Below are 72,089 nucleotides of genomic sequence, written 5' to 3' on the forward strand. Positions count from 1 at the left end.
CTCTTCTTTATCTATAGAGGCTCCGTAGACATAATGTGGGTTATGTATTGGTGCTGGGGAAAGACAAACTATGTTATGTTGTGGACGTATTACTTGTCCATTTGAGACTTTAAAAATGATGAAACTATTGGAAATGAATTGGTATTGTAGACATGAACACATTTCCGTCTAATTAATGATAATATGTATTATCTCTATTCATGGATGAGTTTGGGTAGAATGAAATCTAACAGGCTTGCTCGGTCGGGTTCACTCGGTTGATCGTCGGTCGCGCTCCTCGGTTTTGGGGCGTGACACCCACATGTACAGACTAATTTTTGTATATCTTGGTTTACTAGTCTAGTAAAGTAAAGTAAATTCTATGCATGGGTTGCAGTCTCTGCCCACAGGATGGTCTAGAATTTACTTAGAATCGATATTTTATGCGATTCACTCATGATGGATTGTACTTCATAGCTTATGTATGTTTATCCTTGTTTTGCAGTCTTTACCGCTTTTCCTACCGCTATTTTTAATGAGAAAGCTCGAATTTTAATGCTTTATGGTGACAATTATGCTGAATGGAAGGAGAAAGTCCTTCTCACTTTAGGGTGCTCGGATTTGGATCTGGCATTCTATGTAGAAGAACCACCTATTCCCACGGAATCAAGTACGCCAGTGGCTAAGGCTAATTATGAGCGGTGGGAGCGATCCAATCGCTTAAGTTTAATGCTCATAAAAGCCCACATAAGCCAAAGCATTAGGGGTTCTATCCCTAATAGCGATAAGGTCAAAGCTTACATGAAGGCAATTGATGAACAATTCGTAAGCTCTGACAAGGCATTGGCCAACACCCTTATGAAGAGGCTCTCAAGTATGACTTTTGACAGAAGTCGTACAGTGCGTGAGCATATTATGGAGATGAGAGACATTGTTGCTAAACTCAAGTCCTTTGAGGTTGATATATCTGAACCATTTCTTGTGCATTTCATTCTCAACTCACTTCCTGCGGAATATGGTCCGTTCAAGATTTCTTACAACACACATAAGGATAAATGGTCAATCAATGAACTTTTGACCATGTATGTTCAAGAAGAAGAGAGGTTGAAGCATGAGACACCTGAAAGTATTAATATGGTGACTCATGGTAAGAGAAATGCAAAGAAGGGCAAAAGTGTTCCCATGAAGAAGAAAAGCACCTTTGACAAAGATGTTTGCCGTTTCTGTAAGAAGAAGGGACACTGGAAGAAGGGTTGCTTGAAATACAAGAAATGGCTTAAGAAAAAAGGTAATTTTACCTTTGTATGTTATGAATCAAATTTTACTGAAGTTTCTAATAATACATGGTGGAATGATTCTTGTGCTACAATTCACATTGCCAAAATCATGCGGGGCTTTCTAACTCAGAGGAAGCTGATAGGAAGTGAACAATACGTCTATTCTGGCAATAGGACGCATTCACGTGTGGAAGGTGTGGGGACTTATAGGTTCATTTTGAAGGATGGTTTTCACTTAGATTTAGAAAATACTTTTTATGTTCCAGAATATTCTAGAAATTTAATTTCTCTTTCAAGACTATCGATCAATGGATATGATTTGAATTTTCATTATCCTTCTGTGAAACTTTTGAAAAATAATAAAGTTATTGGTTTTAGAAATTTGAATAGAAATTTATATAAACTTGAGCTAGACCTCACATTTGAATGCAATGTTTTAACTTTGCATGACAAAGAAATTGGTACTAAGCGATGTATTATCAATGAGAACTCATCAAGTCTTTGGCACAAGAGATTGGGACACATCTCTATTGATAGAGACAAAAGGTTGGTTAATGATGGAGTTTTAAAAGCTCTTGATTTTTCTAGCTTTGCGACTTGTGTGGATTGCATAAAGGGTAAGCAGACCAACAAATCAACTAAAGGTACCAAAAGGAGTTCTCAATTGCTTGAGATCATACATACAGGCATATGTGGAACTTTTCCTACCCCTTGCTTGAATGGTGAGAAATATTTTATCTCATTTATTGATGACTATTCAAGATATATGTATCTCTATTTTCTGTTTAACAAATCAGAAGCACTTGATGTTTTTAAAGTTTACAAAACAGAAGTAGAGAAACAAACGGGTGCTAAGATCAAAATTGTAAGATCTGATAGGGGTGGAGAATATTATGGTAGATACACAAATAAGGGATAAGTTAAGGGTCCATTTGCTGAGTTCCTTGAAAGTGAAGGTATAATTGCTCAATATACCATGCCAGGAACACCACAACAAAATGGTGTGGCAGAAAAAAGGAATCGGACATTAATGGACATGGTAAGAATCATGATTAGCATATCAAGTTTACCTTTATCCTTATGGAGTGAACCCTTAAAAACTATTGTGTATATTTTAAATAAGGTTCCATCCAAGGTTGTCTTAAAGATACCTTTTGAGTTATGGAAAGGATGGAAACCTATTTTAAATCATTTACAGGTTTGGGGATGTCCAACTGAAGTGAGGGTTTATAACCCAGAGCTAAAAAAGTTGTTGAAAGAACAATAACGCTTATTTTATAGGTTATGTAGTTAACTCTAAGGGATTTAGGTTTTATTGTCCTTCTCATTCTTCTAAAATTGTTGAGGCTAGAAATGCTAAATTTCTTGAGGAACATGAAGAAAGTGGGAGTGGTTTGACTCAAAGGGTGAAATTGTAAGAAATAAGGGAACCACCTGTGGTAGCTTTATATATTGGGAACTTGAATGTTGCTCAGAAAACTTCTCATGAATTATCTGAACAACAAGTTCAAGATCCACCACCACTTGAGGAGCCACATAAAGATCAACACGCTTTACCTGAACCCACTGAAGAAGTGTCTGAACAAGTGGGGGTGATAAAATCCTCAAGATTTCGAAAATCAGCAATTTCTAGCAACTATGTTGTATATCTCCAAGAGTCTGATTATCATATTGGACTAAAAGATGATCCATGCTCGTTTTCACAAGCTATGAGTGGAGAAACCTCCACACTTTGGTATGATGCCATAAAACAAGAGTTAGAATCTATGGCTAAAAATAAAGTCTGGGATCTCGTCGAATTACCAAAAGGATCCTCTACCATAGGTTCCAAGTGGGTCTTTAAAACTAAAAGAGACTCATCTAGTAATATCGAACGATATAAAGCCAGACTTGTAGCTAAGGGTTTTACTCAAAGGGAAGGCATTGATTACCATGAAACCTTCCCTCCAGTATCAAAGAAGGATTCATTGAGAATAATCATGGCATTAATAGCTCATTTTAATTTAGAGTTACATCAAATGGATGTGAAAATAACTTTTCTGAATGGAGATCTTGAAGAGGAGGTATACATGCGTCAGCCTGAAGGATTTTGTGATAAGGACAAAAGTCATTGTGTTTGCAAGTTGAATAAATTTATTTATGGTCTAAAGTAGGCTTTCTGCCAATGGTATATTAAATTTCATAATGTTGTTTCTTCATTTGGATTTACGGAGAACATCATTGATCAGTGTATATACCTTAAGATAAGTGGGAGCAAATATATTTTTCTAGTCTTATATGTGGATGATATTTTCCTTGCAAGTAGTGATTTGGGAATGTTGCATGAGACTAAACAGTTCCTTATACAGAATTTTGAGATGAAGGATATAGGTGAAGCCTCTTATGTCTGTCTCAAAAGGCCTACATTGAAAGAATTCTGGAAAGATTTGGGATGAAAAACTGTTCACCTATAGCAGCACCCATAATTAAAGGTGACATATTCTCTTTGAATCAATGTCCACAAAATTCATTGGAAAAGGAGCAAATGAAAGATATTCCTTATGCTTCGCTTGTTGAGAGCCTTATGTATGCACAGGTCTGTACTAGACCTGATATTGCTTTTGCGGTAGGAATGCTTGGCAGATATCAAAGTAACCCTGGTCTTGACCATTGGAAAGCTAGTAAAAGGGTCTTGAGATATTTATAAGGAACCAAGGATTTTAAGCTTACACACAAATACTCTGACTCATTGGAGGTGATTGGATATTCAGACTCTGATTTGGGTGGATGCAAAGACACTAGTAAATCCATTTCAGGATACATTTTCCTTCTTGCTGGAGGTGTTGTGTCTTGGAGAAGTGTCAAGCAGACCATTGTTGCAACATCCACAATGGAAGCTGAATTTATAGCATGCTATGAAGCTACATCACAGGAGTTATGGTTGAAAAATATTATTTCCGGTCTTAGGATTGTCGATTCCATTTCAAGGCCATTAAGAATCTTCTGTGACAATTCAGCTGCAGTATTCTTTTCTAAGAATAATAAAAGTAGCAGCCGAAGCAAGCACATCGACATAAAGTACTTGATGGTTAGAGACTATGTGAAGAAGCAAGATGTAAGTTTTGAGCATATTAGTACTACTTTGATGATTGCTGATCCTATGACTAAAGGTCTGTCTGCTAATATTTTCAAGGATCATGTAACCCATATGGGTCTTATTAGCTCAATTTAGCCTTGTTTTGTTCTCTAACAGTTTGTCTAGACATTATGTTCATTTTGATATGCATGACAGTGCACACTTTGGTTTTCCATGTATTATTTTGTGATCATTGGATTAAAGTTGGACTCTGAATGACTTATATTAAGTTCATTCATAAAGTTGTTGACACTTTATTAGAACATACTGTACATTGTAATACATGGAAGGAATTGTTTGTTTAAGAGCATAACCGCCATGATTCATGTAATGATATGTTTTAGTTAAAGTGATTGTTACATAACTTTTAGTTGAGTGATAAAGTCTATGGCCATATTATATGCTTATCTCTCTTAAAGGATTATCTGATTTTAATATGTCGGCCAAGTGGGAGAATGTTAAAAAAGAGACTTTTAATGTGGCTCACATATAAGGTAATAAATTATTTACCTTGTCTTCCAAAGGAAATAATATATCAGATAATATTCTGTAATTATGCATATATGGTAATTTCTTTGATGAAAAGAAACTATCATATATTAGTAGTCTCTAGGGCAATTATAATTTAAAAAGAAGTCTTTAGGGCTAAAGTATTTGTCTAAGAGTCTCTAGCCTACCTATAAATACGCTCGTGACTCCATCAGTCTAGCATCATACGATAGGCACAGGCTAGAAGACTTTAAGTTTTCTGTCAAAGTTCTTTCAAGGTAATTCCCCACATCATTTGAACAACCATGGCTGAAGGTACGCTCCTTGTATAATTTCCGTTGCGTTTGCTCTGTATATGTATTAGAAATTCAACAAATCATCCATGGCGTTTCGTAAAAGAAAGAGCTATGGGTCATCACCCATGGACTTCTATAGTTCTATGTATACCCTAGTCAGTGTGAACATATATAATTTATCAAAATTAAAGTGTAAATGGATAGTGTAAGCTTTATAAAAGATACTCCTTTCGTTCCAGTTTATGTGAACCTATTTCTTTTTTGGTCCGTTTCAAAAATAATGACTCATTTCTAAATTTGAAAATAATTTTGCCTAAACTTACAATTCTACCCTTAATGAGAAGCTTTTACAACCACACAAATACTTTGGACCCATTTGTGACTTGTTTAGGACCAAAAATTACAAAAATCTTTATTTTTTTTAAAATTTCGTGTTCAATCAAACAGGTTCACATAAATTGGAACGGAGGGAGTAGAATTTTTGGAAAACCATGAAAATAACTAATTAGAGAAGAATAGCTAGCTAGCGTAGAATTAGAGTCAGAAGCATTTCTTCTATGAGAAAATACGCTTCTTGGGATTAACTGAAGATAGGTTTGGAAGTTGTTGGGTCCGCTGAAATGGAGGAAGAGGAATAGTAGAATCTCTGCCTTTGAATTTTGTGGTGGACAGATGGCTTTAATCTATAGGTTTATTTATAATTACCGGAGGATGGGATACTGGAACGAATCCAGACCCTTAGATTACTAACTTCTCAAATTCCTCATGTTTTGATAGAAACGAAGAAATATGAGTTGATAATGACTGGTTGTAGTTTACTCCCTCCTTTCATTTTATCTTTTTATTTTGATCCAAAATAAATATTCATTTACATAATCAAGAAGGAATTAATTTTATTTTTTCAAAAATTACCCTTATTTACATATTCCAATGTGTCAAGATAAGAATTAATTAAGGTTAATTTAGTAATATATCTTTTTTTCTCTAGGAGTTCGTATTTCTTTAATGGGTGTGCCAAAGGTAAAATGGTCATTTATTGTGGATCGAAGGAACTATCATTTTAGTTGACATAAATTACACAATTGCATAAATATTGAAACGTAAGGGGGGTATATTTATATGAAGGTAAATGGCCTCTCAATTTTATTGAATGTTTATTTACATATTTGTACAAAAATATTTTTGAAGTAATGTATGGTTGAAGGGCAATAATGTCACTTAATTTTTTATGGATAAATTTGTAAATTAACTTTTAACATTGGGGCTTCCCACTTATAATATAGTATGATATGATAATATTTTTAAAGTAATGTGTGGTTGAAGAGCAATAATGTCACTTAGTTTTTATGGATAAATTTGTAAATTAACTTTTAACATTGGGGGCTTCCCACTAATAATATAGTATGATGATATGATGCATGCAACTTGTTAGTAGATTATGGTATACTTGGAGAGTGTCGGACTGATGTACAATCATCATGCATAGACATTTTAGACTCATGTATAATGCTATTTGAGAATTGATGTGAAATTGGGTCTTATCATGCCTAGACACTACATTCATGTGGAAGTATTCGGGTTAAAGCTATTTGGTGCAGATCTATTTTATATGTGTATTTGGAGCATTTGTATATGCTTTGACCTAGTTACTTAGAAAAGCATGTTTATTACCTTTTTCTTGATTGAGCACTTTATTATTGATATCCGTTGTTTCTTGGTTATTTTTTTGTTATTGTATATGCCTATGACTGCACAGGTTATATAAACTGAGTATCTTTTGACTAAGCCTCACAACTATTTCGCAAGGATTAATGTTGATACTTAGTGAATACATGAGGTCAATTATACTCATACTACACTCTGCACCTTCCATATATATTTTGGAGTCAATGTTGTGAAAGTAGAAAGCTAACATTGAAGATGTACCAACATTCCAGTTACAAACTATCATTTTGTACATGGTAGTTTAAGACTTATAATTCTATTTATGCATATTCCAAACAACTGATGTATTTTCTTCACACCAACATTGTACTTCTTAATCTTAATGACTCATAAATTGTACTACCAGTTCTTGGGAATAGTTTGTATTGATCCATGCGTTCTTATTTACTATATATTTGATAATCTTTAGTTCGAGTTGTGATTGGTTTACCTAGCGGGTTGGGTTAGACAATCCACAACTTGGTGGTATTTGAATCGTGACAAACAGTGATGCATGAAGTTCCGTCACAACCAGAGGGAAATTCTGATAATGACAAATCTCAAAGCCAGATTCGAAGTTGTTTCTCAATATCAAGCTATAATCACCGTATAATCAATGAAAATGAATTGGACTAGCAGCATGCCAAAATCCTGAACCTCTACAATGAAGAAAGCCATGCTTTGGGAAGCTCATCAGGTACAAGTTTCATGACAATCACTAAATGATAAGTCTGTCTCACTATAGAAGCTTATCTAATTGAGCTTCCAAATCCTGTATCGAGACCATCTTGACAAGAAGGTCTTGTCTATCCTCTGGTGTATATTCTTTTTTCAGAAGGGATAGCACTTGAACGTGTGCTTCCAATATATTAGTCCTGCACATATATGAAAAAGGATTTAGGGGTTCAGAATCCTTTCAATGATACAAAGTACAAAATAAGAAACTGCATATTATTACATTTTTGCAATACAATGCATATGACCTTATTCTCTGAATTTAAATTAATGAGTGAGTTTGTTTTTATAATTCTGTAATAATTAGATAATTCTTGTAGAAAGCCATCATTTTCAGCTAAAGCTTCTGCGCACAGGCTGTACTTTTTTGTGACCATAAAATACATCTTGAAAAGGAAACAATAGACTGGAATTTCAACAAGTTGTCTCTCTTTAGGGAAGAAGTTTTCAGCAACAAGCTCATGCTGGGAATGAACATCAGAAAGGAGAATTGCTTTTATTCATGTCTGAAAGCATAAATTTATCAATCTGATTTTGCAAACTTAAACCCCACTCAGAGAACACATACACACACAAAGAGGGGACAGGATTGGAAGAAGAGAAAGAAAGTTCAACCCAATTGAAAAAGGGGAAGCAAAAAAGGAATACAGACGCTCTCAATTCGATTTCCACTGAAGTGTCAAGATTTACAAGTTTAGCGAATTAAACAAGTTTTGTAATAGATGTAACTGCACAAGAGATCTTACTTAATGGGTTTGAAAAGTATAGCACGTGTCGATGAATTCTGCAGATAGAGCTTCATTTTGGCCAATATCCTAGGCAAATCTTCATTTATTGCGGTGCCGACCTGTGTCAAATAAATTGATCAGCATGTTTATTGAAAAAGAGGGGAAATCTGATTGAATAACAAAAATCAACAGGCATGATGTTTGCTGATTAAAAAAAGACAGTAGGAAGTTGATTTGTTTGGTTATGTTGGTTGATTCAGGCACTTGTGTAAGACAGTGTTAAGGACTTTTCTTTAATTCAACAAAAGATAAGGCAAAGTCTATCTGTTTACCTTCTGAAGAAGCTCAGCGATCTTTTCTGGCGAAGCAAAAGCATGATCCTTGAGTGGCTTTGCAATCCCAGACACCGGTTTTTGATTTTGACTACCAGATAATGCAACTTTAACAGCTGTAACCTTAAGACATTTCATACCGAATAGTTAAAATCTTAAGAAGATTCATAAGGAAATGAACAATATCTTTGCAACCAGAAAAAGGGAAATGAACAAATCTGCTAGGTCGTAAAAATATCAGATTTCGACTCTAACCACTTAGGTTCACAACCGGTTCAAACCTCTGACAATGGGTCCTACTACTATTTCCGATCCTACCCATTTTTAGAAAGACCCAATCAAGCAAGTTTTCAAGAATTTCTTCAATGTGCTCATCTGACCGTATGAAATGAGCTCAAGCATCTTAGGTTTTAGAGAAAAGTACTAGGAACTCCTCACTACACATTTTATAACACATTCATCATGTTTGTAGGGTTAGAAGTTCAATTCAAGATAGCACTTTGAAAAAATTCAACAAGATTCGAAGGCTTTCATCTTTTGATGCAATTCTTCCCATTTACAAGCAGTTCTTAAAATTCTCCAGATAATCATAAATCTTCTTTTCTTTCTGGAGAAAACGAGATGTAATCACAAACAACACTTATTCAAAGTAATCAAATTTTCACTAGTTTGATAGTTTCCAAATAAATTTTGCTCATAGGCAGTTAGGGCATTCAGAGATTCCCTTTACGTTTCGGAAATATACATAACTTACTGGCCAAACTTTGTCATAGTGGTTGATGGAGTTTTCTCCATACCATTAGGTCAGGAGTTCAAGGCTGGTACGTAGCAAACAAAAAAAGAAAAAAAAATATACATAACTTCTAATACTTTTTATTTCTGTGTGCATAATATCGGCATGAAATGAGTTTAAATGGAATAACATACTCAGTGGGGATTCACATAGCCGACCCCAACTTGTTTGGGACTAAGGCATAGTAGTTGTTGTTGCAGTTAGGGCATGCAATTGGGACTGATATTAGTAAAATTACACTTTTCTCCTCTGTATTAGCTATTAGGAAGGTAAGAAGAACATGGAGAGAGACAGTCCATCCACGACACATAATCTTTCTAAGTTTGACACCTCTGTCCTACCCCCAGCAGCCTGGAGGCAGTTAACTGGACAAAGTGTTGCGTTTTCTTATAAAACAGCCTACAAAGCTACAACTGTTTTAAATGGAAGTTGTAAAACAAAAAAGAGACAAGTAATACGTCTCAAACTCTAGTTTCAAAGGTATTGACAGCCGGTAAGTTACTATATCAAAATTAATCACAAAAAGATGCAGGTACATAAATTAGATAGAAATGCATGAAAGAAGTTAAAAGTATACAAGGAGGAGGCAGCTTCTGAGCACTTGAAAGTTAATGAGAACTCGATTAAATATCTATAACTAGTGCAATGATTACATTTACAATGAAAGAGATACGTGGGAAGGAGAAAATGTTCTTTTATCTGGAGAAGAAAATGTACTCTGCCAGAAATCATTAATTATTGAAAGAGCAAAGTTGAAAATGTTGAGAGACTGCTCTGTAAATAAAGAAAAAAAAGACGAAAATGGAAAACATAACTAACCTTTGTCACGAAAGAAAGCAATGGTTCCACGACCAACTTAGTCACTGACATGATGAACTCCTCACATGTAGCTTTCAGGCTTTTCTCCAGTTCCTGTATTTAAAGAAATTTTTTTTACCATAAATTAAACGGAAAAGGGTCAAATATATCTTTGTACTATTGAAAAAGGTTTTAAAATAACCCCCGTAATACTATTTGGCCATCTCAGCCCCTACCGTTATACTATCACTCAAATACACCTCTCAATTGGACAGATTGCCACATGTAATCACAAAATTAAAATGACTCATCCCTTTTTTTACCCACTTCATTTAACCTCTATCCATAACCCGACCCACAACACTTTGAAAGCTGTTAAAAGCTCAAGCAAGAACATCTATCTTTAATGAGATCAACCAATCATGCAGAAACTGGCATACTTCCAGAATACTTGTTTCCACTAAGATTCAATATGCTTAAATTGGTCAAACCCATTAATTCCTCAGGCAAGCTTCCACAGAGACCATTTCCTCCAAAGTTCAAATTTTCAAGATTAGTCAAATTTCTAAACTAGAAGGACTGGAGACAAAATCTTAAAGCTTCTAAGTTCACCTAAAAATATAGGAATATCCCCGTTATTCGATTCCCTTCAAGATCAAGAACCTTCAAGTTACTGCACTTCGTAATCTCAAACGGAAGTGCACCTCCAAATAAACTATTCTCCATTCTCATTTTCTCCAATCTCCACAAATTCCCAATAGCACTTGGGACTTCATCAGTGAACAAATTCCACGACAAATCCAAGGACGTTAACGCCGAATTATTCATCAAAATCAAAGTAAATTCACCTTTCATTTGATTATGTTGAAGATCCAAAATTTGCAAGGAACTAAAACAATTTGACTCCTCTTTTTTAACAATATTAGTGAACTCATTAAACCCAACTGAACAATCCTAAGAGGAGTAAAAATTAAAATATTGCAGAACAATGAAGCTGGCAGCATGTACTATTAAGATTATTTGAACTCTTGTGTTATTAGGATACTGGATCCAGCCGGCCAAAGTTTGGTGAATGCTGAAGGGTTTGCAAGGATTCGATTTCCCGAGAGGCGGATTTGTAATCAGTAGCTTTCTTGTAAGGAGATGGTGACGGAGTCGGAACGGCTGTGAACTTTGTAGACGTCGGAATATCCACCGATGCCGATTCGATTGAGGATTTGGTATTTTGTTGTGATTTCTTTTCGGGTATGGATGCTCTAGCTCTTTGATGATGGTCCAAAGTTTTTGTTTTTTGTTTGTTTCTCTTTTTCTTTAATGAAGAATAATGAAGCTGGTAAAAGGGGGCGACTTTGGGTCATGGGCAGAGGTTAAATGAAGCGGGTAAAAAAAAGGGGATGGGTCATTTTAATTTTGTGATGACACGTGGCAGTCCGTTCAATTGAGGGGTATATTTGAGTGATAGTATAACGGTAGGGGCTGAGATGACCAAATAGTATAACGGAGGGTATTTTTAAACCTTTTTCGATAGTACAGGGATATATTTGACCCTTTTCCGTAAATTAAACTTCCACAAAATTTGTATTCATCATTTATATAGCCATTTATTCGACCCTGCCCCAACTTTTTCCACGGATGAGGGTTGATAATGTCATATCTTTCCATGTAATTGTTGAAACCATTGTTTCAGAGGAAAGAAAGAGGGCTAGAGAAGGTGATAATGATTGTTTATACAGAAGAGTCAAACTAAATGCATGAAGATTAATCCTTCTTAATGAGATGAGAGGGACAAATAACTACAATCCATATCCATCGATACTAAAAGTCACTCTTGTTTTTGCAGAACCAAAACAACACTTGTGTGACCCGATAGCAAGCTACCGTAGTGGACTCTCCCCCTTAAAAAATTGAGCTACATCATGTGAACTGATGGCCCACATATCAGATATTAAACTGATAAGAACAGATACTACACTTGATCTTAGCCAAAAGGCCAAGAAAGGTATATACTAAAAGTCACTCAAGTGAAAACTGCTGAAAACTAACTGGAGCAGATACCTTCTTGGCATCAATTTGACTTTCCAAAACTCGTGGAGATAAATTTCTAGCTAATGAAGTTGATCTTGACCAGTCAAAGATTGACGCCTGACCCCTTAGAATCCGCCTGAGATGCTCCTGGAAAATTATAACAAATATACAAGAAAGTTTCAGAATCTAACAGTCAGTCAAACATTAATCTAAAGCTAACAGATTGGTGCACATGTAGCATGAGAATTGAAGGCTTAAACTGATGGTCCATTCTACTGCAGAATAGAAGACGGTGAATGGCTTTGAAAGGAAATTAGACAATCTTATTTTCTTTGATACCGAGAAATCCCCGAGGGTCAGTGACGTAGGGTTTGAAGCTCGGAGGATAATGGGCCTGCCCTCTATCCTTCTCTACTTAAATATCAGGCTTTTGTTTGCGGCAAGGTTTGAACCTGCGATGTGCGCCTAACCCATATCACGCGTTGTGCTTCTCCACTAGACCAAAGCCCCCGGGGCAAGGGATAAGACAATCTTTGCTTCTGTTAGGCTACAATGACCCATTCTCGGACATACTGGGATACCTTAACATGGACTCATGGAAGCCCTTGATGAGTTTCACAATAACGGGGGTTATGAAAGAGCATTCCCTCTGCTTCAATCTTCAAATTTGTTCATACAGGAAGTTCAATGAGTTCAAGACCATTTTCTTCTTGCAAAATTTATACACTTGAATTCCCGCTACATTCACATTATTCTTTTGCAAAGAATTGTGGCAGAGATCATTCAGCATCTTGGGTGCAGCAGTTGTCCCGCATTCTAAGCTTGTCCTTTGCATCAACTTATGGGTTTTGGTATATTCTAGCAAGAGAATACTTTGTGGAGACTATTAATATTCGGGAATTTTGTGATGCATTTGGCTTGAAAGAAATACGAGAATATTATTGGACAATAATATGTCTCCATCTTATGTATAGGACAGAACAACTCTTTTGGCACACCAGAGCAAGATCTTAGATCTTTACTCAAGCTAGAGTCATTTGGACTGTAGAGATTCTTTTTTTCAACTACCAGATCTTCAGGGAAATTGAAGGCACCTCTGTTTGGGACTGGCCTTATCCTACTACCATTTTATCTTCCCTAAATGTGGTACCTGATAGGAAGGTATTGGACAAGAATATGTCTCCATCTTATGTATAGGACCAAACAACTCTTTTGGCACACCAGAGCAAGATCTTAGATCTTTACTAAAGCTAGAGTCATTTGGACTGTAGAGATTATTTTTTTCAACTACCAGATCTTCAGGAAAATTGAAGGCACCTCTGTTTGGGACTGGCCTTATCCTACTACCATTTTATCTTTCCCTAAATGTGGTACCTGATAGGAAGGTATTGGACAAGAATATGTCTCCATCTTATGTATAGGACAGAACAACTCTTTTGGCACACCAGAGCAAGATCTTAGATCTTTACTCAAGCTAGAGTCATTTGGACTGTAGAGATTCTTTTTTCAACTACCAGATCTTCAGGGAAATTGAAGGCACCTCTGTTTGGGACTGGCCTTATCCTACTACCATTTTATCTTCCCTAAACGTGGTACCTGATAGGAAGGTATAGAGGTCGAGGATTAGGGTAGTAGAGTAGGTAGTCTAGAGTGTTCATAACAGTAGTATTTGGCACGCAGTCTCACTTTCTGTTGGTAGTAGGTTTTTATGACTAATCGTTGTTTTCTTTCATTGTTGATCACATTACTATCTTGTTAGTTTTATTCTGCTTTTATATGGCTTTTTGGTACTGTCCCTTGTCTATATTTTCATTAATGTGGTGCTTATGTTTTCCTGAGCCGAGGGTCTATTGGAAACAGACTCTCTATCCTCACAAGGTAGGGGTAAGGTCTGCGTACACACTACCCTCCCCAAACCCCACAATGTGGGATAATACCGGGTATGTTGTTGTATATGTGGTACCTGAGAACTATTCATCTACAGCTCTGACATGGTATACATAGAAGTATACCACCGTCTTCCCATGATCCTAGATAGGATCAGAATCTTATACATGGGATAGTTTGTCACTAGAGCATTTGTACCATCTGACTCAGCCAAAATTTGTGAAGGAAGCAATTTGTAAGTTTGACTCTAAATTAACTAAAATTTTGATCTGAAAAGAATTATGCTTCAAGTTTACTGACAATCAAGGGAAAAATTAACTCTAGTACACAAATGTGTCTGATGCAGCATTTGTCCACGAGCAGTGTCACCCAGAGTTGCCAAAAGAATTAAATCAGGGAAGTAGTGAAGAAAATAATGATAGGTTCAAACTTGAAAAAGGAGATCAAACGCGTTAGTGTAATTCACTGAAGTCAACTTTGCATTTCTTCTTAATTCCATAAGAGATGACTTCAGTCTAATATTGCATAGTGGAACGAGCAAACTCTACCTTATAACAAAATAAAACAATTTAATAGCATTGTCTCTCTCATTCAAGATAATGTAATTATCAAAGGAAAATACATTTGCAGCAGAGAAGTGATGGAACCTGAAGAAATGAATACCAACATAAATAGTAGATTCTCAATACGCACCAGTAAATGCGAAAAATCAAGCTCCTTGTGTGTGACTGAAAATTCTATGTCAAATGGGGCAATCTGGAAAGCATCTAAAGTTAGAAACCTGCAGTTATGCCAAGGAACTAGGAATTTCAAAAGCAAGTAAGAGAAACCTGCTCTCTTAGGATGAGTAGGTGCTTTATCAGGAAAAGTTGTGCATCCATCGATGACGATCTTTTGCCAATAAGTTTGCTAGCTTTCTGAAGGAATTTAAAAGTTTAGCAATAACCAACAGCATATTGACAAAAAATGACGAATACAGAATTACAAATTACAAAAGCATAATCAGCGGAACAGTCAAACACATGAACTTCAATAAAAGAAACTTACTTGGATGGATAAAGAGCAGAACTCTACAGCTTCCTGAGAAAGAAAAATAGGAATTAAGGATCCAGAAACATCTAGCTATAATTCGAAGGGGCAGTGGTAGCAAAAGTAACCGCTTACCTGGGCTAATCCAGTAAAAACAGCTGATTCTAGAGAACAGTACAGTTTTGATAGACATGAGATGGTTTTCTCCAATGGTGGATACCAGGTTCCGGACACATCTGGGTTTTGTTCAGTCTGCACCAAATTTAAAATAAGGAAAAGCAGAGAATATGGTGCAAAATAGCAAAAAAGTAAGGAGACACAGAATATAGTGCAAAATCGCAGAAAAACATGTTTAACAGCAAAGAGGCAGCGAAAGAATATCTGCAAAAAACACTTTTTACATAAATCAACATACTTTCTTCTAAAACGTTTTTTTATATTTATATACGCCAAGAAGTTGATAGAAAAAATAGTTTAGTACATGCATGTATGAGGACTCCCAAGATTCAAGCCTCCTCATATAAAGTAGCAACTCAAAATCAAGAAAAAAAAAATCCTGTTCTCATCACATCAAGATGCATAGCTACAATCATAGTTGAAATGCCCAGATCTTTGAGAAGGTTCTTAACCCTCAAGCTATTCAAAATTACCAACAAAAAGCTCTATACTAACATAAATCCTAAACTCTCATCTTAAAATAAAGAAAACAAATAATAAAGAAAATAATCTTAAATTACAAATTCCATGAGACCTCTTATTTTCAATTTTCACACCTTGAAACTTCAATATATTTTGCTTCGCTGTGCAGTAAACGTCATAAAACTAGAATCACAGGTCAAGAACGGTTACCTCAGTCTTAAGCAAAGAACCGTAATAGGAAAATATATCAAACTACAACCTCCAAAAAAGAATGCAAACTTCTCCACCAAAAAATTACAAAGAAAAAAGGGATAAAGATAAAAATAAAAGCCATCCTAGCTCGTACTTCCTTTAAAGATATAGGTTACAGAAGTCAACTGAATATCCGTCACAGGACAAAGTGCTTGGCACTTACAGATGGTGAATTTAGTTCTGCTGACACAGATTGCTCCAACTTTTTAGGGTAATCCAAATCCTCGTCTGAAGGAAGGTAGTTGGCAATCTGAAAACAAAGCGGGGAAAGAAGGCATGATCACATTATTTGCAGACCAGTAGTTGCTTGTGAAAAAGTTCAAGCATATAGAAAGCAAACATAAATATGCACTTCTTAGTCCAGTTATCCCAGCTTATATGGCCTAATCTCCTTCTCTTATCAATCCCTACTTATGATATTCCCCTAATAAAAAATGTTTTCCATCTCCAATCAAATCTATTGAAACTCATATCACAACAACTGTCTCAGTACGAACTAGTTGGCGACAGCTGTTAACCATGTTTCCCGTTTGAACTCATCTCAAGCTAACGTTATAAAACATTTGAAACTCATACCACTTTGCATTATTTAATTCAAAAAAATGACGCACAGAGTAGAAATGAAAGTATGGCAAGAAGGAGAAAAGATTAGACTGGGAACCGAATAAACTCCGAACAAATATCAAATACGACAGTAGCAAAAATAAGGAAAGCACGCAAATTTTCGTCATAATGATGGATAGGGCTCGTTTTCACAAATTTGTAATGAGTGAGTAATGACAAAGAGTTGCAAGGCCTTTCGCTGGGATGATCTCCTTTCTTTGGGATTTTGGGTTGCATATTTCACTGTACACGGAATGTTTTGTGTCTTTGTACCGAGGTCGCACGACCTTGGTGTCTATTTATAAAGGCAGAATACATTGATGGTTCCCTAAACCTAAAGTTGCCCATTATTTTCACTTAGCTACCTCAACCGAGACTTGTACCTATTAGATACTCTCACTTCACTCATTATGTGGCACGTGAGAAGCTCAAAATCCCATTTTTCTTTTAATTTTATTTGTTAAAACTACTTTTACAGAACCACAATATACAATCCTACCACCACTGCTCCAGCACTGTCGCCCCTACAAAAATCCTGCCACCATTTTTGTTTAATCTTCCTCCTCCTTCGATTTTGTACTGCTCCCAGATTGAGATTTTCAGTAATTACAAACTAATTTTCAGGAAAAGCAAGATAAAAAATGATATAGAAACAGACCGAATTAGTGACCTAGAAACATGAATCTACGCAAATCAAGAAAATCCCTCATTTTCACTTATGGTCAATTTGTTCCAAGGTACTATTTATCACATCGATGGAAAATAGTGCAGTTAAGAGAGCAATAAATTGAAAAAGTAAACTATTGGACAACAGTATATACCATGAGATACAACTGGTTATGTTTGAGTATGAATGAATATTCCACTTTTAACCAAAATATATGCACCACGAAAAAACGGGCAAATTTATCCAGTAACTTATTTTGCCACTATCCATCTATCAATGAGGGTGCTGATTAAGTGGAGAATTCGAGGGAAAAGAACAAGAAAGAGATTAAAGCAAGTGGCAAAATTATAACAGCAAAGTTTAGCATAATATGATCCCATATCCAAGTAACACAAATAAGCTGCCATACAGTATTTAAATACAATGCACAAGCAATACTTTGGATAGTTACCTCATCACGGATATAGGTGCGAGCACGAAAAGTTAATCGTTCATGGACATCTGCTAGAATCCTGTCCAGAGTTGGACGCAGCCCAGCCAATGATTCACCCCGTCTGCTCAGTTGTTCTCCGAGAACTTCAACTTTAAGGATATCAACCAGTTCACAAAGAACATCCAGGTTTGTTTCGTGAATAAGTTTAGGGCGCAATGTATCATAAAGGAAAGTGCACCTGCAGTAATAGGACCCAAAGGTTCACATCGGAGGTAACACATAAAGCTCAAGTTTAATGATAAAAAAAATAAAGCTCAAGTATTAGCAGCTTCAGTGGCATATAAATAATATAACTAGAAATCCTCGGGTCAATACTTCATTAAACTGTTGTAACTGGACCAACCAAGAGATGGGTCAGGCTCAGGAGCACGTAAATTTAGATGCTATGCATAGAAGATTCATATCATGAGACTTGGGGACAATATCCTGACACTTGCATTCTCAAACATTTTCAAAATTTCATGCCAAAAGGAAATGACAGTCCAGCAAGTCCAGATGATACAAAATGGAGAAGTTTTTTTGGGATTTGAGTTTGACAAGGAACTTTCAGGACTGGGAAGTGGCAGAATTCCAAAACCTAGTTGAGTTGCTTCACACACAAGGAACACCACAAGCTAACCACGACGTATAGAAGTGGGGGGCAGAAAATAACGGGGTATTTTCTGTTAAATCATTTTATCAGAAGCTTCTGGTTAGGGAGGAGGTTGAATTTCCACATAGAACTCCATCCCTAAGGTTCCAAGAAAGATGTGCTTCTTCACTAGGTTAAACATAAATATAGCTTGAGAATGCACGAGGCAGAGATACCTGATTGTGTATCTCTTGTTAATAGAAGGGAGCAAAGAAAAAAGTAAAGTTAGCAAGTGCAACCCAATAACATGTTCCACTACTTTTTTTTATATTAAGGTGAATAACATGTTCCACTACTTAAACTTACCAAGATTTAAAATGATAAATCTGACATTAGATGAATTATCAATAACGGTAACTCTTTGCCATTGATATTATCTAATTAACTTATCCAGAAAGACTAAAAAAATGATGAAGATTAAATCTAGGTCTAATTTCAATGGATAAAAAAGAGCACAGCTTTGTTTCTCTCTGCCCACACAATCAGGAAGGATGTAAAAACAAGTTAATGTAAAAATATCCAGAGAAAGAAAAAGGAAATTGATGAACCAAAAGAAAGGTGCAGGTTTAAGGGATATCCCATATCCACCCACGGGGAGTGATTTTAAATCTCAGTAAAGAGGTAATTCACATGTAGTAATTGATAGAATTTGGTTTCCTTACCCACCTACATGATTTTAATTTTCCAGGTACAGGAAACTACTTCCCCACCTAACCGAAAAATTCCCGAAGGCCAGCTAGCATACAGTTCGAAACTCGGTGGATAATGTCAGGCCCCTCTACCTTTTCTCCACTTAAATAAATGCCTTCACACCTTTTGAGTTAAGCCTTATATATGAAGGACCTGGTTTTCCTTTGGAGTAACTATAACTTTCACAAGTGACCTCCACATATGTATCACGAAGATTTAAGGACACAAAAACGCAGTTGAAGCAACCTACAAATCTAAACCAGATGAGAAATCTGTCGCAGCTCTTTCTAAGGAATAGATAAGCGTAGTTTCCATGGGAAGGCTTCAAGTTCCTAACTAGGAACTAATCTTGTGCTTGCGGTAAGATCTAAAGTGAAGATCACTAAGCTATTGGGCAGCCTCATAGTTAACACTGATTTTCATTACCGCACAAATAATGTGTCTGGAAACATTTACACCCACTTGATACCAAGAAGGTATGCCCTGTATGCATTGATAGCAACTCTGGCCTAGGTAGGTCTTAGAACAGCACAAGCTACCAAAATGACAAAGCCTTACAGGCGTAAACATTTTGCAATGTTGGCTCTCTTGCTTATAAGCACATGACAGCAATAAAGATGGTCCAACCTCCCTCCCCCCTTCCCCTGCCCACCACAAACAAGACGAGGAAAAAGAGGGAAAAAGAAAAAGCAAATCAGAAAAGAAGCTGGAAAGGAATGAGTAAGCAGCACAAACAGGTCCAAACGCAGAAAGAAACCCACAAGAGAACTTAGGCAACTCACAGAGGATCTACAAGAGGAGTCAAACTTGAAATGTCCTCTGAAGAAGATGGGAAGAAGTGATTGAAGAGTTGATGCTCTAGCTGACACACCTGCATTAAGATATCAAAGATAAAGTATGGAGACTTGTTCATCTCACTTTTACACTAATATTAAATGTCCATGTTAGAATTATAGAGACATGTATGTGTGTGTGTGTGTGTGTGTGTTTGGCCTTTTTAGTGCTAGCTGAACGTGAAGTAATGGCTTTTGTGCAACGTCGAAAGGGTTCTGATGTAGTGAGATCGTTTGGGTTGTTAGAACCTCTAGCAGATGGTTCGAAATTGATTCTAAAATAACCCATTTCACCAAGTAGTGCTAATTTCTCCCGTACTTGATCGATCGAACTACGATGATTGGAATGAAGATAGACAGACTTCCGTGCGAAAGACAGAACGGCAAAACATAATATATATATCAATTTTACCTTAATAAGCTTCAGCAAGACCATTTCTAGAATCAACTTCTGAAATAACTTTGGGAATATTGATTTGATTCACCAGAAAACATATAAAAGTTCTGATCCTTCCTCAAAGAACCCAAAGTTGCTATACTTTTAGCATCATTCATACTAAATCAAATTAGAGGAAATATTCATCTACATTAAGATGAGCTAAACTTTTAAAAGAAAAGGTAATTTGTGGCTCTCTAATTTAGAACTAATTACTTTGAATTCATCCTGTCAAATAAAAAGAAAAATGAATTTGGATTGCACATATGACTATCAAGACTAGCAGGTCAAATTTCTACTACAGAACGGCAAAACTTAAAATAAATATAAATATATATATATATATATATATATATATATATATATATATATTATATCATTTTTACCTTAATAAGCTTCAGCAAGACCATTTCTAGAATCAACTTCTGAAAATAACTTTGGGAATAGTGATTTGATTCACCAGAAAACATATAAAAGTTCTGATCCTTCCTCAAAGAACCCAAAGTTGCTATACTCTTAGCATCATTCATACTAAATCCAATTAGAGGACATTCATCTACATTAAGATGAGCTAAACTTTTAAAAGAAAAGGTAATTTGTGGCTCTCTAATTTAGAACTAATTACTTTGAATTCATTCTGTCAAATAAAAAGAAAAATGAATTTGGATTGCACATATGACTATCAAGACTAGCAGGTCAAATTTCTACTACAGAACGGCAAAACTTAAAATAAATAAATAAATATATATATATATATATATATATATATATATATATATATATATATATATATATCATTTTTACCTTAATAAGCTTCAGCAAGACCATTTCTAGAATCAACTTCTGAAAATAACTTTGGGAATAGTGATTTGATTCACCAGAAAACATATAAAAGTTCTGATCCTTCCTCAAAGAACCCAAAGTTGCTATACTCTTAGCATCATTCATACTAAATCCAATTAGAGGACATTCATCTACATTAAGATGAGCTAAACTTTTAAAAGAAAAGGTAATTTGTGGCTCTCTAATTTAGAACTAATTACTTTGAATTCATCCTGTCAAATAAAAAGAAAAATGAATTTGGATTGCACATATGACTATCAAGACTAGCAGGTCAAATTTCAACTGTGTCCTTTTCTACTACTTCTTCTGATCACCCCACCCCACCCCCCCAAAAAAAAAAAAACACCATCACCATAAAAAGAACAAATCATCGAAGGATGTCCCAGAATCTCCTTTTCGCTTTTCCTACTAGATGAAAGTAAGGCAAAAATTATCATACCATTCTCCAGTGCAAAATGTTTTTAAGAACAGTACTGATGTAATTCGAATGTACCTGCATTAAATACGCACATCCCGATCTACTCAAAGACGGCAATGCTTCTTTCCTGGAAAATTCAGAGATCCGCTGTTGCACTATACCTCTTATCTGGGTTAAATGAAACAGAATGAGTACTAAAATGAGAGAAGGAAAAAAAAAAAAAAAAAATTGTGAGAATGCACGGGAGAAAAATCTTATTGCTTACTTAAAGAGTTGTACAACCCTATTTATATACGGTGATTACATAATAATAAGTATCTACTTCCCGATGCGGGACACTATACATGACTAACTACTTAACACTCCCCCTCAAGCCGGTGCATATAAATTATATGTACCGAGCTTGTTATAGATGTAACTAATACGAGAACCAGTAAAAGACTTAGTGAAAATATCTGCTAGCTGATCATTCGACTTTACAAACTTTGTAACAATATCTCCTGAGAGTATCTTTTCTCTGACAAAGTGACAGCCGATTTCAATGTGTTTAGTCCTCTCATGGAATACCGGATTTGACGCAATATAAAGAGCAGCTTGATTATCACACACCAGTTCCATCTTGTTGATTTCTCCGAACTTCAATTCCTTGAGCAATTGCTTGACCCAAACTAGCTCACACGTTGCCATAACCCGATCTTCGGCTTCAACGCTAGATGGAACAACTACATTCTGTTTCTTGCTCTTCCAAGAGACCAAATTACCTCCTACTAGAACACAATACGTCTATCAGAAGGTGATCCTGCCCAATCAGCATCTGTGTACCCAACAACCTGCTCGTGGCCTCGATCCTCAAATAGTAACCTTTTGCCTGGAGCTGACTTTATATACCGAAGAATGCGAACAACTGCATCCCAGTGACTATCACGGGGAGAATCCATAAACTGACTTACAACACTCACCGGAAAAGAAATGCCAGGTCTAGTCACTGTGAGGTAATTCAATTTGTCAACCAACCTCCTATATCTCGTAGGATCTCTAAGAGGCTCCCCCTGTCCAGGTAGAAGCTTAGCATTCAGATCCATAGGAGTGTCAACAGGTCTGCAGCCCATCATTCCAGTCTCCTCAAGAATGTCTAAGGCATACTTCCGCTGTGAAATAACAATACCTGAGCTAGACTGAGCGACCTCAATGCCTAGAAAATACTTCAATCTGCCTAGATCCTAAGTCTGAAAGTGCTGAAAGAGATGCTGCTTCAGATTAGTAATATCATCCTGATCATTGCCAGTAATAACAATATCATCAACATAAACCACCAAATAAATATACAGATTAGGAGCAGAATGCCGATAAAACACAGAGTGATCAGCTTCACTACGAGTCATGCCGAACTCCTGAATAACTGTGCTGAACTTATCAAACTAGGCTTGAGGGGACTGTTTCAAACCATATAGTGACCTGCGCAATCGGCATACAAGACCATTAGACTCCCTCTGAGCAACAAAACCAGGTGGTTGCTCCATATAAACTTCTTCCTCAAGATAACCGTGGAGAAAAGCATTCTTAATGTCTAACTGATAAAGAGGCCAATGACGTACAGCAACCATGGACAAAACGAGACGAACAAATGCTACTTTAGCCACGGGAGAGAAAGTGTCGCTATAATCAAGCCCAAATATCTGAATGTATCCTTTTGCAACAAGATGAGCCTTAAGCCGATCAACCTGGCCATCTGGGCCGACTTTGACCGCATAAACCCAACGATAACCAACAATAGACTTACCTGAAGGAAGAGGAACAAGCTCCAAAATGCCACTCGCATGTAAAGCAGACATCTCCTCAATCATAGCATGTCGCCATCCTGGATGAGATAGTGCCTCTCCTATAGACTTAGGGATAGAAACAGTAGACAAAGATGATATAAAAGGATAATGAGGTGATGACAGACAATGATAACTTAAACCGGCATAATGGGGATTAGGATTAAGTGTGGATCGTACACCTTTGCGGAGTGCAATTGGTTGACTAAGAGGAGACAAGTCCACAGTAGGTGCAGATTCTGATGCAGGACGTGAATCGCCTAGGCCTGATGCTGGACGTGGACGACGATGATAAGTCAAGAGTGGTGGAGCTGCAGAAGGTTGAACTGGACTAGGTGGTGGAACTGGAGCTATAGGTGATGGAACTGGAGCTACCGGTGGTGGAGCTGCAACTGGAGCTGTAGGTGGTGAAACTGCAACCGGAGCTGCACGTGGTGGAGCTGGAGTTGTAGAGGAAGATGAATGGGGGATAGTGACTGAATCTCCAAAAGATGAAACTGGTAGCACCTCAGAAATATCTAAGTGATTACCTGGACCTGTGAAGTATGATTTGGTTTCAAAGAAGGTAACATCAGCGGACATAAGATACCGCTGAAGGTCAGGAGAATAGCATCGATACCCTTTTTGCGTTCTCGAGTAACCCAGAAATACGCACTTAAGAGCACGAGGAGCTAACTTATATTTTCCTGGAGTAAGGTTATGAACAAAACACGTTTTTCCAAAGATACGGGGTGGAAGAGAGAACAAAGGTAATTGGGGAAACAAGACAGAGAATGGAACTTGATTCTTGATAGCCGAAGATGGCATACGATTAATAAGATAGCAAGATGTAAGAACTGCATCCCCCACAAACGCATCGGAACATGAGATTGTATAAGCAAGGTACGAGCAGTTTCAATAAGATGTCTATTCTTTCTTTCAGCTGCCCCATTTTATTGAGATATGTACGAACAAGATGTTTGATGAATAATCCCATGAGAGTTCATAAACTGCTGAAATAGGGAAGACAAATACTCTAGGGCATTATCACTACGAAATGTGCGGATAGAAACCCCGAATTGATTTTGAATTTCAGCGTGGAAGGTCTGGAAAATAGAAAACAACTTAGACCGATTTTTCATCAAAAATATCTAAGTGCACCTGGAATAATCATCAATGAAACTGACAAAGTAGCGGAATCCCAAGGTAGAACTGACCCGACTAGGACCCCAAACGTCTGAATAGACCAAAGTGAAAGGTGACTCTGCTCGATTATCAAGACGCCGAGGTAAATGGGAGCGGGTACGCTTACCGAGCTGACATGACTCACACTCTAGAGTGGACAAGTGAGATAAACCAGGTACCATTTTCTGAAGCTTTGACAAACCGGGATGTCCTAACCGTTTATGTAATAAATCTGGTGAATCAGTAACAAGACAAGTTATTGAAGGAAGACAAGATGTGAGTTCATGTGATTTTGCAAGGATAAGGTAATAAAGTCCATCTGATTCACGCACGGTACCAATGATCCGCCTCGTACTGCGTTCCTATATAAAAACAAGGTCATCAAGAAATAAAACAGCGCATTTAAGTGATTTGGCTAAGTGACTAACGGCTATGAGATTAAAAGTGCTATTGGGAACATAAAGAACTGAATCTAAGGGTAAGGAAGGAAGTGGGCTTGCTTGACCTATTGCAGTTGCCATGGTTTGAGACCCATTGGCCATTGTGACTGTTGGAAGAGATTGAGAATACGAAATAAAAGAGATTTGTTACCAGAAATATGATCAGATGCACCTGAATCAATGACCCAAGACTCGGAGGTTGAAGATTGGGAGACACAAGTCACGCTACTATCTGTTTGAACAACGGAAGCTATCCCTGAAGATGTCTGTTTACATGCATTGTACTGAAGGAACTCAATATAATCCGATAGAGAAACCATCCAACCATTCATACTATTGGATCCCATTTCGCTACAATTTATTTCTCAAAATCTTGACTAAAAGTAGTAGGGTTAACTTGAAATAGTGGAAATCAGTAACTCCAGCGGGAAAACTGAAGAAATAGCTGGGAAAACACTGTTCACAGCAAAAAACAGAACACTATTTTATGCCGGAAACAATGTTCACGCCGGGAAACACTGTAGCTCGCCTTAAAATTCCAAAGTTGTCAGAATTCAGAATTGCTGTGCGAGTGACCTTTCCTGAAGAAAGTTCGTCGGAAAATGGCTGGAAGGGGTCTCGCGCACCCGGGCGTGCACAGATCTCGCCGGAAAATCTTGACTCTGCCCGGCGCGTGAGGGCGCGTGGCAATGAGTTTTCCGGTGGGTTTTCTGGGATTTGGTCGCGGGGCTACGTCGGACCTTGTGGTGGTGTTGGTTTGTTCACAACACTGATAAATAGTGACTTTGACGAGACACTTAGGTCACCGGAAAATTGCACGGTGACTGAGTTCTTTCTTCCCGAATGTCGCTGGAGTGACGCATAGCGATTTTTTTTCTCATCGAAGCTCTGATACCATGTGAAAATGCACGGGAGAAAAATCTTATTGCTTAATTAAAGTGTTGTACAACCCTATTTATATACAGTGATTACATAATAATAAGTATCTACTTCCCGATATGGGACACTATACATGACTAACTACTTAACAATAACCAAGACAAAGGTCATATATATATATATATATATACATATACTAGTTACAATTAGCCCGGGCACCCAACAACCATAGTGAAAGGCAAAATTTTCATGTGGCACCCAATTTTGCGTCATCCGTTGAATTTATATCCACTTTTTAGAAAAAGTTTAACTGATACTCAATTTTTAGATAACTTCAGATACATACACTTTTCTCTTTTTCTATAATTTTGTTTTCTTCTTTTTAGATGCAAAAATGGGTTTGTTAAAATTATTGTTGTTTCGATAATTTGATGATCGAGATTTGTTATTTAAGATATTTGAAAGATATGTTTCAAATTTGAGCTCATTTAAAGTAGATTTGGGTATTGAGTCGTGTATTGAGTTGTTGAAAATTGAAAAACAAGTTTATGTTTCAGAATTTAAGATTCGAAATCTGAAGTTGCATTCAATAGAGTGAACTACTTAAGATTCGAATTTTTGAAGTTGCATTTGAAAGACTGTTGCACCCCGGCTGATTTCTGAAGTAGCATTAAAGAGATTGAACTACTTCAAATCCGGGCGGATAATTGATTCAAACTTCAAATAATATTTATTCATATTTTCAAATATTGCATATATGGAATTCTCATTAATTAGTGATCATTCTCTATGCTTAGCTTTACGAATGACAACTCTCTATAATATAATCAAACCTTATCATAAACTCATAAATGTTGCTAATATTTAGTTTGTATTTTCGTCTCATTTTATTTAACTTAAATATATATTAGAAGGTAAAATAATTTTGGCCTAATACATACTTTGCCCCCTTAACTTGTATGCAAATTCCTTTGACACACTGCAATTTTACGTGTAATATTCTCACCAATCCCTTTTCAATGAAATTAATTTTATTCATAAGGTAGTTTCTATGCAATTCAAAAAAGAGTAGTTTTTGTTTTATATTTTTTATAGATGAACTTCTCAATTATTGAAGAATTACTTTTCATAAAATAAATTGGTATACGTTTATATTATGCTAAATAATTAAAACTAAGTTTAATATAAATATACACATAATTACACGTGCTCTGCTGTTAATATACCGACTCAGCAGAAGAGGCAAAGCCTGCAACTTTTAGAGCTATTTTTTCCCTATATAAGTGGCCCTTTAAATTGCCTGAGAAGTTGCCTTTATTTACCAAATTCTCTTATCGCATTCATCGTAATAATATAGAAAAACAGTGGCAAATATATAAAAGCCTAAGCAGGTATGTTGATGACACCGACTCCTGATGGAGCTCAACTTCCGCTTCAATAATAAGAGAAATATATATAATTTCTGATACGTAAGAAAAGAGTAGCTATAAAACTAAAAGGTGCTTATGACTCACCAATGAAAGGCGCTGTTCACAGTAGAGTTTGTGGCATTCTTCAAGAAGTTGAATATATTCTTTTCTAGGCGTTCTGCTTTCAATTTCCTCCAAGATAGGCTTGAGCTGCAGATAACTAAGATCATTTGGTTCATGGATTACACAGCAAAGCTAGTTGTTGTGATACTCACCCTCATACAGCCCATTAATAGACTTTCTATAAACTAAAAAGAAAGGAGAAGTTCCAAGGTTACCTCATTTGCTGCAGCCTTGAAGCGTACATAAATTATAGATGCCTCTATACCCTCGGCCAAAGATGTTTTGCTACCACCACTGCTTCGTATTGCAGCCTGAACCTAATCAAACGGAAATATCTCGGGAAAATCAACCATTCATCTGCAAGTCAAAGATCGTTCTGCATATAAAAATGAAACATAAAGCAGATTTACCTGAGAAGAAGTGCTTCTAAGTACTGAGAGAACATGAGAGCGAATCATTCCCAGAGCTCGAGACTGGTTACAAGAGCAAAACGGAGAAACAGACACAGAGAAAGAGAAAGCGCAATGGGGTTAGAATTCTTATATCCCAGAATTTCATAAACCATGCTCATTCTATAAAGAAATATATTTTCATATTTGGAAGATTACAAATTTTTTATGTCAATGCTTTTAAGTACCTGAAGTTGTCGAAACTTGACCAAATAAATGCTGCACTCCGCATATTGTGGGTTACTCTCAACATATCTTCAGTCACGTACAAAAGAAACACAAAGGTTATTTGTGCTCTTATGCAAAGATTTACCCCAGCTTAATTTAACTGGACTTAATCTTGGCAAAAGAATCTATATTGCTCGGACGCTCCGAAAATGTCGCTGGGTGCGTGTCTGATTCTCCAAAAGCAGTGTATTTTAGGAGAATCCGACACGGGTACGGCAATAATTTGGAGAGTCCGCGCAACATAGAAAAGAATTTACTGTCCTAGAAGAAACCTCTGAACCCTTTACTTGTTCACATGATAAACATCACAAATAACCAAGAAAAGTATGGATTATATATCATCACTGGTTTTGTAGAATTCATAGATCTCAATGCGGTAATATGAGATGCAATGTCACTTACGAGATACACTCATCAAGTCTCTTAAGCAATGGAAGAAAATTTGTACTCCCAACGCTCATACTAGGAGAATAAAAAGTGGCTGCAACCTGCAAACAGGTGTACAAGACAACCATGAGGAGTTAACGCAAAAAACAAGGGTAACAGAAAACTGCATATGTGACATTTAAAAGAGTTCAAGAAGAAGAACAAGAAGAGCAAGATTGAGCACAAGATAAATCAAGCTGATAGAATGCTCCAATAGGATGTAATTCAACAAAAAAGCATTAGAAAACTTTTAGGCTAATGGTCGTGATTAAATCGAGAATATCGAAAGGTGAAAAAGCCATTCCATATTTTTTTGTTAAAAAGCTATTCCATTTCTGAAGGGCATTAAAAATAAGGAACTCTCAATCTCAATATCACAAGCGAAAAGTTTTTCCTTTAGAAACAACCAAACACATAAATGGGAGAGAAAAGAGCTGTTAAAGGCTTTCAGTAAAATAGAACAAGAGCCAAGATTAAAAACCCACCTTAAATAAATAACTTGCTAAGTAAGAAATATCAGAATAATCCCAAAGCACTGGAATGATACAGCCAAGATAGACTAGCTTTGGATGAATCATTTATAACATGAGGAAGAAAACCATCCAGAATCAAAGCTTAAGTTACAAAGACTGAAGCACTTTGGTGAGTGGCTGTGGAACAAAATCTAATTGAAAAAAAACATGAATTTCTTTAGGGAGAAAGCTCTGCTTTTCCATAGTTCAAGTCAGTTTGGTATATTAACTCACTAATGTATCAAAGCATAAAAATACAGATAGCATGAATTCTCTGCACTCAGAATAAAGCTGACGCAGAACCATACCCAATTCAGCATAGGCATAGCTAGACCACTGTGGATACCAGTGCAAAAAGCACTGGATATCAATGAAATATTTTCAATATAAATGGCAGTCGGACCTTACATTCTCCAATTCATCGAAGTAATTGAGCTTATTGTGAAGTGATTCTGCAAACTCAATTAATTTCTGCTTCTCCAAAAGCTGCAAAAGAAACAAGAAATTGCACAAGCAAGAGTATTCAATGTTTGCTTCCTGTGTTAATTATTACCTTTTTACCTCTACACCACATGTCCTTAATATTAGACACTGACAGGGAGACTTCCTAATTTAAAATGCAAACCAATGGACATCGCAAATACACAATATTGACATGAATTACAACTAGACAATGCTATATACCAAACAGCAACTTGAGCTAGAAAAAACAAGAAATGCATTTACTTGGTGCTAGGTGGCGATTGAAGATATTTGGCAACTATTAAAAACATCAGGCTATAATCCATCAAAAGAGTAGATTGGAGGTAAGCACTGTTATCAAAGGCGAAAAGTGCAAAAACAATCTAAGGTCTATTGGGGCTTAAAGTGCAAATAAAACGCGGGCTTTAATGAAAAAAGGCGCAAATGGAGAAAAACTGCAAATATGCATGTATAGTCCAAGACTAATATCTATAAGAATGAATACCAAATATATGGACAAAGAAATTGAAGAAAATTTACAATAAAGTGAAATATCAACTGTTTAGTGTCGCCTGAAGGATTACGCTCGTTGACAAGGAAAAGTTTGCCTTAGAGCCTTGAGAACAATACTGAAGCGCCCGCTAAGCGAGGTGAAGCGCTCAACATGTTTTGAGCCTCGCTTCAGGGCTTAAGCGCGTTTTAAGCGCGCCTTTGATAACACTAGAGGTAAGGACTTTCAGCATCATAGACTGATGCAAACCGATCTCTTTTACAATGAACTCCATCACTTACAAGCGCATCCTATTACCATGCAATTAATAATTGTTCCTACGTTCTACAAAATGTTGAAAAGAGTAATACAGTAAAGTACAATCTATTGCTAAGATAACCACACAGGCTAAGAGAAATGGGTTGACCCACCAGTCTATCACACGCATCATGAAGAGTTCTAGTCTTTGTTGCCACTGCTTGATGCTGCAGCTGCAGCTCATTGAATAAGTCAAGTGTTTCATCCACCTGCAAGAGAGCCATTATTAAGGGCAAGTGCATGTCGAAAACAAGCATAGAATAGATGAACGGCATCAACAGAAAGGTCTAAGAGAAGAGTATAAGAGCATTCTTTTCTTCTCAGAATACCTGGTGAAGTATACTATTGCAGGTCAGAATCTGCTCTGTTAAGGTGTTGACATAATGCTGATATTTTTCTTCCGTCTACATAGAAAGAAAACATATATAATTTTATCATTAGTAAGTGTAAAAGAGGAAGCTTATGTAATTTTGGGCACGCATCAACAAGTAGTTTTTGGAAGATGTGGAAGAGATATAACAAGCTAAAGACTAACCTCTGACTTCATGGCTGCTTCAAGATCCGCAAACCATTTATAGAACTGATCAACAAAACAGCACATCGGGGGAAAAAGATAAGATATCAAGTTGAAGTAGCAATACAGAACAGGATTACCAAGGATGCTATTTCCATCATCATTTACAAAGCTAAACTAAGCATATTCATCATTAAAGCTTATACATTAATGCAACATAAAGTTGCCACTGAGACAAATTTGGAAACTAAAGCTCCTTATAAAGTGGCTTGCTTCAGCTAGACAGTGACATATGAGCAATACTAACACAGCAAATTCTTCAACAGAGAGGCCGAAATATACACAGAAAGTACTACAAGTATGAAATGGAGGCTGAGGATGTTAATTACTTCTTACTACACTGCCCATAGTCACACAGTAGCGCAGTTTTAACATTTTTGACGCAAAGCGGACGATACCAAGATCCATGGAGAATTTTAATTCTGCTGAACAGGAAAAGGCGCGGGAAAAAGAAAAAGCCACATAAGGGAAACGAGACTTTCCTCATATGACTAGCTGGGCTTTACAATAAAGAGAAGAAAATGTGGGCGGCATGGGATGTGGCTCCATAAGTTTTCATGTGGTTCTTTGGAAGGAGAGAAGTAGGAGGGCTTTTGAAAGGGGTGGAAAATGATTTTGTACACTAGAGAAATAGCCTCTTATTTAGTTAATTGTATGTATATATAATTAGAAACAGCCTCTCTACCTTCACAAGGTAGGGGTAAGGTCTGCGTACACATGAACCTTACACTGGGTTTGTTCTTGTTGTTGTATGTATATATAATTGGATGTCCTCGATACAGAATTTTTTATTTTTTATTTTGAAAAGGTAATTAAATTTATTAACAATGGAAAAATCTCCTCAACAAAAGATAGAGAACCTACAAAATAAAAGGAAAAAGGGAAAGAACTTCTAGGGCTATCTCTATCATTTCATATGCATGCAAATTAAGAGCCGAAAACCTACTCTGTTGCATGGAAAGGTGAAGGCGAACACTAAAGTTCAAATATGGAGAGTTCTAAAAACAAATTCCTTTTTGCATGTCTTTCTGATATATAGATATAAATACTGCTCCACTCAGGCAGGCAGGGTCAAGGCCATAAATAGACACATGGTCATCTCAGACCAATATCTGAATACATCACTTGCAATCAAGGCATTTCTAACCCAGAAGACATTGAGTACCAGTGTCAATTCTCACTAAATGTAAGTTTCCGTTATTTTTTGCTTGGCATAAGGTATTTCCTCTCCAGTTAATTACAATCATCAGGACAAAATGAGAGGCATATTCTTTAAGAAAGCCAAAAAATGGAGCTATTTAGCAAGCAATTATTATGCATTCTGTTCCAACTCATTGGTTTAGCAGTTATGTTTGACTGATATGTTGCCAAGCACAAGACACTACAACTTCTAGTCTTACACAAAGATCAACTGTATATTTTAGCACTTGTTGCTCTAAACACACATACAGATAGCTTATCATGGTTACAAGATGTGATAGTTCTGATTCCTTTCCAATATTTAGCTGATCGTGCACCCTTTTTTATATGGGAAAAAATCATTCACAATCCCTTATTTAAAATATGGAATATTAAGATCTACAACCTGGAAAAAGCAGAGTCAAGAAATAATGGACGTGCCAACTAAACATTGTGAAAGTTTTTTGCTCTTTTGTTTTTTTGTAACTGACCTGATTTGTATTCACTAGGACTGCTTCAATGGCCCCTGAATCTTCCAGAGAACTGAGCTTTGGTGAGACAGCGAGATTATTATCCTGTCCAGAAACTTGATCCTGGGACTAGAAATAAAAATATCAGGTAACTGAATTTGAGATAGATGATACTTTCAAATCAACCAAGAAGGAAAAATTCACCAAACTGGGCGGGAAAGGTCTCTCGGCAACTGCATGGGAAAGTGCTTGTATGGCTGCTTGTTGTTGCTCTGTTAATGGAGCATTCTGTAAGAAGAAAATTAGCTAGAGTCGTTGAAGATATAACATCAAGAGAGCCACTAATGCTGGATTAGTTAACAAAAAGCAAAAACAATCAGTAGACAAACACACACATGTAGCATATACAAACATTAAAAAAAAGTCGGTACAAACAATGTATATTGACATGGTGAGGGCCACAAACTCAAATGAATAATCAAATCCAAGATGGAGGTGATTACTAAAATTGTGATTTTCCATCAGAATTCCAAGAGTAAGCTAAAAATAAAAGAGTCACCAGATAAGGAAACAGCTAGTTGGCCAGTGGTAATACGGGAAAAAAAGATAAACAGTGCAACATTGGAATGAGAACAAACATGAAAACATAGTTAAGTCGCAGAGGATCCAGGATTTGAACATTATGGGTTCGAGTTCAGAATTTTAGCACAACCCATTTGAGTTATTGGGTTCGAAATCCATTTTTTATACTAATTTAGTGGATCTTTTAGCACATTTACAGGGTCTGAACAAAAGCTATTGGGTTTGTACGAACTCATATCTAATGCACTAGGTCCATCCCTTTTCAAATAAGAGGACTTTATTTACACAAGGATTTGCTGGAAGGTATTTTCTAAAGCTGTAACGAATCCAAAAAGTCCAGTAATACATCAATGTCAGTGACAATCAGCATTATCCTAAACAGCACGTTACTATTCTTCTCTTATTTCGGGAGTGAGAAGATTGAAATGCGGTCTTCAAATTTGTCATACGGTCACAGATCTATGAGAGAGCTGAAAATTTGGTAAAGCATTCACACAGATCTGGAGCATTGATTGATGTTCCAGATAATTAGACCTAAAATATAAGTATTGTACAAAATGGGAAAGAGAGGGGGGGAACCTGCTCCCAAGTAGAAGCGAAATTGTAGCCTTTGGAAATAGCTTCCGACTTAGGAACACCGCCACCGGGTCTTGACGCCGTCGCCATGGGTTTATCGACACGAGTGATTTTTCTGTACTTCACAACTGTTTAAAGCGAAGGAGAATTGAAGAAAAATAGGGATTAGAGAAAAGCCAATCAAATTAAACCGATCAAACTAACAATGCAAGCTCTCTAAGAAATATCCAATGCACACACCAGCGGTCCAGCACTAGCCGAAAAACCCGCCTTCAATTGTTGCTACCATTTTCAATAACAATCAAGAAAACATATGATTATGGTGGTTACCATAGGGAATCAGTGGAACCAACTTCGAGTTCTCAACGTACTTGTCGAAGTTGAAGACTCTGTGAGCTGGGAGATCTGGGATATGATCGTCTTCACTCTTCCATATGGCTGCACCTCCAAAAACTTCCCATAGGAAGATTAATTATTCTAATTTCTAATCGTCCTAAGATTTTTTTTTTTTTACTAGTAGTAATCCTTTACACAGGTTTTCTTTAACTAGTTTTTTTATTTTATTGTAAAATTTATTTCAATTACAATAATTTTGATACGTAAATTAAATATAAAATAGTATGCAAAAATTAGATTTATTCTCCTAATTTAAGTTTACTTGTACAAGAGGTAATCCAATATTTGAAGATAATGGGTGACTTAGGTACATGTCTCATTAGCCCTACATGGGTATGATAGTGTTAGGGGTCCGCCTCTTTGAGCTTGACTTGAAAACTAACATGTTGTCATGGAGCAGTATGAGTGTTGCCAAGCTAAGGTGCACGAGTTAGTACCAAGGCAAAGAGGAAAACGTGCAAGTGATGGCCAAGGCTTTGAGGGAGGCAAGGTAGCTTGGCAAAGGCTTGACAATGAGATGTGGGCTGAGGGCGACACTTGAGCATGGCAAAGGCATGGGGCAGTGATGCCAAGGCAGGGTAAACACGAAGTGGGAAGGCAGGCTAAGTGCAACGAAGGCATGCGCGCAAGGCAAACTTGTCATGACATTGGGGCGCGATAAAGGATCATGTGCGTGAGCAATGGCATGGGCTAAATACAGTTGCAGTGCACCTAAGAGCAAGGCATTGGCACCTGATTCAAGCCAAGGCCCATACATGGATAGCAAGCTTCAGCTTGACCAAGTCAATGGCGGTTACAAGGTACATGTTGTGCACATGGGCAGCAATTGGCTTTGTTCAAATCTGGCAGACAATTGCTAGAACGTTTTTGTGGCCATGTTTCCATTATATTAGCATGATCTGCATGATCCTAGTAGTTGGGGGATGTCAACTATACTAGGCTAAAATAGTGGGCTATGCGGGACAAGTGTCTAAGCCTAAGTATGACAAGTGTAAAGGCAAAGAGCTTCACATATTCTATAAATATGCAGCACTCTTATGCTTGTGGGATAGAGAGAGAAAACATGTGAGAGTGCATGTTTTGGGTTAGGAAAGAGTTTCTAGGCCCGTTTTCAAGAGTGAAAATGCTTAAGGTCAAGAGTGATCTTTTGTACACGGATGTACTTTGAGCTTGAGTTTCTTTATATGCTCGAGTTAAATACAAAGTTGGGAAAAGAGTTTCTTGTGTATTGTGCCTTGTGTTCTTGTTAATTTTCTGTTGCCTTTGTAAACAATTGAAATTTTATTAAATTTGAATCCACAAGTAATTTGGATTTTATCATATATTAAATACATATTAGTCCAAATGATACTATGGGCTAGTATAATCGGGTCGATTATTTAAATTTAAAATAAATTAATTTAAATAAAAGTCCAATGTATTATTGGGCTAGCCCGTCAATTGGTCTTCTATCAAATGGACCGGCCCATAAGCCTCAAGCCCAATGATCCACTAGAGTTTTCTTGGAGATTACTCCACCCCACATCTATAGAAAGAGGTCAAAGGAGAAGGCTAAAGAAGGAAGGAAGCAGAAGGAAAGGCTAAAGAAGCTCTGAATAATTGCATCAAGGTCTCCATCCATATCTAAGGAGATTACTCCACCCAACAATATGAATGTCATCATGCCTAAGGGTGATGAACCTTGAACGAAGACTTATAAAAAAGTCACTCCAAGAATTCGATTGTTCGTCACGATCGGTAAGATGTAATTCCCTCCCTTATAGCATAGCCAAATGGTGAAGTTGTCACGAATTAACTTGTTGAAACAACTCACAGGCATTACTAAAGTCAAAATGCTTGGCCATCTTCTCGCCAAAAATCTTGCACATTTGCGGACCTCTTTGTGGACGCTTAACACGATAGTAGGGATCGAAATATGCTCTTATCCATCCATATACATAATGAATAGGAAAGAGTGCTTTGCAGGCGCCCAAATCTTAAGAAGTGGAGACCTCCTTCAAGCCATGGTAGATACTTGCAAGGACTGAAACCGCCAAGGAAAACTTCTCTCCATGAGCCATCAAACTCGCGATTTTAAAGACACTAGCACGAATATAGTTGATCTTCTTATTGGGGAACACAAAATTGCAAAGCTAACATGCAAGAAAAGCTGTCAAATAAGTCTCAGCTCTAAGTGACTCCTCCACGCCAAGCTCAATAAAAGGGGCATTCTCCTCGTCGGTTCGTGGTAGGAAGCTCGCATCAATATTTCCAGAAGGATTATGGTTCAACTTTAGCTTTGTAGTCTGGTTTCTTGATGACTTTTGCGGAGGTTTGGCATACCTACTCGGACTTCGAAACCAAAACTCCACCCAATCACAAAATGGAGACCTCATGAACATCGTCCTTCATGAGTTTGTAGAACGCCGAGAACATATGTAGGCAACTTCTTAGGAGGAAAGGTTTTCCTTGACTGTCTGCTTGTATCAACTCCTTAGCTGAGGGGATAACTTCGTCGTAGAAGGATCCATGCACCGGAAGGCCTCTGATTGCTCGCAAGTCCCACAAAGAGATGGAGAGTTCACAAATAGAGGTAGAACTTGTGTTTGTAGATGGACGCCAAAGCTCGCAAAAGGCACAGAGGACATTCTCATTGTAGTCATGCGTGAACAACGAAGCAAAGATGGCATCATAAACCTTGATGCTATCCAGAGTCAATATTTTAGAGATTGTAACCCCATCACTTGAAATCGAATATAATATTTGTCGCTATATTTTTGTTTTGATTATTATTTTTCAGGAGTGAAATTTAGTTGTTACAAATTTTGGCACGCCCAGTGGGACCATCTCTACCTCTCATCTCTTCTCAACTCTCAACATTCAAGATCACTAAGATGGCTTGAAAGAAGATCGACTCAAAAGTTGTTGACTCCAAGTTTTCTTCTGACGTTGAAAGTATCTTGAACGCTACTCTGGGAGTCTTGGGCCAATTACCCGAAGCAAGGCGAGTGTCTTGGGACAGCAAACACTCCAAGTGTCGTCTACACCAATACAAGCTTTAAGATCTTCATCATCCGAAGAACAAAGGTTCTGCTGGCAAATCAGAGAGAGGAGATAATATTGTAGAAGTTGTGGAGAAATCTTCTGCTCAACTTACTTTATACAATATCAAGAGTCAACTTACCCAACTTGATAGTGAAGTTTTAAGTGTTGGCTCTACGCCAATCTCGTCATATGACATGTTACAAACTGAGTTCAATCCGTGGGAAGGTATAGGTTATTCTTCATCATCTGCAATAATCATGGAGGCAATGATGACTAACACTTCGACAATGGAGGAGCAACTTGCAAACCTGACAAAGGCGATTGATGGCTTAACAAAGTATGCTCAAGGTCAAGATGTCTGTATCGCAAAATTGACTGGCATAGTTGAAAGCATGATGGATGGAGAATCAAGTCATGCACCTGGAAAGCTCCCTGAAGTCCATGAGTAGGCTGATCCTCCAACATAACAAGTGTCATCCGCCAAAGAACTTTATGTCTCCTCCGAAGGATCAATTCCCCTCGAACAATTGAATGAATTCATTGTGGGAACTATCAAAGATAAGTATGAGGTCGCTTCAAAGTCTTCTCTCACGTACGCAAAGTTGTATACTGCAAGAATCGATAGCTTGAAGTTGCCTGTCGGCTATCAACCTCACAAATTTTAGCAGTTCGACGACAAGGGAAATCCAAAGAAACATGTTGCGCACTTTGTTGAGACATGCAACAATGCAGGGACTTGTGGAGATTACCTTGTCAAGCAGTTCGTCAGCTCACTAAAGGAGAATGCTTTTGATTGATATACCAACCTCGAGGCTGGATCCATTGATAGTTGGGACCAACTGGAGCAAGATTTTTTCAATCGTTTTTATAGCATGAGGCGTACTGTGAGCATGGTGGAACTTACGAACACTCGCCAACGAAAAGATGAACCAGTTATTGACTTTATCAACCGATAGAGGAATGCAAGCCTTAACTGCAAAGATAGGCTAAGCGAAGTTTCTGGCATAGAGATGTGCATCTAAGGAATGCATTGGGGACTTCGTTACATCTTGCAAGGAATTAAGCACGGGACATTTGAAGAACTTGCCACTCATGCTCATGATATGGAGTTGAGCATGGCTTCTGCGGGAAATGAAGGGTTGCCCATCTACGAACCTCACAAGGTAAGAGATAAACAAGAAGTCAAGAAATAGAGCAAGTTCGTACCCAAGAATGAAATCAAAGAATCCATGAACGTTAATGCCTCTCCTTTGAAGTTTACTACCAAGGTGAGCATGAAACAGAGTATGAAAACAACTTCCTCTCAAGACTATGTAAATCGGAAGTTGACGCTCAAAGATATGCAAGAAAATGAGTACCCATTTCTAGACTCCGATGTGCCTGCGATATTTGAAGAACTCCTCGAGCTAAAGCTTATTGAGCTGCCAGAGATGAAGCGGCCAGATGAAGTTGGAAAAGGCAATGACCTGAATTACTGCAAATACCATCGGCTTGTAGGTCACCCTCTTGAGAAGTGCTTTGTCTTCAAGGACAAAGTTATGGATTTGGCTTGTCAAAAGAAGATCGAACTTGAAGACAAAAATGCGAGCACAAACCATGTGGCCATTGCCTTTGGCTCATTCAATCCGATTGAGATATGCACCTATGAAGGGAATAAAGATGAAGAATTATTGGAGGATGACAAAGTCCGAGTTGATCAACCTGATGAAGAAGGTTGGGCCCTGGTGACTCGTCGAAGACGCCGTAAATTGAGTCTGCAAAAACGATCAATGAAGCAACCTACGAGGAATAAGATGGTAAGAAGACCAAAGAAGCAACAAATGATTAAGAACCCAAAGAAGGTGGAGATAGAGACACACCATCACCAAAAGCCATGCCACCCGGTGACTTTGGGAGAATTCTTGCCGAGTTGGTTTCGCATAAGGATTTCTGACGATGATGACAAGGCCTTGTGTTGTAATGATGATAAATAAGAAGAGGAAATGAACGAAGTCACATCAACACCATCTTTATCACTGTCTAATAGTCTTGTTGAGTCCTCCTTCTAAGAAGTAGATGTCCGCAATGAAAAAGTCACCTTCACTTAAGACGATCTCCTAGTTGGTGAGACACTACACAATCGCCCTTTGTTTATGGTGGGTTATGTGCTCGAGTGGAGGATAAACAGAATCTTGATAGATGACGGATCTGTAGTTAACATTCTTCCCATTCGCATAATGAAAGAACTCGGCATATCAACTGAAGAACCTTGTGAAAGCCGATTAATGATTCAAGGATTCAATCAAGGGGGACAAAGGTCCATTGGAGCTATCAAACTAGAAATCACCATAGGAGATATGCAATCAACTGCATGGATGCATGTGATTAATACAAAGACTTCATACAATTTGTTGCTTGGCAGGCCGTGGATACACGAGAACAAAGTTGTCCCATCAACTTACTACCAATGTTTGAAATATAATAAAGATGGAGTCGAAAAGAAGATTGTTGCTGATGACAAGCCGTTCGCTGAAGCCGAGGCATACTTCGTTGATGCAAAGTTTTACTTGAAGAACCACATCATGAAGGGAGTAAAAGGTGATGACATAATGAAGGCCAAAGGTGATAATATCGTATCCAAAAGGGCTGAAGTAGCTTCTGGTGAAGATAAAGTTACAATAGAAGCATACCAAGTTTCGAAAGCTTACAAACAGAATGCTGCAGGCAAGAAAATAGCTCTTTTATTTCGTTATGTCCCAAAAGTGAAGAAAGATGAAGGAGAATCATCAAACCTCCAAAAAGATGCACTAAGAGAATTAACCCTTCATATCAAGCAGATTGATACCATAAAGTTATCTTCAAAGTTTCTGGAAAAAGTTTGTGGCCCCTAACATGCCTCAAAATAAGGCACTTGCCACGAAACGCACGAATGAAGGTTTTGATCCTAATGCTTACAGGTTGTTCGCAAAGGCTGGATATGATCCTAACGAACAATCTAAGCTACGAAAACTCCCACTTGAAGCTACTAGAAAAGCAAATACGATGAAAGATAAGGAGCATGTGGTGAAGCAATCACGTGAGGGTCTGGGTTACAAATAACCCCCACTAGTTCGCATCTCCATTAGAAGAGCAAGTAATAACTATATCACAATGGAAGATGAACCCGCTGATCCTAATAAAAGGCATTCTGTCTTTGATCGACTCGGAGAACCAAATACAAGAACTTCTGTATTTGAGAGGTTGGGGCCATTGAAAAGGAATAAGAACAAGTCCCAAAGAAATTATGAAAAAATAAGAAGACCTTTGCCATCTAGAGTCCAAAGTATCTCCAAAGAGTGTCAAAGCTTGATCCCTTCCAGAATGAGGTGACAATCAGAACTTTTGATTTCATGTGGAGAGTTACTCAAAGTGAAGACTCGCATGGTGGTCCACACTAGAGAGCGTGGAGAAGATGAAGAAAGTGTAGGATCTTCACATCACATTACTGCGAATGAGGAGCAATACAATTCATTTCTAAGGAAGGTTGACGAAAATTTAGGAGATGCCTCTTGGTGTGGCCATATATCTTTTAAAGATGGTGATCCCCAAGAATACAAATATGTCGAGGATGCTCCTTCGGAACTAGAAGAAGGAATTAAAATGACAGTTGACGCATTGAAAGAAGTCAACCTTGGCACTGCAGAAGACTCCAGGCCCACCTATGTAAGTGCCCTACTAACCACAGATGAAGAAAGCACTTATGTGGAACTACTCAAAGAATATAGTGATGTATTTACTTAGAGCTACAAAGAGATGCCTGGTTTAGATCCTAAAGTAGCAGCTCATCATCTCTCGGTCAAGAAAGGAGCTCATCCTATTAAGTAAGCCCAAAGATGCTTCAGGCCAGAATTGATCCCATCAATCGAAGCCGAGGTCAATAAACTCATCGAAGCTGGTTTCATTCGGGAAGTTAAATATCCTACATGGCTTTCAAGCATTGTTCCTGTGAAGAAGCAGGATGGCCAAATTCGAGTTTGTGTCGATTTTAGAGACCTCAATAATGCATGCCCTAAGGACGAATTTCCGCTCCCCATCCCAGAGCTTATGATCGATGCCACCATCGGATACGAGGCGATGTCTTTCATGGACGGATCATCTGGCTACAATCAAATATGTATGGCACCGAAAGATGAAGAGCTTACTGCATTTTGCACTCCTAAAGGCATTTATTGCTACAAAGTAATGCCTTTTGGCTTGAAGAATTCCAGCGCCACATATCAAAGGGCAATGCAGAATATCTTTGACGACATCCTCCACAAGAATGTGGAATTCCATGTGGATGATTTAGTGGTGAAATCAAGAAATGGAGGAGACCACTTGCAAGACTTAAGAATGGTGTTCGAATGACTCCGGAGATATAAACTTAGAATGAACCCGTTGAAATGTGCCTTTGGAGTTACTTCTGGAAAATTCCTTGGCTTCATGGTTCGACATCGAGGGATTGAGATAGATCAAGCCAAAGTTAATGCAATCTTGAAGATGCCCGAGCCCAGGAATATACATGAACTGAAAAGTCTACAAGGAAAATTGGCACACCTTAGAAGATTCATCTCAAATCTAGCAGGGAAGTGCCAACCTTTTAGCCGTCTCATGAAGAAGGGTGTACCTTTTGAATGGGACCAAGCTTGTAGCAATGCATTCCAAAGCATCAAATCCTACTTGATGAAACCTCTGGTTTGGCAGCTCATATACCAGGAAAGCCATTAATTCTATATATTGCATCCCAAGAAAGGTCAGTTGGAGCCCTTTTGGCCCAGAAAATGGTGAAAGTAAAGAAAATTCCCTCTACTACTTGAATAGGATGATGACCCCAAATGAGCTGAAGTATTCTCTAATCGAAAAGTTGTGTCTGGCATTGGTTTTCGCAATTCAAAAGCTGAAGCACTACTTTCAAGCTCATGTCATCCATCTCGTCTCAAGGGCGAACCCGATCAAGTTTGTTATGTCAAAACCTGTCCTCAATGATCGATTAGGCAAGGTGGTACCTCCAATTTCAACAATTCGAGATTGTGTACATCCCACAAAAAAAGCTATGAAAGGACAAGCTTTGGCAGATTTCTTGGCAAATCATCCAATACCTGATGATTGGGAGTTGATTGATGAACTACCTGATGACGATGCAATGGTCATCAAAGTGTAACCACCATAGAAAATGTATTTTGATGGTGTCGCACATCGTGATGGAGCTGGTGCAGGTGTCGTGTTTGTCACTTCCCAAGGAGAAGTTTTGCCATATTCCTTCACCCTAACACAATATTGCACCAACAACGTTGCAGAATATCAAGCACTCATACTTAGGCTTGAGATGGCTGTTGATATGAGACAACTCCAATTACATATTTTTGGAGACTCTGAGTGAGTGATCAATCAATTGCTAGGTAGCTACGAGGTTAAAAAGCCAGAATTGCGTCCTTATCATGATTATGTGCAGAAATTGATTGGATGGCTTGGCAATGTAACTCTTCAGCATATGCCAAGGAAGGAAAATAAGAAAGCTGACGCCTTAGCTGCTCTAGCTTCGACATTGACTCTGCCCGGCCAGACACAAATTATTATCTACCAAAAATGGATAGTACCACCAGATGAGAACGAGGATGAAGAAAGCAATCTCGAGCATTTGGTAGCCGTCACTGAAGCTGAGAAGGTTGATTGGCGACAAACCATGATCGACTAATTATGTTATGGGATACTTCCATAAGATCCAAGGAGAAAGACCAAAATTAGTCGGCGTGCCCCTCGCCTCCTTTACTATAAAGACACTTTGTATCGAAGATCATTTGAGGGAGTTCTCTTGCATTGTTTAGGGGAAGATGAAGCAACTCAAGCTATGCAAGAGGCACACTCTGGAGTTTGTGGGTCACATCAATCTGGGCCGAAGCTCCACTTCCACATTAAGAGGATGGGTTACTATTGGACGACAATGGTGAAAGATTGCTTAGATTATGCTCGAAGATGCAAGGCTTGCCAGTTTCGCACAAATTTTATATACCAACCACCTGAAATATTACACCTTATTCATCTTGGCCATTTGACGCTTGGAGATTAGATGTTGTTGGACCACTACCAAAATCTTCTAGAGGACATCTATACATCTTGGCTGCAACTGGTTACTTCTCAAAATGGGCCAAGGCCGTCGCACTCAAGGAAGTGAAGAAAGAGAATATTGTAAACTTCATTCGAGTGAACATCATATATCATTTCAGAATTCCTAGTTATATAATAATAGATAATGGCAAACCGTTCAATAACAAATTGATGACCAAGATCTGTGGACTTTTTGGCTTCAAGCAACGTAATTCGTCAATGTATTATGCTGCTGCAAATGGACTAGCCGAAGCATTTAACAAGACACTTTGCAACTTGTTAAAGAAGGTCATCTCCAAGAAAGAGATTGGCATGACAGAATGGAAGAAGCTTTGTGGGCATATCGGATGACTCATCACACGCCGAAACAGGCAACTCCTTATTCTCTTATTTATGGAGTCGAAGCAGTTCTTCCTCTTGAGCGTCAAATACCATCCTTGCGACTCTTGTCCAAGAAGGTCTTACTGAAGAAGAAAACGCTCGTATGCGCCTTGAAGAACTAGAGTCTTTTGATTAAAAAAAGGCTAGAAGCTCAACAAAGTCTTGAATGTTATCAAGCTCGTCTTTCTCGTGCTTTCAACAAAAAGTTTTGCTTGAGCTCCTTCCAAGTTGGCGATCAAGTTCTTGCAGTAAGAAAACCTATTATCACCTCTCACAAATCCGGGTGCAAATTTACTTTAAAATGGGATGGTCCATATGTTGTGCAAGAAGCCTATTCAAGTGAAGCTTACAAGTTAGCTCATGCAGATGGCATAAGAATTGGCCCTATCAACGGGAAAATTTTGAAGAGGTATTACCCTTGAAGAATAAACACTCCTTAACGCATGAGCCTAAACTGCATGTTGCTATGCTCCTGGCCCGCATGAGCCTAAACTTCAAACGGCACCCAAAAAAAGCCCGCTAGGTTGAAAACCTCAAAAGAGGTGGCCTAGGCAAAAGTTAGGACATAAAAAATAAAAAATAAAAATTCACTTATTTTGAACTACATTATGACTTGATCATCTTCAGTGAAGTACGTAGGTAGCTTAGAGTTTCATTCTAAGTTTAGTCATATAAGCTTTACAAAACAAATGTGTTTCAACGTGACATGATCATCAAAATTCGAGCTGAGGCATCACGTTGATTACTAAAATAGGCGCATATTGCAGAAAGAAAAAAAGCAATTTGTGTCGAGCCAATATGGACATTTCATTGCTTCAATGCTACACGGATCTGATACATCATTGTTAGAGACTAAAAGGATGAAAATATTTATACTTCGTCCTATACGAAGAATCTAAGTCATAAAAGCAATTGACGCGAAAGATTGCCGCTATCTTGTCTTGAATACCTTTCCAAGTTCGCTTCATTTCTTCAAAACTTGATGCTACCATAAATCTTTACGTAATTGAATCTAATGTGAATTATTCCTCCATCATGTAGCCTAACTGTGAAATTTCTAATTTGGGTTCCGAAGGGTCAAGCAATACATGATCTAGAACTTTAACTAATCCAGAAGGTCTTATGCCGCAAAGACTTCTATATGCATGCGAATATGAAAGTTCACTGCAGTTGTGTTGACTTCGCAAATTTTCTGTTGGTTGACTGAAAAAAGTTCTGCCATGAAATTCATAGGTACTTCAGGTCTCTGAGTTTATTTTTTAACAGCATGGACGGATTGCAATTCCGACTCTCCAAGCTCAAGATATGATTTTTTTTCGCTGAAAGTACGCAAATCTGAAAGTTCACTGCGGTTGAGTCGAGTTCGCAGATTTTCAGTTGACAGTCCGAAAGGAGTTCTGTGATGAAATTTATATGAGTTTTAGATCTCCAATTATACTTTCTGACATCACAAACTGATTGTAATTTCGATACTCCTATCTCAAGATATAATTATTTTCGCCAAAAGTACGCAAATCTGAAAGTTCACTACGGTTGAGTCAATTTCGCGAATTTTCTGTTGATAGTCCGAAAGGAGTTCTGTTATGAAATTTATATGAGTTTTATATATCTGAGTCTACTTTCTGACATTGTAAACGAATTGTAATTATAATATTCCTAGCTCAAGATACAATTAGTTTCGCTGAAGGTACGCAAATCTGAAAGTTCACTGCAGTTAAGTCGATGTCGCGAATTTTTTGTTGATAGCCCGAAAGGAGCTCTACCATGAAATTCATAGGTATTTTAGGTCTCTGAGTTTTTTTTCTAACGGTGCAAATGGATTGTAATTCTGACACTCCTAGCTCAAGATATGACTTTCTTTAACAAGAATACGCGAAGCAACAAAGCCAACACAAAAGGCGTGCTGAAATTTAATAAAGAAATAACTGGGAGTAACAAATGGAATCCAGGTCTCAAAGAGAGATATCACATACTAAAAATAAAGATACTTTTATTGCTCCAAGAAACAAGTACTCCATTAATTACATGATATTAGTTATAAAAAAAATCGTAAGTCGAGAATCCTAAGCAAAAAAAAAAAATCTCTAAAATCATGAAAAATGTTTGAAGCTAAGGATTTGTTGGCGGCTTGTCTCAACTGCCCCTTTCAGGAGGGATAACTTCTCTACTTCATCATCAGATAATGGATGATTGGCTTCAATGGTATAAATCTCCCCTTCGATAATGTCAATGTTCTCTTGACTTTTAGCCAATTTCACTTGTTGTTTATCCAAGAGCGCAACAATCTTCTTCTTTGTAGAGGCCAAGGCAACTAGCTGTTGTTCAACACTCGCAAGATTGGCTTGAAGTTTCTCTACATGCTCGTTCACTTTTTCATATTCTTGTTTTGCATCATCGAGGCGTTGTCGTGCATCAGAAAGTGACTCTTGGTGAAATTCTTTAGTCATCTTGGACGATCTTAAAGCATCGTAATTTGCGTACGTCTTGAAGAAAGCCTCAACAATAGCCTCTAAAGTAGAAGTATCAATAATATTTTCTTTCTTAATTTCCTCAAGAGTCAAAGCGATACTTTTCTCCAACTTTGTGAAGCTATCCAGAGAATCAAGAGGGAACTCTTCGATCCATTCACACAAGGTATGCTACATCGTGTTAACAAAAGAATGTTTAATACAGGGAATAGTCTCTTGTGGTTTGAAGTTTGGAGCATCAAGATGTAACGGCCATGGAGTAGGCTCGAAGGCTTTTTGACATTTTGCTTGACTTGCGACAGCCTCCATCTTACTCGTCACGGCTGGCTTGGAAAGCATAACATCTTCTGGAAGAACGAGGTGCGACTCTTTGGGTAGACTCAAATCTGTCAACGAAGCGTTATTTGCAGCATGATGTTCAACACCATCAAATGAAGTGTGAGGACTTTTTGCAGCCACACCGAGGGAATTTGGCTTGTAACTCAGTCTTCCACAATGTTACCACCAAGTACATCATCATACAACTCATCGATGCCCAACTGCAATTAAAAAAATAATAATAACTTTGGTGTTCAAAAAAAATAATAATAAAGGAGTAAATTTGAAGGAAATAATATTTACTCATTTCTCCAGTTCAGACAACGACATCGTTGAGCTAGGGTCACCCTCTATGAAAAATCTAGTATCGATACTAAGAGCATCCAAGTCAGCAAACTCACTATGGCTCGTGTCCTTAGCCTTCTTCTTTGAATGATTCCAATAATGTCGTGACTAACATCACTCTCGTTCGAACTGGAAGTCGCACTAACATTCTCAACCTCATTGGGTAAAGCAGAAGCTTGAGTCCTTTCCTCGTTTGTTGGCACGACGTTGGCTGTCTTTGCAACATCTTTGTTTGGTCAAGTAGGAGGCACTTTCCTTTTGCAAGGATTGTTCGTCACCTCCACAGTGGCAGTAGTTGTCTTAGAAGTCAACAAAACATGTTTAGCTCCTTTGTCCACATGGGCATCCCCGCCCGTCGAAGGGGTAGACTTGGATAAGACCTTGGTGCTTGGCAAAGGATCTTTTGATGGCTCATGAAGAGAAGTTTCAAAAGAATCAAAGGTAGAACAATGAAGTTTGATGGCTCATTCTCATTATAGTCATACGTGAACAACGAAGCAAAGATGACGCCATAGATCTTGATGCCATCCGGAGGATGAACTTTTAAAGTTAGAACTTAGGCGCGCGGATTCTGCTTGTCGCTAATAATATCAAGGTGTAGATATGGTGTATCATGGTTGATAAAATAAATCCTTGCTGATGGAATTCACAGTCCTATGTGCTGCTCCGAGAGTCTGCGAAAAACAAAGGGAAGAATCTATGAAAACCAGCAAGACTGAAAGAGGCAGCATGTCACAATATATTTCCTAAATTCGAGAAAATATCTGGGAAGATATCAGCACATTCTGATTATGACTTTTAGCTATGTCATAGCTCCGGAAGTCTAGTTTTCGTAGCCGCAAACCTCTCTAATTTCGATGCTCCTACACCAAGATATGATTTATTTGGTTAAGATACGCAAACCTGAAATGTCGAACGTGACAGAACTTGAAGCAAGTTTAGGAAGCTCACCTGGGATGATACATTGCGAATTTAAATCCAAATTTTTGATATGTTCTAGTACTCCAAGTCTAGTTTTTGTAATCATAAACCGCTCATGATTTCGGCATTCCTACACCAAGATATGAGTTTTTTGGTTAAGACGCGCAAAACTAAAATGTCGAGCGCGACAGAACTTGAACCAAGTTTAGGAAGATCACCTGGGATGATACACTACCAATTTAAATTGAAGATTTTGATATGTTGCATCACTTTGAGTCTAATTTCAAAAGAATCAAAGGTCTCATATTCTTGATACCCCTGCGAGGAGATATGAATGCTTTTCTGTAGAATGCGCAAAGCTCACGATTCCTGGCAGCTTCAGCGACAAAGAAAAAAAAAGGGGTCAATCGTAGTCAAGTCCAAAAGGGTGCAATTATCGTATGTTCATCACAAAAAGTTCTTGAGTTCTGAGTCTAGCAACATGCAAGATATTCAAGTATGAGTTCGAGGCATTGCCCAAAATTAGCGACAAATAAAGAACAATGGAAAGAGAGCTTACTAGTGAGACCTTCAAAGGCAGCTAGTGAAAAGTTAAGAAATTTCAAGAATAGGTGGTGAGCATGACTGCATGGTATGCTCCTTATATAGAATGTTGAATCGGCTCTTTGGCTTGGCGAACAAAATTTTCCTTTAAAAGAAAAGCCAATTCCTAGTTGACTTGGAAGTCTTTTATGGTAAAAGGAAAAAAATAAAATTTGAAAGGCCTCTCCTTTGGAATATGGTGCGAATCTCTTTGACTTTGCAAGCCATTCTACATGGAATGAATTAATGCCATAAAAGAAGTAAAAGAGGGTCTCATGTAAAATTTGTAACGACTAAAAGGCTTAGGGAAAGCTCCAATTCCTATTTTCCAAAAAGCAAGGATACTTAAGGAAATCTCCAACCCCTCTTCAAAATAGGAATACGCTTCATTGTAAGAACAATTTGGGCAAATTATGGAAAGTTTTTAGCATTAATCCAAAAGAAGCGATTTATGTTTCCTCTGAGCTCATTTGTAATTAAAGCCATTATCTACGTATAATGAGCTTATACTTAGTCATCAAATTGGTTTGTCGCCCGGAGACAATCAGTTTGCCAAAACAAAAAAGATTCTAAATAAGGAACATTTGGTACATTAATGGGTAATTAAAATACCCCATTCGAGGAGTAATTTTTCTACTGGGTTCTTGCATGCCGTGAGAAAGTCATTAACTTATCTTCGGAATTAAAAAAAAAAAGGCAAAGCTACATCGTCCATTCTATTTGGATTAAGACCTTCTTCATTATGCCAGGTCACACTTAACAATGTTCGTTGGCTCCATAACGGTTACTTCAAATCATGTCTTCAAGTTACGATAACCCGACACCTCGACAAGCTTTGAAGCATGGGGCATTTGTAGACAATTAAATTTTTATTAAATTTGAATCCACAAGTAATTTGGATTTTATCATATATTAAATACATATTAATGATACTATGAGCTAGTATAATCAGGTCGATTATATAAATCTAAAATAAATTGATTTAAATAAAAGTCCAATGTATTATTGGGTTAGCCCGTCAAATGGTCTTCTATCAAATGGACCGACTCATAAGCCTCAAGCCCAATGATCAACTAGGTTTTTCTTGGAGATTACTCTACCCCACACCTATATAAAGGGATCAAAGGAGAAGGCTAAAGAAGGAAGGAAGCAGAAGGAAAGGCTAAAAAAGCTCTGAAGAATAGCATCAAGGTTTCCATCCATATCTGCAATCGTCGTCTGTGGTCAAATTCCAAAGGCGAAATCAAATCATAGGCAGGCGGCTTCCAATCTTCCGTTCGTGATAACCCAACATCAAATCCCGATCCATGACGACCTTCAAATTGTTCGTGACGTACTACAAATCTGAAATCCGTCAAGTTCAAGATCAAACTCTCAAGCTCTTGAACCATCATCCATGAGGAGAAGAATCAGAGGACTACAACTCTTTAGATTTTTAGAGATTGTAACCCTATCATTTGAAATCGAATATAATATTTGTCGCTATATTTATTATCTTGATTATTATTTTTCAGGAGCGAAATTTAGTTGTTACAGTCTTCACTTAAATTTGTTGCCTAAATCAGTCCTAAACTTACTATGTTGGAAGCTGCCTAAAAATATTCTAAGTCTAAAGTTGCTGTAATTTTTGCTAAATATTGTGAGAAGGCTGAAACTGGGCGTGAGGCCTAGCTGCCGCACAGGCTGATTTCGGCGTACAAAGATCATGCATGTGCAACTGGTATCAGAGCGGAGCGAGGCATTGATTGGAAATGTCCCTGAAGGTGACGAATTTCAGACCCTCGTGATAAGGCTTGCCTACCTTGAGGCAGAATTGGTAAGGCTAAGTCAAGAGAATGAGGATATGAAAAACAATACAGCGATGCTGCGACGTACTATGGGCGAGGATGCTCCTCAATGTGGTGCTGACCGTCTCAAGGTAAAAATTCTTGAACTTAAGGCATTTGGTGGTGCAAGGAGTGCACATGAATTAGAGAATTTTCTTTGGTATATGGAGCAATACTTGCATGTTATTCGTGTGCAAGATGAGAAGGAAAAAGTAACATTGACTAGCATATATTTGAGTAAAGATGCTAAGTTATGGTGGCACACTCGTGTTGCTGAAGATAAAAATTTGGGCAGACCAAAGATTTAGTCGTGGGAGCGGCTTAAAAAGGAGTTGAAAGATCAATTCCTTCCTAATAATACGTTTTAGATTGCTAGGGACAAACTGAAAAGGTTGAGGCAAACCGGATCAGTGAGAGCATATATCAAAGAGTTTACTTCTTTGATGTTGAGTATAAGCAGTATGTCGGAAGAAGACAAATTGCACAACTTCATGAGCGGGCTGCAGCATTGGGCACAATTAGAGTTGCATAGGCAGAATATTCAAAACCTCGCAAGTGTTGTAGCGGCGGCAGATGCATTGGGTGATTTTTACTTGGGTGAAGAGACTTATACTTCAAAGTCTAACGACGGAAAGAAGGACAAAGCAAAAGAGAAAAAAAAATGTGAGAATAACAATGCTAATGAAGACAAGGGGAAGGGAAAGCAAGAAGCTAGAACTTCGAAGAGCAAGGAGAAGGGCATCAAATTCACTGGTTATTTCATTTTTGATGGGCCACATCGAGCAAGGGATTGTCCAAAGAAGGCAGTATTGAATGCAATGACTAGTGCGGATAAGAGGGATGTGTTAGAGGCAATGACCAGTGACAAACAAGTGGCTGGTGTCAATGCAATCATGGCTGATGAGAAGAGAGGCCAAGGGGCATTGTTTGTCAACCCCTTATGACTCATAAATTGAGCTAACCTCGATGAGGACGTCGAGTTTCAAAGGGTGCAGGTGATTTGTTAGGGGTCCGCCTCTTTGAGCTTGACTTGACAACGAGAGTGTTGTCATGGGGAAGCATGAGTATTGCCAAGCTAAGGTGCACGAGCTAGCACCATAAACGAGCAAGTGATGACCAAGGCTTTGAGGGAGACAAAGCAGCTTGACAAAGGCTTGACAATGAGATGCAGGCTGAGAGTGACACTTGAGCATGGCAAAGGCATCAAGTCATGGGCAGTGATGCCAAGGCAAGGCAAAAACAAAGTGGGCAAAGGCAGGCTAAGTGCAACGAAGGCATGCGCGCAAGGCAGACTTGTCATGACTTTGGGGCGCGGCAAAGGACCATGTGCATGGGCAATGACATAGGCTAAATACGGCTACAATGTGCTTGAGAGCAAGGCATTGGCGCCTGATTCAAGCCAAGGCACATGGGCAGCAAGCTTCAGATTGACCAAGTCAATAGCGATTTACAAGGCAAATGTTGTGCACATGGGCAACAGTTGGCTTTGTTCAAATCTGACAGGCAGTTGCTAGAACATTTTTGTGGCCATGTTTCCATTATATTAGCATGATCTACATGATCCTAGTAGTTAGGGGATGTCAACTGTAATGACCCAACCGGTCATTTTAACTTTTAGAACCCCGTTCCCTAAAATAAAACTTCCCATAGGTGCTTGTAATGATTTATAACTTGCGTGGATGGTTGGTTCGGGATTTGGAAGTGTTTGGGGTGAAATCGGAACACTTGGTTCCTTAAGTTGGCCTTAAAGTGCTAAGTTTGACTTCGGTCAATATTTTGAGAAAACGACCCCGGAATAAAATTTTGATGATTCCAACAGCTTCGTATGGTGATTTTGGACTTAGGAGCATGTTCGAAATTTTATTTGGAAGTCCGTAGTTAAATTAGGCTTGAAATGGCTAAAAACAAGAATTTAAGTTTGGAAGTTTGACCGATGAGTTGACTTTATGATACCGGAGTCGGAATCCAGTTTCGAAAATTTTCATAGCTCCGTTATATAATTTATGACTTGTGTGTAAATTTTGAGGTCAATCGGAGTTGATTTGATAGGTTCCGACATCGAATGTAGAAGTTGAAAACTCTTAGTTTCATTAAGCTTGAATTGGGATGTGATTCATGGTTTTAGCGTTGTTTGATGTGATTTAGAGGTTCGACTAAGTTCGTATGATATTTTAGGACTTGTTGGTATATTTGGTTGAGGTCCCGGGGGCCTCGGGTGAGTTTCAGATGGTTAACGGATCAAAAGTTGGACTTAAAAAGTTGCTGCAATTTTCCCTTCTGCTATATATTCTGGGCTATGATCGAGCCCTAGATCGAACCCAGATATCTAGCCCACGATCGAGGCATGAGTCGAAGTCAGGGACGAGGCTCAATATCGAAGCCACGATCGAAGTCAAGGCTCGAGGGCCATGATCGAAGGCAAGGCTCGAGGGCCAGGATCAAGACCCAAGATCGAACTTGATCGAGGCCATGACCATGTCCCAGGCTCGAGGCCTGATCGAGGCCATGACCAGCTCCCAAGATCGAGCTCCTTGATCGAGCTCTATGAGATCGAGCTCCCTGAGATCGAGCTCCCGAGATCGAGCTCCTTGATCGAACTGGATAGAGCTGTAAGTTATAAAAACAAAGGACATTCGTCCCATTTGCCATTTTTGACGAACTTGAGCTTGAGCAGAGGCGACTTTTGTCAGATTTTCAAGGAAAAATATTGGAGTAAGTGATTCTAACTCGGATTTGGTCTACATATACAAGTATATCATTGTTTTCACCATAAATTAGTGTTTTGAGATTTAAATTTGAGAAATTTTTAGAAATCTCATAGAAACGAATTTTTGAGATTTCGGTATCGATTCGGAGTCGGATTTGAGTGAAACTGGTATGGTTGAACTCGTAATTGAATGGGTTGTTGGATTTCGTAACTTTTGCCGGATTTTGAGATGTGGACCCCACGGACGAATTATTAATTAATTTCGGAATTTTTATTAAAAATATAGTATTTTCTTATAAAATTGATTCCTATAATTTTTATTGATTGTATCGAATTATTTTGGATAGATTCGAGCCAGACAGAGTTGGATAATCGTGGAAAAAGCCTTATAGTGGATTAATTAGAGCAAGACGAGGTAAGTCTCTTGTCTAATCTTGTGAGGGAGAAATTACCCCATAGGGATTAAATTGAATAATTGTTGCTAATTGCATGGGCTACGTACGCACGAGGGGACGAGAGTCCGTGCGTAGCTACTATTAATGCTAAAATCCGGGTAGTTTAAGACTCAAAGCATAAATTACTTGTGTGAATTGTATTCTTTATTAATTAAAATAATTGATGTATATATTGTGAATTGTTATGAAAAGTAGAAAAATATGAAATTTTCATATGCTTAATTTTTGTTTAAATCAATTAATTGTTAAAAGAAATTGTTTTCCTCCCAAATTTATTTTATAATAAATATACTCTCCTTCCGGAGGCACATAAGAAAATGTCCTCCTTTCTTGTGGAGCGGCCCGAACGCCTCGGCAGGTTAGATGCATCTATGGATTGCGCCGTACGTCTCTCGACAGTGTACACGACACTCTGGATCGGGCCGTACGTCCTCGGCAGAAATCGTGCTTAATAATAATAATTACACGATACTTTAATAATTTATTTCAGCTTGTGAAGCTAATTAATAAATTAAAAAATTCTTGGAATTTAATAAATTATTATTCTTGCTTGTTAAGGAATTAATTGTTACTCCTGTAAATGAGGTTTAATTGATAAATTAGAAATTATTTGAATTGAAGGAATTTAATTAACATATTGAGAATTGTTACATTTGAAGGAATTTGATTATTTCTGCTGATTAAATAAATTATTGTAAATTCTGTAGATCATGCTGATTTAAATATCCTAGTTTTATTTCAGTTATTATTATTGACCCATAGTGAGTGTCAAAGTCGGCCATCTCGTCTCTACCACTTCGAGATTAGGCTTGATACTTACTGGGTACAAGTTGTTTACGTACTCATACTACACTTGCTGCACTTTTTGTGCAGGATCTGAGACATGTACTAGTGGAGGACCTATCATCACATGCCCACGTCATCCTGAGGCATAGTGGTGAGCTGCCTTTTTGAGCCGTTCTGCAGCTACCAATGTCTCTTCTTATATTTATATTCTGTCTATTTCATTTCAGACAGTATTTAGAGTTTTGTATAATCTACTAGATGCTCATGCACTTGTGACACCGGGTCTTGGCACACACACATTGGTAGAAGTTGGTATTTTATTATTTTTTTAGAATAAAAGTTTAACCAATGTACGTTTGACTTATTAGTTGGCTTGCCTAGCTGTAGTGTTGGGCGTCATCATGACCTATAGGTGAAATTGGGTCCTGACATCAATTACACTAGGCTAAAATATTTGGTTGCGTGGGATAAGTATCTAAGCTTAAGTGCGACAAGTGTAAAGGAAAATGGATGTCACATGTTCTATAAATGTGCAACACACTTATGCTTGTGGGATAGAGAGAAAAGCATATGAGAGTGCATGTTTTGAGTTAGGAAAGAGTTTTTAAGTCTGTTATCAAGAGTGAAAATACTTAAGGTCAAGAGTGATCTTTTGTAGAGGGCTGTACTTTGATTTTGAGTTTCTTTGTATGCTCGAGTTAAATATAAAGTTGGGAAAAGAGTTTCTTGTATATTGTGCCTTGTGTTCTTGTTAATTTTCTGTTGCCTTCACTTAAATTTGTTGCCTAAATCAGTCCTAAACTTACTATGTTGAAAGCTGCCTAAAAATATTCTAAGTCCAAAGTTGCTGTAATTTTGGCTAAGTGTTGTGAGAAGGCTAAAGTTGGGCGTGAGGCCTGGCTACCGCACATGCTGGTTTTAAGGGATAAAAATCAGGCATGTGACCGATTCGATTTGATTTAGCTAATCTATCATGGGTTGAGTCGGTTCAGTTTAATAGGTTTTAATATATTTTACAGAGAATTATATATTTTTTTTATCGACAAGACAAGCAAAAAAAAAATATTTTCAATAAGATAAGTAGAGCTTCTTGTACAGAAAGAAAATAAATTTATACTAGTAAAAGCAACATTAATTTTCAATAGGAAAATCATTCCCTCTACTAGTACTAGCTCAAGCAAAGGTAATCTTGTATAAAGAAGAATTATCCACATTTTTAATTAATGTAAATGATAAAAATGAGCTTCATTCCCTAAATAAATTAATTGAAAAGATTAAGGAATAGATGAAAAAATGGAATGGGACTTCTTTGGGTAAATACTTATTCATACTCGGTGTTATACAATACCAATAAAAGCATAACATGTATTTGCAAAAAGAATTTTTGCTTCTTATATTCTGAATGTATCACTTTAAATGAAAAGACAAAGAATTTCTTGTTCCTCATATTCAAAAATCAACATACTTTATAATGGTCAATTGACCTTCAAAATAGTAACAAACTGTAATCTAATTAGAAAACAAAATAGCAGACTACTAATCAGAGTTTGTCTTTTATCCCTTCATGAAAAATTTAAGATTTTGCTTCACATTCAGCTAAACATGGAGGCCTGACTATTTTATAAATTCGCTCCTCTGTTCTACCCTTCCTCATAGCTAGTTTATCACAAATTAGAAGAAAAACAAGTAAAATTTTAGCTGAATTGATGGGTCAACCACCTGTTTCATCACAATTTTGGATCATACTATTTTACTCTCTTTTTTTCCTTCTCATAATTATACTTTAGCTATGAATGTCTTTAACGTTACTATTTTTTTTCTTTTTACCTTAAAGAAAAAGAGTAAATAAAATTTAAAATGGAAATCAAAATTCTAACATGCATCATTTGTGGAGCTTGAACCCCTTTTATGCTTTAATTTCTATTTTATAATTAACATACATATTTTTAGAATACTAGTTTCGTTGCCCGTGTATGTCAAATTTTATAGTACATTGTGTTGCAAAATTATATCTAACATTTTTTAAAATAAAGTTTTGAGAGATAAATATATATAAATAAATAAAGTACAAGTTTGTATGAGTGATCAATTTAGATCGTGATAATTTGTTTGTTGATTGACTGAAAATAAAGTTGATTGAATATGAATTTCTTTTACTTATTTTGATTTTATTAGGTTCAAACAAGTAATAAAGTGTATCTCGTCTAATACTTTCTTACATTTACTACTTTCGTTGTATGTTCGTTTCATCTGTTTAGATTGCTCTGTCATGATCAAGACTCTTGTTGTCGATATTGATCTTGAAAGGGCAACGATATTGTAAACACAATCGAATATTTGGGATTGTTTGACCATGTACTCCATTATCATTGCCAAATATAAATACATGAAAAGTTATTTTAAACAAGTTTAAAAGGATATCCATCGTTGTCACGGGGAAGAAGTTGAAATCATCTTCTTGTTAGTAACTATTTAAATCTTCTATAGAGTCAAAACTAAGTATGCTTTATTTTCGCTACACATTTTAGTGTAAACAAATTTTTTATGAAATGTCACAACTTCTCAATTAACAAAATTTCATGTGAAAGAACAAAATCTTTCTTCAAAGGCACATAAACTAACTGTTTAATTGGCAGGTTCATCAATTTCAATATTCATTTAGAAATTGATTTATAGAGTTTGAAAAATACATTATTTAAATAAATTATTAATCATAAGCCAAACATCCCACATTTTAAATATTTCAATTGTATTTTCATAATACATATGGAAATTCAAAGTTATAATCAACCATTCAAATGATACAAAGGGTGTTTGGCTAAGTTTACAAGCTGGTCAAATCGGCTTGTAAACACCTTTTGGCTTATCTACGTATTTGGTAAATACCCAGAATACTTATAAGCTAAAATCAGCCATAAGTCATAAGGTGGTCATCCCCAACTTATGGCTTTTTAGCTTATAAACACTTTTAATTTGACCAACACTTTTACTGGTTTATCCTTAATAATATTTTTTAATTTATAAATTACTTTTCCCAAAATAAATTTTCTGACTTTATCTTCATTCCATATTCGTTGTCAATTCTTTTCTTTACAAAGAATTTTTTTAATTTATTATCTTTGAAAAAGATTCAAGGGTATTTTAGTGCTTTTAACCAAAAAAAAAAAAAAACCTATCAGCACTATTTTATCAAACAAATCAACTGCTTATTATCAATTTCAATATTTTTATCCAAACACATAAATGCTTATTTTAAAAACTAATTTCAGCACTTAAAAAAAGATTTTTCGCACTTCAAACTTATCAGCTATTCACAAACAGCTAATCCCAACGAGCTCATATTATCTTTTACGTAAGAAACATCAAACCTACAAAAGGTTATCTGCCTTTAAAATATAGACATCATTTGTTCTCATGATCTCAAAATATAAAATAATATAAAGTATAGATGATCGCGCCAAAAAGAATAAGCGGTCACTGCAAATATAATCCGATCTAAGAGTCCGGAGTCGAATCCCACAGAGAACTAAGGTTTAACTACAAATGTTCCCTATCACTAAGAAGACAGGCTCGAACAATTCCTAAGTTATAAATATTAAGATTCTTATATCTAATTAACTAACAAATTAAAGTAGTAAACTAACAACTAAAGATACTAAGGGTTGGAGAAAATATTAAGGAGGTCTAGAGTTATGATTTTCCCAATTGTCGGAATCCTTCCTGCTACGTTTTTTATAATTTCGCCTAAGTATTCTCTATCGATCGTGAGTACTTCGGGTGTCGTAATTCTCTCTCGAGCAACTACCACAATTTACTAAACATATTCTCTCGAACTACGCTAGATGACACTAATTCATCGCTCACTACGATCGCACAAAATTTTCGTTATCTCTAATCCCGACTTTAAACCCTCCGTATTTATCTCTCGCATACGTTAGGACTGTTGTTGTTCAACAACTACCTAAATATGTACCCTCTCTTACGCAATACACGCTAAACAGGCACAGTCAATTGATGGTCATTCAATCAACAACAATAAACACATAGTTGAACAAGTAGAGAAATCCAATGGCTCAATTATATAAAAACGTTATAAGAATTCATCCTACAAAAGGTTTCATCAAAACCCTAGATAACGAATTAGCTATTCATGATAGTATGCAAAACTACAATACTAGAATTCATAACCAATAATGAAAATAGGAAGAAGGAAGTGAAAAACTCATAGAAGAATTCTCCATCTTGCTCCTAGTGTGTTCTTGCATCCTTAGGTCGAATCCCCTCTCAAAAACGCCCCCTCCCCCCCTTCTTAGACATGTTTAAGGAGTATTTATAGGCTAGGGTTGAAGTCCTTGAGTTCAAATCTGGGTCGGAGTCTTTTAATTCACGCACTTTTGATCACCGTGCTATAGACCTCGCGAGGCTGGGCTTATATCACGGTCATCCTGGCTACGGAGGCTGGCTACGCCTGGGCTGTAGCACAGTCAAGCTGGCTATGCTTGGCCTGTAGCACTGTTTGGGTACTTGGTATTTTTGTGCTCTTTTCTTGTATTTTCGTCCTCTTTTTGTGCAACCTTCACTCATCTTTGTCTTCCGATGCTCCTACGTATAAAATAACACAATTTAGTTCAAGCGTCGCACAATTAACCACTGAACTAACAACATATAAGGCGAGTAATATACTAAAAATATAACATTTTGGCCAAACATCAATAGACATGACCCAATCAATAAGTATATTTCATAGCGATCATCCATCAATTTGAAAGTAAATTTTACGTGATCTTTACACAAAAATAAGCAATCATAATCACACTAAAAATGTTATTTCTAAATTTCAGATAATCACATAAAAAATGTCTATCCTGTCATATGTTGGATTCATCCAAAATCACAAAAGAATAGAAGGAGATAAAAATAGATAAGTAGAAAAGAAAACAGAAAACGGTTTTTGCAGTAGATAAAAAATAAATAAGTAAAAAAGTTAGCAGTTTTTTCAGTATTTTTCTAATCACTGAAAGTAAATTACCAACGTAGCTTTGATTGTAAAGGAAAGATTTCTCGTCAATTTGATGCACTTTTCAGACCAAACAAGCAACACATGCATTCTCTTGAATTCAGAATTTGAATCTAAAATATCATTATTCTACTCAATCGTAGACATCTACAGTGTAAAAAGAGTACTCGTAGACCCAATATTTGGATGAAGAGTCGAGGAGGGACTAATAAAAGAAGTGATTTGAAGTTGGAGAAGCAATTTAAGTAATCGAATGTTTTTACTATCTATACAAATAAAATACTATTAAGATAAGTTGAATACTATTACTATTAAATTTGAATTATTTTGTTGAGCTCAAGATTTTTCACATAAAAAGGCTTGAAGGAAGTTCCATAGTAAAATATGAAAACTAAAGTAGTGCAACAAGTCTAAGAAGTTCCTAATATATAATTTCAAAAAGGAGAAAGAGAGAAGAATGCTATGTGAATGCTCCAATATAATTTCAGAAACAAGAAATCAATAACTCACAAATTTATCACTTTAAAGGAAAAGGAAAAAGAACCTTCCCCTTTCTTGATTCTCTTCCGACATTCATGGACACATCCCAAAAAAGGGAAGGACGATTAAGGGTGCTTATGGAGCAGATAATTACATTTAATGATTTGTCTCACCAATTATCAGATTATAAATATAATAATTTGCTAGTTATCCAATAGGACAAATGGCGTATTGGTATCGAATTAACGATTATCGGATAATTTGTACTGCACTTATTATAAGTATTTCTTTTGGTTACATAGTTGTCCTATTGCATATCAAAAAAAAAGGGAAAGACTAAAAACTGGTAAATTCGACTGAAAACTTATATATAATCGGAATCCCTTACACCTACAAAACTTGAAGATATTTTCACAGATTTATTTTCTGATAATACTCCTGTAACTTCTATTGATCCCATATAAAAGTGTAAATGTAAAAATTCTTAACAGGTTAACGGTTTATCCAATAAAAAAATTGAGTAATCCACCACCAAATCATTAATTATAAAATTTCAATCCGTTCACCAACGATAACCCAATACCAATAAGTCATCGGTTCGGTTCAATTTTGAGCAACCCCAAGGTGGAATGTACCCTTTCTTTTATTTTAGGTTCTTTAACCCCCCCCCCCCCCCCTCTCCTTCCGCGAGATAAATATGAGAACATATGGAATGAGATGGTAAAAAGACTGAAAAGGAAACTACATTTACATTTGGTAGAAGGAATGAATATTGTTCTACAAAAAGTGCGTTAATTCGTACAACACACTTTATGATAGTCAATTTACCTGCAAAATGATGAAAACAAAAATAGTACATGGACAATTTGCAGTATACAGTTAGTCCTTTACATCAGTGACCCCTTCAGGAGATATTTGAAATCTTGCTTCAGCTTCAGCTAGACAAGGAGAACTGACTACTTTACAAATCCGCTCCTCCGCTCTACCCTTCCGCAGAGCTAGTCTGTCAGGAGTTATAAAAAAGAATTAAGTTAAAATTTCAGCTACCAAGCAAAGCTGCTGCTATTGGTAGTTGCATACCTCGTTGTAGAAGCATGTGCCATGATGTTGCCACCAATCGGTTTTATTTGAGGCCCAGCAAAAACAGCAGAACCATCCACTTGAGCAACGACTTGATTAGTAATAACAACAGCAACACCAAACTGCAACCATAAAAGTAAAGGTTTGACAGAAATGTAAGTCAAGAACCTCTCATCTGATTCTGAAACATGAACCGGCACCAAAACAGAGACATGCTAAACTACCTCATCTGCTAACTTCTGAAGGCTTCTAAGAAACTTTGCAAGATGCATCTGCCTAGCAGACAACTCTCCTCTCCCTGAGAAATCAGTCCTATAAAGGGCTGTAGCACTGTCCACAATCATAAGAGCGAACCTGCCTCATCAAAACAGGTTTAAGAGTTAAGCTCCTAATATAAGAGGTCTTTTTTTATACATAATGATTGAACTCAAATAACTGACAAAGCGACAACTTCACAGATTGACACCATAGATATAGAGGTATTAAGTATGCATGATCTTCAAAGAAGCAAATTTTTTATCAATGGGCTAACTTTTACATAGTAAGTTAATTCTATAACACTTCAAACAGATAAATCACTGGGTTTTTGTTAAGTGACCGAACAGATGAATCTAAACATGCATTAGATGTAGGACGGACATCCAAAATCAAACAAATGGAGAGCTGCTTCAAACTGGAACCCTCCAAGATACACTGATCAAGAGCTGGAATATTCTCTAAGCTATAATTTAGTCAATTTCTCGCCCAAAGCAACAGAACCACAGAAGATAGAGAAAAAAATGAGAGAAGGGCGACATAATTTGGAGAAAATTTCACCTTATGGCAACACCAAGAGGAAGCTATCAACTACAACAAATTACTATCCCACATTTTCAAAGCAAAAAGGCAAGCACATATTATGCATTCTTCATGCAGAGCTAGAAAGCAGCAACCAAATATAAGCATTTCTAGATAAAATTTTACCTGGTCTCCACCATCATTGAAGCTGCTTCCAGCAGAAGCCTTGATTGATGATCAGTATTATAAGCTCGAGCATAGGCTACATTCTCCAGAACATCAGCACCATTCAATCCAAACCTGCAGCATTTAACACCAATGATGACGAAAAGTTTGAACTTTATAATACAAGAAAAAATGTAAGTTGAGATTATAAATAGAAGACCTGTCTGCAATTTGTAGAAGTCTTTGCGGCCTGAAAGTACCTTCAGCATCAATGTACATTGCTTTCCCCTCACCACCTCCCTGATCTAACGGAAGCTAAAAAAAAAAGAGAGATAAAGAATGATATTTAAATGAATATTGTTTGTTACAAATTACAATTTGTAGCACCTTATTTATGGTTTTTCTAATAAAAGAACATTATCGCCGTACTTGACAAGTGACACACAGTGTGTGACACAGCTGAGTTTTTCCAGATCGGAACTCCCCATAAATTTCAGTAATGGATCCAGTTTCGATTCCTCCTGACAAATGAGAAAAAAAGCATGAGGTTGTGAGGCTAGAACAAATTCCAGGTCTAGAAGTTCACAAAAGAAATTGATATCTACCTTCTAATATCTTGTCAAGCTCTTTTGATCCAGAAGTTATCTGAATAATTTCAAGCCTCTGTGCATGGAGTTGGCTGGCACTAGTGAACCCCAAAGGCACTAATTTTGAAGCTGTTCATATGCAGCATTAAAAGGTTTAGTACTGATTACTCATAAGCAAATGCAGAAATGGAAGTTAAAAGAAGAGAAACATGCCTGCCTCAATTATCTTGTCGACTTTAGCTTCACTAATTCCTTTTATATGCAGAAGCTCCTTTCTTGGCGCATAACAAACAGATTCAACCGTGCATATACCGGCATCCTTGAGTTTTTTCACGTCTAGGGCTGCAATCCCTGATGCCTTGAGGACAAAACAGCTATATGCCTCAGTAATTACTGGACCATTTTCTTTTTAAGTTGGAAGAACTTACAGGGTGTCATTCAACAGAAACAACTATACTACAAGCTAGACTGGAAAAAGAAGAGCAAAGATATTGACTTTTAAATATTAACAATTCAAAGAAAATTCTAGGAAATGCCTGGTCCGGCTTTTATGCAATACCAGAAGCAGTAAAAATCCACAGGAAATATTATTCAACTATATGTAAATCTTTTTAAAACCTGCAGTATGAGCAATTTGTGATAAGTACAACAACAACCCAGTATAATCCCACTAGTGGGGTCTGGGGAGGGTAGTGTGTACGCAGACCTTACGCCTAGCCTGGGGTAGAGAGTCTGTTTCCGATAGACCCTCGACTCCCTCTCTCCAAGAACTCCCCACCTTGCTCTTGGGGTGACTCGAACTCACAACCTCTTGGATAAGTATCTATCTAAATTACTATTATGATAAATATTCATCACCCAAGACTTAAAATTCTTCACAAAAATAAATAAACTGATCAATTCTTGTAAGAAGCAAAACTGAAAAGTCAATCGCATCACTCAGATGCAGACAAAATAAGTGACCGCCAACCCCCAATGCTCATATACCATATCATGCCTCAGGATGTTAGTCATTTTGTATCAAGTGCCTCTAAACAATCAGTTTTAGCGGTGCCCTTAATTCTGTACACTCCGATTGTAACCTACAAAATCTTCTTATGGAACTGATTCTAATTACTGACAACGAAAAAGATTGGAACAGCATTTCTACCAATGGAGTATCGCACAAGGGAGGAATTAAATTGATTGTAGAAAAAGAAAGCATTAATCCAGATTTTCAAGATCAGTGGTACGACTTCGAGAATCCATTTCACTTAATTTTTACTTTATCACACCAAATTTATTAAACAAACTTTTGTAACTAAAAAGTCAATCAACTTTGCCTAGTGTCACAGAAAGTCAATAAGCAACTTTTTTTATGCCACAGAAAGTCAATAAGCAATTTTCAAAAAGTCACTCAACTTTGTCTAAATAATAGTATGTCCACTGTCACCAGGTCTTCAGTGTATCCTCCTAGTGACCTTTTATGATACTTAGACAAAGTGGAGTGAAATGTTTGATTACAAAAAATAATAAAAAAAAGAGAAACATAGTAGTTTGTAACTTTCTATGACACTTGGGTGAAGTTGAGCAACTTTTTCTTTACAAAAGATAATTTAGTGACTTTGGCGCAATAATTTGAAAATTGAGTGACCGTTCATGAAATTAAACCTACTATAATGGGATAACTAAATTTAGATTCAAAACTCAGGCACTGCGTAGGATAGATAAAGGAACGGTAGAATCAACTGTAAAAGTATTAGCTTGAAATAATCCGCAAGAACACATCAAAACACAAACCCATTTCAGACACAAGATTCCAAGAATTCAGAAACTGGGAATGCCCAAAAAATTATTTCCCTAGGGTTGAAAAGAACCGGGTCGGGTAAGATTCAACCACAAAGAAGAAAAATTCCCGTTTCATGAAATTCAGCCACAAAGAAGCACAATTCAAGATTCAAGATAAAACCCAGCTACAATGTCGAGTCTGAAGCCATAAACAATCATTAATTTAACATAAGAATGACTACCCCCAATTGGGCAAAACAAAAAAATCAAGCCACTTTCAAGATCTTGGCTTAGAGAAACGGGAAAATGGGTTTAGGAAAATATTATTAGCTTAGTATAAGAATGATGTAGAACCAAGAGCGAAGCAGCAATAATCTCTAAATACAAGAATGAAAAGGGGGAAATCAGAAATGGGGGTGAAGGGGTTTGAGACCTGAAGTTGCTCAACAGGGAAAGGGCCATGTTGAACATCATCGAGTTCCTCGTTCTGCTCTTGCTGCATCGTCTTCTGATTCCTTTGCTGCTGCTCCATTGCTTCTTTTCTCTTGATGCTACTGAGTTACAGATGAGTCTTTGTTGGGTTGAAAGAGAAGAAGAATTGGGGCGAATTTGGGGGGACGAATGGAAATATTTCAAAAGCGTGCCGAACCGCCAAACTAAAAGGTGAAGCTTGCTTTGTAAGCTGTGTAATGGAAGCGCATTTGGGCGGGTTTTCTTCTACAAATTTTAGACAAAATGACAAAAATGGTCACTCGTGTTTGGGATATATTGCATTCTAATTATTAGATTTAATGAGAACTGTAAGTAAATACATTTAGGGTATGTTTGGAAAGCCGTCCGATAATTGGAATTAATGTAATTATTAGGGTAGTAATTACAATGACCTGTTTGTTTGTCATAATGTAATTATAGTGTAATTACAAGCGTACTGTTTGGTTGCACAAGTGTAATTACACAATTAGATTAAATTTTAAATGAAGTAATTATCAAAACTTAAAAGTTAATATAATAAAAATTATACCTATAAATAATACTATTAGATTTGGTATTTAAGATCCATATTTTTTCTTGAATATACAATAATTAGTAATCATATATTTATAACTAATATTGTAAAAATAATTGATATATATTTTTCAAATTAATAATATTTAGTTTAATTAATTATAAAAACTAAAAACATACGGTTTGTAAGGACATCATGGAATGCATGTTTGATAAAATAAATTAATATTTATAAATATAGTATCATAACATTGTGCAAATGTTTGACAAAACTAATATATCAATTATAACAAAAAAATAAATAACATAATAAGATTAGGCCATAAAATAAATAACTTAAGATTAGGAAATATAATAAGTTTATAGCCTCATTTAACAACGAAATTTTACTTTAATGGCTTCACTCACTATATGCCAAGTTTGTTATTGACTCATTAATTCTAATATTAGGGGGTATAGTTTCAAAAACTAGAATAATAAAGCAATTACGCTAAATGAAGAAAGTAAAACGAATAAGAAATAAAATATACGAGCAATTACATGGAATCACAAGAAGTAAAGATAGAGAACTAAAAGATAAATAATGTACAAAGAAAGTATATTTTTAAAATTAAAAGGTAAAAATAAAATAAAAAAATAAAATAATGGAAATAAAAAGTTATAAAAAATTAATTTAAATAAAAAACAAAAGGAAAGAAATTAAAAGTAACTTTGTAATTACACAGTGTACCACCAATTCTCACCTCCCCCTTGAGAATTGGAGAATGTAATTACACATTTCCAATTACACTCAATTCCATGTTAACCAAATAATTACATGGCCAAACAAACATGCAAAACTGTGTAATTACACCCAATTATACCTAAATTCAATTCCTAGGTAGCTTTCCAAACAGGCTTGAATACGGTCACAACGAGCTTGTCCTTTTTATGACTAATCGAAGTTGGATCATGATAGGCCACGGTTCGGCCTCGTGTTATATCGAGCCTCAGTGCGAAGTTAGATTGATGAGCCCGTAATTTAGAAACCGATCAAGGGCGAGATCAGCCAAGATCGAGACCAAGCAGAACAGAGATCGAGCGAGACCGATGGAAGTTTACCTAGTCAAGTAACGGTAAGCCGAAATATGCTTAATCGAGCAAGGATCGCGATGAAAATCTCGGCACGTATCAAGATGAGGTCGATTAATTAGCCAATCATGGGATTTGTTACTGTATTTAGAGTTGTACCATAAGTAGGACTCCCCAACTATATAAAGGGGGTCTAATCATTTGTAAAGGCATCATATTCACGCAATACAAAGCAATATACTACTTTTTCTTTAAGTTCTCAATACTATGTTACTCTGTTCATATCTCATTTGCTATTTCATTTGGTTCGAGGGTAACTTGCTCGAGGGCCAAAGGTGCACATCTCATTTGGTTTGCTTTTATTTTTCTTTATAGTCAATTTCAATATCAATTTGTATATTTTCTCAGTTTGTGCCAAGTAAAATCACGTGTCCTTAAAATCACATATAAATTCAATTGTTATCCATTTTTAGAGTAAACAGTTTGGCGCCCACCGTGGGGCTAAGGATAATAGTGATTGCCTAGTGCTAACTTTCGTAACACACGTTATTTTATACTTGTTCTTGTGAGTATCTTTGATTCCATGATCAACATGTCAAACTCTTAAGCAACACCCACACATATAGACAATGGACTTGGTTTCCACGGTGAAAACGACAACATAGCCGCCCCAGGGAACGAAGTACCTCCAGTTGACCTTGATAGAGTCCTGGTCGTAGACCCAACCGACGTCAGTTCCCATGTTGCCATTAATGCAAAATTTTCCGTCGACCCCGAGAGTAGCGTCCGCAGAGACGTTCGATCAGCCGGTCAGAGCACACAGGGCAGCGAAGAAGGCGGGATATTCGAAATGTTGCAGGCTCAACAAGCTGCAATAGCACAACTCCAAAACCAGAACTATGCACTGAGCAGGGTCGAGCCCGAGCCATCACAGAAGTTGTTCATAGGGCCGAATCGGTGTCAAAAAGATCAAACAGAAATGAATCAGGGACCAACCCCGTAATCATGAAGATTCTCGAGGAGCTGACAAAGCGAGTTGAATTGGGGGAGAAGAAAATTGAAGCAAATGACAAGAAGGTGGAAACCTATAACTCCAGGGTTGATCAAATTCCGGGGACACCACCCATTTTGAAGGGTTTGAATTCAAAGAAGTTCGTGCAAAATCCTTTCCCCCCGAGCGCGGATCCTAAACCAATTCCCAAGAAGTTTTGCATGCCATAAATTCCCAAGTATAATGGAACGACCGACCCTAACGAGCATGTCACTTCTTACACATGTGCGATTAAGAGGAATGATCTGGAGGACGATGAGATCGAGTCCGTATTATTGAAGAAATTCGTGGAGACCATGTCAAAGGGAGCAATGATATGGTACCATTATTTGCCACCTAACTCCATTGATTTTTTTGCCATGCTTGCAGATTCCTTCGTTAAAGCACATGCCAGAGCTATAAAGGTCGAGACTAGGAAGTCGGACCTCTTCAAGGTAAAGCGGAAAGATAACGAGATGCTCAGAGAGATTGTGTCTCGGTTCCAAATGGAACGTATGGATCTATCACCGTTCGCCAATGATTGGGTCGTTCAGGCCTTCACTCAAGGATTAAACGTACGAAGCTCGGTGGCTTCATATCAATTAAAGCAGAACTTGATCGAATACCCAGCTGTTACCTGGGCCGATGTGTATAATCGGTATCAGTCGAGGATTAGGGTCGAAGACGACCAGCTAGGGACTCCTTCCGGGTTTGTTTATCCTATCAAGCCCGTCGACAGAGTCAAAAGGGATATCGGCCCGGAACCACGGTCAAACAGGGATCGTTACCATCCATATAATGGAGATCGAAGAAACAACGGACATGGACGCAACCCCATTCGAGGTGAAAGGAGAAATGATCGAGGTCAGTCCTCTCGAGGGCTCATGGGCAAGAAGGGTTTCGACAGGAATTTCGAGCCCAAAGAAGCACCACGACTTTCAGAATGTAACTTCAACATTGATGCATCCACTATCGTATCAGCTATCGGACGTATCAAAGATACTAGATGGCCTCGACCTCTACAGACCGATCTAGCCGAGAGAAATCCCAACCAAATGTGCAAGTACCATGGAACCCATTGCCATAGAACAGAAGATTGCATACATCTAAGGGAGGAAGTAGCCCGGTTGTTCAACGAGGGACACCTTCGGGAATTCTTAAGCGATCGGGCCAAGAATCACTTAAAAAATAGAGATTCAAATAGAGAGAATGAACAAGAAGAGCCACAACACGTAATTCACATGATTGTTGGAGGGGTCGATATTCCTCAAGGACAAGTATTAAAACGCACCAAAGTGTCGATCACAAGGGAGAAGCGAACTCGGGATTACGTGCCAGAAGGCACCTTGTCTTTCAACGATGAGGATGCAGAAGGGATCGTGCAACCCCATAACGATGCTCTGGTAATAAATGTACTTATGAATAAGACTCAAGTTAAACGTGTTTTAATTGATCCAGGTAGCTTGGCCAACATCGTTCGATCGAGGGTCATAGAATAACTCGGCCTACAGGATCAGGTTGTGCCCGCGACCCGAGTACTAAACAACTTCAACATGGCATGTGAAACCACCAAAGGTGAGATAACTTTGCCAGTGAACATGGCTGGGATCATCCAAGATACAAAGTTCCATGTGATCGAGGGCGATATGAGGTATAATGCCTTATTCGAGAGGCTGTGGATCAACAACATGAGGGCAGTGCCCTCGATCCGTCACCAGGTTCTAAAGTTCCCAACACCAGAGGGAATCAAAACAGTCTACGGGGAACAACCCGCCACCAAGGAAATGTTTGTCGTCGACAAAGTGATACCAATATCAACACTCATCAACGAAAGGGTTAAACTCGAAAGGAAAATAGAAGGCCAAATAGCAACCACAAACATCGGCCTCAACCCAATCAGAAAAGCAGGGGATTGACGATGATGATGACTATGGGGTCCCTCGATCCTTAATAGTCCCCGATGATTCTGACGCCACCAAGTCGACGGTCGAAGAGCTGGAACAAATCACACTGATTGAACATCAGCCCGAACGAAAGATATACATGGGCACGGGGCTAGCTCCCGAGCTCAGGGGAAAACTTATTCAATTCCTTAAAACTAACATGAATTTCTTTTCTTGATCCCATCTCGATATGACAGGGATCCCACCAGAAATCACCACTCATAAAACTAAGCCTGGATCCGAAGTTTCATCCGGTGAAGCAAAAAAAAGACCCAGTCCGAGGTCAAACATGTTTTCATCAAAGACGAGGTAACCAAACTTCTTAAAATAGGATCCATTCGGGAAGTAAAATATCCCGAATGGTTAGCAAATGTAGTAGTAGTCCCTAAGAAGGGAAACACACTTAGAGTGTGTGTAGATTACAAAGATCTAAATAATGCATGCCCCGAGGATTCTTTTTCTTTGCCTAATATCGATCATATGATCGATGCCACGGCCAGCCACAAGATCCTCAATTTTTTCGATGCGTATTTCGTGTACAACCAAATACAGATGAACCCGGAAGATCAGGAAAAGACCTCGTTCATCACTAAGTATGGCACTTACTGCTATAATGCAATGCCATTCGGATTAAAAATGCTGATGCAACTTATCAACGCCTAGTAAATTGGATATTCGAAGAACAAATAGGAAAATCAATGGAGGTTTATATTGATGACATGCTAGTTAAGTCCCTACGAGCAGAGGACCATTTGAAGCATTTGCAGGAAACTTTCGGTATACTGAAGAAGTATAATATGAAGCTCAACCCAGAAAAATATGTGTTTGGGGTCGGCTCTGGCAAGTTTCTCGGCTTCATGGTATCCAACCGAGGAATCAAGATCAACCCCCAAAAAATCAAAGCCATCGAGGACATCACGGTAGTAGACAATGTTAAGGCCGTGTAGAGGTTAACAGGGCATATAGCCGCCTTGGGGCGATTCGTCTCGAGGTCCTCCGACAAGAGTCATCGATTCTTCTCGTTACTGAAGAAGAAGAAGAATAACTTCACGTGGAATCCGGAATGCCAACAGGCCTTGGAGGAGCTAAAACGATACTTATCGAGCCCGCCACTGCTTCACACGTCGAGGGCAGACGAACAACTTTACTTGTATTTAGCAGTATCAGAGATAGCGGTAAATGGAGTCTTGGTCCGAGTAGAACAAGGTATGCAATTCCCTATCTATTATGTTAGTTAGACCTTAGGTGAGACCGAAACTAGGTATCCCCATATAGAAAAATTGGCGCTCGCTTCGATAAGCGCCTCTAGGAAATTAAAACCATACTTTCAATGTCATCTCATATGTGTTGTAACAACTTATCCACTTTGAAATATTCTGCATAAACCCAAACTTTAGGGACGGTTGGCCAAATGGGCCATAGAAATCAGCGGGTACGATATTGAATATCGACCCCGGATAGCCATCAAGTCTCAAATCTTGGCAGACTTCGTGGCTGAATTCATGCCGGCCCTAGTACCTGAGGTTGAAAGAGAATTTTTAGTAAACTCGGGTACATCCACAGGAATCTGGACCCTCTTTACGGACAGTGCTTCGAACGCAAAGGGGTCCGGACTCGGCATCGTGCTGAAACCACCCACAGGTAAAATAGTTAGACAATCTATCAGAACTGTAAAATTCACTAACAATGAGACTGAATATGAGGCCATGATTGCAGGTCTCGAATTAGCCAAAGGCTTGAGAGCGGAGGTGATCGAGGCCAAATGCGACTCCCTCCTCGTGGTGAACTAGGTTAACATAACCTTTGAAGTTCGAGAAGAACGAATGCAAAGATACCTAGATAAGCTACAAGTAAATCTACACCGATTCAAGGAATGGACTTTGTAACATGTGCCTCGAGATTAGAATAGTGAGGCTGATGCCCTCACAAACCTAGGGTCATCGTTTGAATACAACGAACTCAATTTGGGGGTTGTCGTACAACTCATGAGATCGGTGATCGAAGAAGGCCACGCCGAGATAAACTCTACAAGATTGACATGAGATTGGAGAAACAAATACGTAGAATATTTGAAGAATGGGAAGCTCCCCTCAGATCTAAAAGAATTGAGAGCCCTGCGCACAAAAGTAACACGATTCACCTTGTCCGAAGATGGAACCTTGTTCAGAAGGATGTTCGATGGTCCATTAGCGATATGTCTGAGACTAGGAGATACTGAATAAGTTTTGAGCGAAGTCCACGAGGGCACTTGCGAAAATCATTCTGGTGCCAAATCATTGGTCCGCAAAGTGATCAGAGCCGGATACTACTGAATCGACATGGAGAAAAATGCAAAAGAGTTTGTTTAAAAATGCAACAAGTGCCAAAGGTATGCGCCAATGATTCATCAACCCGGAGAACTACTCCATTCAGACTTATCCCCATGGTAGTTCATGAAGTGGGGAATGGACATCATTAGCTCTCTTCCATAGGCCCCAGGTAAAGCTCTATTTATTTTATTTATGACTGATTTATTTTTCTAAGTGGGTTGAAGCACAAGCTTTCAAGAAAGTCAGGGAGAAGGAAGTTATAGACTTCATTTGGGATCACATCATATGTCGATTCGGTATGCCTTCCAAAATCGTATGCGATAATGGAAAGCAGTTCATCGGCAGCAAGGTAACTAAATTTCTCGAGGATCACAAAATAAAAAGAATCCTATCAATACCTTATCATCCCAGCAGGGAATGGACAAGCCGAATCGACCAACAAAACCATCATCCAAAATCTTAAGAAAAGACTAACCGACGCCAAAGGAAAATGGAAGGAAATCCCACCCGAGGTTCTTTAGGCATATCACACAACATCGAAGTCTAGCACCAGAGCTACTCCGTTCTCATTAGTTTATAGTACTGAAGCTCTAATACAGATCGAGGTCGGAGAACCTAGTATCAAGTTCCGATATGCAACATAAGAGTCAAATAACGAGGCCATGAATACGAGCCTAGAATTATTGGATGAACGACGCGAAGACGCCCTCGTCTGATTGGCCGCCCAAAAAAAACGGATCAAGAGATACTACAATCG

General features: G+C 37.6%; 4 protein-coding genes and 1 non-coding gene across 10 annotated transcripts; 2 read left to right on the top strand and 3 right to left on the bottom strand.

Annotated features, from left to right (window-relative positions):
* Positions 1 to 7,429: 7,429 nt before the first annotated feature.
* Positions 7,430 to 34,296, bottom strand: LOC104089012 (conserved oligomeric Golgi complex subunit 3). Of its 6 annotated transcripts, none has more exons than XR_011412370.1 (26): positions 34,121 to 34,296; positions 33,794 to 33,918; positions 32,837 to 32,920; positions 32,654 to 32,761; positions 30,945 to 30,989; positions 30,739 to 30,813; positions 30,523 to 30,618; positions 29,548 to 29,625; positions 28,604 to 28,689; positions 28,162 to 28,228; positions 27,935 to 27,997; positions 27,740 to 27,841; positions 27,507 to 27,611; positions 21,768 to 21,860; positions 19,945 to 20,033; positions 17,800 to 18,019; positions 16,242 to 16,328; positions 15,323 to 15,439; positions 15,206 to 15,238; positions 14,989 to 15,075; positions 14,852 to 14,914; positions 12,302 to 12,418; positions 10,268 to 10,360; positions 8,656 to 8,771; positions 8,342 to 8,442; positions 7,430 to 7,735 (listed from the first exon to the last, which is right to left on the bottom strand). XR_011412370.1 is itself a non-coding variant. In XM_070188641.1 (26 exons), the coding sequence occupies exons 2-26, from the start codon at positions 33,878 to 33,880 to the stop codon at positions 7,600 to 7,602; spliced, it is 2,349 nt and encodes a 782-aa protein (XP_070044742.1). In that variant the 5' UTR covers positions 33,881 to 33,918; positions 34,121 to 34,294; the 3' UTR covers positions 7,430 to 7,599. The 6 variants fall into 6 exon arrangements, 5 of the variants coding, with proteins under 5 accessions (XP_070044742.1, XP_070044739.1, XP_070044743.1 ...); XM_070188641.1 differs by having other exon boundaries at positions 8,656 to 8,778; positions 32,654 to 32,755; positions 34,121 to 34,294; XM_070188638.1 differs by having other exon boundaries at positions 8,656 to 8,778; positions 34,121 to 34,294.
* On the bottom strand, positions 12,059 to 12,249 carry LOC117276867 (U2 spliceosomal RNA). The gene has a single exon (XR_004507126.1). It is a non-coding gene; the product is annotated as a U2 spliceosomal RNA (small nuclear RNA).
* A 7,736-nt stretch (positions 34,297 to 42,032) lies between the features above and the next one.
* Positions 42,033 to 43,663, top strand: LOC138901250 (uncharacterized). The gene is made up of 4 exons (XM_070188999.1): positions 42,033 to 42,353; positions 42,660 to 42,872; positions 43,033 to 43,084; positions 43,275 to 43,663. The coding sequence occupies exons 1-4, from the start codon at positions 42,033 to 42,035 to the stop codon at positions 43,661 to 43,663; spliced, it is 975 nt and encodes a 324-aa protein (XP_070045100.1).
* A 16,648-nt stretch (positions 43,664 to 60,311) lies between these two features.
* LOC104105092 (DNA repair protein RAD51 homolog) lies at positions 60,312 to 64,639 on the bottom strand. Its single transcript, XM_009613331.4, has 9 exons — positions 64,408 to 64,639; positions 62,421 to 62,565; positions 62,226 to 62,336; positions 62,050 to 62,141; positions 61,841 to 61,935; positions 61,642 to 61,755; positions 60,903 to 61,032; positions 60,679 to 60,800; positions 60,312 to 60,601 (listed from the first exon to the last, which is right to left on the bottom strand). The coding sequence occupies exons 1-9, from the start codon at positions 64,504 to 64,506 to the stop codon at positions 60,478 to 60,480; spliced, it is 1,032 nt and encodes a 343-aa protein (XP_009611626.1). The 5' UTR covers positions 64,507 to 64,639; the 3' UTR covers positions 60,312 to 60,477.
* A 2,416-nt stretch (positions 64,640 to 67,055) lies between these two features.
* Positions 67,056 to 68,996, top strand: LOC138901251 (uncharacterized). The gene is made up of 3 exons (XM_070189000.1): positions 67,056 to 67,185; positions 67,471 to 68,538; positions 68,656 to 68,996. Exons 1-3 carry the CDS (start codon positions 67,056 to 67,058, stop codon positions 68,994 to 68,996), a joined length of 1,539 nt encoding a protein of 512 aa, XP_070045101.1.
* Positions 68,997 to 72,089: the final 3,093 nt, after the last annotated feature.

The sequence above is a fragment of the Nicotiana tomentosiformis genome, chromosome 11 (assembly GCF_000390325.3).
Source record: "Nicotiana tomentosiformis chromosome 11, ASM39032v3, whole genome shotgun sequence".
Classification (NCBI taxonomy): domain Eukaryota; kingdom Viridiplantae; phylum Streptophyta; class Magnoliopsida; order Solanales; family Solanaceae; genus Nicotiana; species Nicotiana tomentosiformis.

Coding starts and splice junctions, on each gene's coding strand:
- LOC104105092 (XM_009613331.4), bottom strand. CDS start 64,506: ATGGAGCAGCAGCAAAGGAATCAGAAGACGATGCAGCAAGAGCAGAAC. Junction 62,142..62,225: donor GCTTGACAAGATATTAGAAG/GTAGATATCAAT, acceptor CTCATTTGTCAG/GAGGAATCGAAACTGGATCC. Junction 60,602..60,678: donor GCACATGCTTCTACAACGAG/GTATGCAACTAC, acceptor AACTCCTGACAG/ACTAGCTCTGCGGAAGGGTA.
- LOC138901250 (XM_070188999.1), top strand. CDS start 42,033: ATGACCCCAAATGAGCTGAAGTATTCTCTAATCGAAAAGTTGTGTCTG. Junction 42,354..42,659: donor TACCTGATGACGATGCAATG/GTCATCAAAGTG, acceptor GATTATGTGCAG/AAATTGATTGGATGGCTTGG. Junction 43,085..43,274: donor GCACACTCTGGAGTTTGTGG/GTCACATCAATC, acceptor CTTGGAGATTAG/ATGTTGTTGGACCACTACCA.
- LOC104089012 (XM_070188638.1), bottom strand. CDS start 33,880: ATGGCGACGGCGTCAAGACCCGGTGGCGGTGTTCCTAAGTCGGAAGCT. Junction 15,239..15,322: donor TTTTTACTGGATTAGCCCAG/GTAAGCGGTTAC, acceptor TTTCTTTCTCAG/GAAGCTGTAGAGTTCTGCTC. Junction 10,361..12,301: donor GTCAAATTGATGCCAAGAAG/GTATCTGCTCCA, acceptor CTTTAAATACAG/GAACTGGAGAAAAGCCTGAA.
- LOC138901251 (XM_070189000.1), top strand. CDS start 67,056: ATGAAGATTCTCGAGGAGCTGACAAAGCGAGTTGAATTGGGGGAGAAG. Junction 67,186..67,470: donor GACACCACCCATTTTGAAGG/GTTTGAATTCAA, acceptor CCATGCTTGCAG/ATTCCTTCGTTAAAGCACAT. Junction 68,539..68,655: donor ACGTGTTTTAATTGATCCAG/GTAGCTTGGCCA, acceptor AAACCACCAAAG/GTGAGATAACTTTGCCAGTG.